Here is a 72089-nt window from a genome sequence, read left to right on the forward strand (position 1 = left end):
ATATTATGAAGAACTTTTGCAAGTAGTCATGAATTCATAACTTTAATCCCAGAGACCTCAAACACAACAACTAAATGAAAAAATAGAAGAATGCCATGGCGAGACCTCATATGAAAGTAAACCTACAGCTTCTATTTCAATCCTAGAGATGGTGGTCAACTTGAGATAATTTAGTCTCAAGTATTTTCTTTATAATTATATAAGTGATTTTAATAAATGTATCAAAGAATATTTAATTATAAGAGAGATTAAGAAGGTCTTATTGTTAAAAACATTAAAACAAATGTTTGGAACAACATTACAAGAATAAAATATTATATGATTTTTATTTTTTATTTGTAGGTATGTTGAGGCTATTTGGAAAGAATTTAAACTAAAATTTGTAAAAGTTTTAGCTACATAAAAATCAATGATGATATTATATTAAGGTTGTCAAAAATTAAAGAAGTTAGTTACAAGACAATAAAAGATAATTTAGATTAGTTTAGAATTTTTATGGAAATACTTGATATTATTCCTATTGATTTTATATAGATCTTTTGGTTCAAACATGGCTTACTACCTAATATTAAGCAAAGCATGATGTATATGCAATCCAAAAATATGAAAGAAATAATTGAGGCTATTCATGAAATCAAATGCACATTATTATTTGTATGAGAATTCAATCAAAGGAACTCAAGTAGAATGTTAGCAATATATAAATATTGCCACAAAATGTACTTTAAAGACTATTTGTAGAATTCTCCAAATCCAAATAATTATCTACATAATACTCAAATAAAGCTAATTATCATGACCATAGAATTGAAAGAAGAAATCATATGCAATATATTCCATCCATAGTACAAAAAAAGACCTAGAAACCAACCAATGTAGGTAGGCCTATGTTTTGAATATAAAAGAAATTATAGAAATTAACAACTACACACATGTATGAAAATGATTGGCCAACTATCAAAATCAACAAAACTTGCATTGACATAAGATAACCATTACAAACACCAAAGAACTATACTTATTAATAATATCAATAATAGTAGCCAAATATGCCACGATATATATTCAAACTAACTGATGCTAGTTTGAAGTACCTATAGAAACATAATAAGAACCTTAACTCCTATATATTACAAAATATTGAGAGTTATTAAAAAAGATTTTCAAATAAATACAATAAAAGCTATGTACATATAAGGCCGTAAAACCAATGAATTCCAACACCAACAAAATTGTAATTGGTAATATACTCAATAATATTGCAGTTACAATTTTGCTTGCTCAATTATTCAAATTGAACCTTGAAATATTGACATATCTAAAACATAAGGCATGCTCCAAACTATTACTGCAAGTAGTGAAGGACTTAAATGGTGCAACTATAGATCTTAATGCCTTAGTTAGCAAAATTTGCATAAAAAATACTAAGTAACCAATATACTTATAGATAGAAGATCTCATATTAATATCATAGCAAATCATATCTGTAAGTTCTTTTGACTTTCTTGTCTAAAGCAACTTCATTCATACTCTACACAACAAACAATACTTGTATTAAGTTCCTTAAAATATTATAGAATATAATCATCACAATCCAAGAAATTTGAGCATCCATTACTTTTTCAATAATTAAAATATTTGATGAGAATCACTTCTTAGTCATTTTAAAAAGACCATAGTTGTAAGATATAAATATATTTTATAACTAATATAGTAACAAAATCACTATTTACTACCAACATCAACACATGCATATCTATATTGATTATTATATCACTCAAGAAAAGCCTCAATAACTTGTTAAATCACAAGTAACAATTGGATCTTTGGACTAAGTTCCAATCAAGAAGCATTAGTATTTGCACTGAAGCCCTACTTAGTTTTTGATATAGAAGTAAACCTTGCAGCTATAATAAACAACAAATAATTGAACATACTTATAAAAATTATTGTTAAGCTCTAAGATTGTTCTGTCATTGATGAATAACTAATATATATGAAACTGGAAGGACAAGTAATGAAAAAATGGTTGCATTATTCAAAAGAAAAAATAGAATTCATTAACCTCAAAATACTCTTGAAACATGAATATGTAAAGATAAATATTGATGCATCCAATGACATAAAAATTGCTACAATTGTATTGTTTTATAAATATTAGGGCATATTTGCATGATTATAAAAGGATTTAAATAAAATCCCTATAGAGATAGCATTACATCAAATTAATCTTGTCTCAAATACTACACTAGTTCAACAAAGATAATATCAAATGAATCCTAATTGCATACAAACTATGAAGTAGGAGTTAAACAAATTCTTACAAGCTAATTTTATTTCACCCATTGATTTTATTCGATGATTTTTACATATGACAATAATCCCAAAAAAATCAAGAACTCTACAAATTTGCATGAATTTTTGCAAGCTTAATGTCATTACAAAAAAAATTCATTATTCTCTTCTATATATAGAAGAAATTATTGATGAAGTAGCATATCTTAAGATGTGTATTTTCATCAATTTCTTCTTAAGATATTATTAAGTAGCCATAGTGCTAAAAAAAAATACAAAATTACTTTCTCCACCAAATGGAAACCATTTCATTTTGAACAAATGCCGTTTAATATGAAAAATATACCAATGATGTTCCAATATGTAATAGAGTTTGTTTTTAAGCCATATTTTTTTTTAAAAAAATAGAATATACTTTAATGATAGAACCATCTACAAATCCAAAAAAGAATATATCCATTATCTACAACAAATCTTTGAAGCTTGTTGAAAATACATCATCAGTCTCAATGTGAATAAATGAATATTTTTATTTTTATTTTGAGCTCATACTAAGATATATTGTCTATTTTTTGAATAAGTTACTATACTTGAAAAAAAACAAACAAATCCAAAACATGTCAAAGACTTCCAATCAAAAAGCAAGAAAAAGAGTATTTAGAATTATTTAATTGAATATAACCTTTATAAAAAAATTAGCTCATTTGAATTTTTTTTATATCAAAACTTAATAAATCTAAGTATAAATATAAGCTTCATTGAAACTCGAGAGCCGCTAAAGCTTTTGAAGAAGCCAAATGCACATATATGAAATATCTAATATTACTAGTACCTAATTGGAAATTCTATTTTTGTGTATATATTATCTCTAATGTTGCTATCAAAGTAATGCTTGCACAAAACTACATGGCAAAAAAAAATCAAGCCATGACATATGCGAGTCAAAGATTAAATATGGTAGAACAAAATTATTTGACTACGGAATATAAAGCCTTAGCAATAATCTATGTTGTGAAGAAATACAAGCATTATTTGCTTAGAAATAGATTTCAATTTGTTGTTGACCATGACATGTTACTTCGTCTAGTAAATCAACTAATAATTACTAATCAAATAGTAAGATAGATAATGTTGATCATGGAATAATACTTAAAAATTGTTCTTATTTCCAATATTGTGATGTAGGTCATTTAATGGTTAAATGGTAGGTATTTATGTATATTATGCTTATCTTAAATATACAATTAGGTTGTTATTAATAGTTTATGTTTTTAATTCACATATTTATTTTAGTTCATATTCTTATTTTAATTTATGTATTTTTTTTTTTTAGTTAATGTACTTGTTTATTTTTTAGTAAAAGATCAACCACAAGATTAATAACTAGCAAGATTAGGAGATAAGGATAAAGATAAGGTAGATTTCATGTATTGGATTTTCATCTTAGAATCCTCTTGGTGATATTTTGAAGATGAGGATAAAGATGAGGTAGACCATAAGTGGTAGATTCTCATTTCAAAGAGATTTTAGTGATATTTTGAGGTATTATGGTGACTTAAGGGAGGAAGAAGAAGCACAAAGTTATGATTTAATAGTTTTATGGTTCTTTGATTTTTATTAATAAAGAGGGTAGATTTTGGATCTTAGAAAAAAAATATATTATGATTTATTGGAGTCTTTTATTAGAATAAGCTTTTAAAAAATTATTTTAAATAAGCTTATTTACTTATATAAAAATTTTGAAGGCAAAAACTAAGTAAATCAATGATAACCAAAGTACTAAAACAAAGGAGGTCTAATACAATTGCTAGTCAAAGACAATAACTTTGAGAGGTCATAACTTAATATTTATAAAAGATATAGTTATAAAACTTAAAATTTAATTTTTTTATTAAATAAAAAAACTTATTCAAATTATTACTAAATTTCAAAGAATTGTGAAATATGGTTTAAGAGATATGCACAAAGTCATAAATCACTTTTAAAGTTAGAATACAAAGAGGAGATGAGATATGTCATCCATTACAAAAGATTTCATATAATTCCTTTGATTTTACATTGATTTATATAAGTCCTAAGTGAGATAGATTAGATTATATACAAGTGAGGATTTGGTTGATAACTTAGTACAAACAAGTGCAAAAGAAAGGATAGAATCTAACTAAATCATACATAAATAACAATAAGAAGCTTCATAATTTCTCAAACCAAAAACAAACCTCTCAACATCAAGAAATAAAATATAATTACAAATTATTTCTTTGGAATATTAAGCCACAAATTAGTCTCAGATATTGATAAATTGTTCTTAGATTCATACCTATATAATGTTATTGTAGATGTAACAATACTCATAAATAATTGAATGCATGATATTATTACATATTTTACTACTAAACAAACTTTTTCCATATTTACAAGATTACATTGTCTCAGTTTTACATGCTAAGTATTACCATATATGTGTATCAATGATAAATTGTATGAACTTATTATAGATTGTATTATCTGATTATGTATTTTAATAGGCCAACAACATAAGTTGATTCAAGTATCACACAATGGTTCTATATGAGGACATTAGACAATTGACACTACCATTAAGAAACTTCTTGCTGCATAGTATTGATGGCTTCTAATTCATAAAGATGTCCACAAATACATCTCTTCATACCATTTATTTTAAATAGCCAAATTTTCATTTATACAATCAAAGCAAGCTCCATTACAATTCATATCCCTATTTATATCATTTATGTATTAGAAACTAGACTTCATTAGATTCATTAAACTACTTATGTAATAAGAATATATATATATATATACTATTGGTAATAGATTATATCACTAAATGATGCAAAGCATGTGTGCTAAAAACTAATACCACTTTGATTACTACTAAGATCTTTTATGAAAATGTCATTATTTAATTTGGATGCCCAATTGAAATAATTTCTAATCAAGGCATACGTTTTGTAAACAAGGTCATCAAACAACTCATAGACATATTCAAAATTAAATATTGCACATCTATAATATAATATTTCTAAAATAATAGTCTTGATAAGTCAACTAATAAAATCATTATTAATATGTTATATTGCTTTATACATAAGAATAAGGCAAATTAGAATGAGTATTTACAAGATACCTATTAGATCCATAGTACTACATATAAAAATACAATGGAGCATTCACTATTTAAACTTATGTTTGGTGCATAATCCTTACTTTCTACAAAGTATAATGTGCCCATATTAAATAAACTTGTATCCTTGAAAGATTCAATTACTAAAGTACTTAGAGCTTATATAAAACATTTCAAAAGAATTAAAAAATTACACAATTAGGCTATGACCAATATCAAACATAGTCAAAAAAAATATATTAGCTGCACATCAAAAGAAGTAAAGACCTTACAAATTCAATAGAGGCAACATGATCATTTGATGTTTGAAAGATCTAAAAATTAGTAATGCCAAATTTGATGCATTTTGACAAGAGCCATATAAAATACATATAGAGCTGCTTAATAATATCATTCTGTTGAATAATCATGACAATTAAAATTTTCATGCTATTATTCTAAATACAAATAAACTTCATCCATACAAACTTACAAATTTGGTCCTTATATATGTGTAAGTTACTCTTCAAAAAGACGATAGTTAAATCTTTAAGAACAATGACAACTCAAAATTATTACACAATCATGATCTTAAGTTGAATCTAATACATCCTCTTAAAATTTTGGTTTCCAACATCACTGTATTATTATTTAAACAAAATATAATTACTAAGTAGTCATTCTAATTGATGATAAAAATTACAACCAATATGATGGCTATCAAGAACCTTCACAAAATTAGTGACATTCTTTATACAAATATCTTACAAAATTAATCTACCATCTCAAAATTTGCTCATCTCTCTATCCTATGCTTACACCCTCTTCCATCCTTGTCTTCTTGTTTTTTCCATTTGTTTCTTAAGTTATTTTCTCACTTGAAAATAGTACCTTTTTTTTATATATTCTATATGTAATTTTCCACTACATCAGAGATACAAGCATGTATCAATATGAAGGAGAATAAGTGGACTAATAGTACATAATTAAAAAGTTGTTATTGCTAGCTACTACCTATCGTAAATGAAAAGTATTGTAGGAAGTTTGTACAAAGTATGGTTTGGCACAACTTAAGTAAAGACTAGTATATAGACATTATGGTAGATGTTTGCCTCTTGATAAAAAAAATAGAGAGGCAATTGATTGAAAAAATATTTTATTCAACCTCTTCACATAAGAATTGAAGTATCTTTGATAAGACTAATATTCTTGTAGTATCATTGGCTCCTTTTTCTCAGTGTATATAAGTAAATATTAGCATTATATTACAAAATTTGGACATACATCATCTTAAAGATCAATGAAGGATATTCAAGAAAAAAGCAAGGAAGACATTAAAAGCAAGTAATAACACAAGTAGTATGATAAAAAACTTGATTAGAAAAAATCTTATGCTAATGTTAATGTCTACACCATCTCGATTGATCTATGGCACCACAATCATTAGAAAATGGCTTAAGAAGTAATAGCCTATGAAATCCAATTGCAACTCAAAATCTTAGAATGAAGAATACATAAGTTACTAACATTAGCCAGCAAAAAAAGCAAGTAGATACAATATTACAAAGACTATGCATAAGAAACCATCTAAGAATGTTATAAGCACAACATGGAATTATAATTATAAATTAGTCAATTAAATTAAGATGTAGTCCACTTGTATAATATTCCTTGACATCCACAAGTATCTAAGACATAGGCAATATATGGCACAAGGTAAAAAGCCTATGATCCTAGTTTAAGAAAAAAGACAACATTATTTTCTAATAATGGAAAAAAATTATAGCACTTAAATATGATTGTACTACTATAAAAGAAAAATTATAAGAGTTTCATGATAAACTTCAAGAAGTACAATAAAAATAAAGAATCTTTGATGCTTTGAAAAATATCAGCCAAATTCAAGTTAAAGAATTATTAGCCATCAATACCATGCTACAAGAGGCATCCAAATCTGCAAACAATGAACTACATATACAACTTAAAGCAATATCCAAATCCACAATCAATGAATTACGTACACAACTTAAGGCATGGCACAAAAAATAAGCATCACAAGCAAGAAAAATCCACCTACATTAGCAGAGCAAATTTGGAACAAATCTATCATGATTCTAATCAAGCTAATAGTTACGAGACAATATTTGATATCTGATGCATTGTCAACTATTTAAACATCTCCACATCTTGAAAAATCTTACAAAGGTGTGAATTCACCTCATATACCTCTCACATGCATGGTCAATTGTAAAGATCAATTGCAACTCCTAGATAGTGCATTTGACCACAATTTTAATTTACTTGATGCTTGTAGCTACCAACTAATGCCATTAGCATGGTACAAATGATAACTTATGGCCATGGCTACTAAATACAAGCTCAATAATAGAAACTTATACAATAGTAATTCAAAAAGTGAAATCAAGGATGTATTGGAAGCAACATGTATAATCTCAAAATGATTTATCAGATGTTTGTATTTTAAAGAAAAATATGCCATATATATTAACTTAGTAGATTTTTTATTTTGTTGAAAATCTACAATCAAATTGATTTTTGACATCTATCAATATATGTTAAAAATTCAAAATAAATACTATTATATGAATCAAAGATTTATTACAATAATATAAAAATTGAATGATAGATAGAAATCACTCTATAGAGATTAATCCTATTCTTACAAAATGACCTCAAAAAATACTTAGACACTATCAAAGATAGTAAAGGCAAAGGTCCACAAAGGTGTAAATGGATTACTTCATTTCTTTGTGTGGCACGTGTAGAATTAAACTTAGGGATATTTGCTCAAATCTACTTTCTGTTTTTTTAAAATGTTGGCATAGTTCTTCATGAAGCTTGAAGTAAGATGGTTCTTTAATATTCTCAATCATGTTGCATAGTATTCAATAGTTGATGTATTCCAATCAACAATATCAGATATCAACATAGATACTATCATGCACTAAATAAATGTATGTATCTATTGTATTAAACTCCAACTAATATAATCTATTGATAGAATCCCTTATTTTCTTTGCCAAGACTTTGATTGTGTCAGTAGAGCTAATAATTTGATAGTATTTTGGTCCAAATAAAATAATGCAACCTTTATTGATTATACTTCTTATTAATAAGAGATTCTTGGTAATTCCAAATATGTATTTAATATTACTATTTTTATTTTATCACTATATTTGAATAATATATTCTTTCTTTTTCTAAAAAAATAGATATGCCTATTAGTAGAATATCTTATATTTTTAATCTCAAATATATTTGTTGAATCACCAATTACATGTTTGGTAGTACTTAAATCTAAATACTAATTGAGATCTTCTTACTTTATGTTTAAAGACATCATGGTAACTTAAATATCTTTGACACAATGATTGTTTTTTCTTATTTTGACTCTTTAAAAAAAATATGTTGATTTGTGATTTGTGCTTTTATTTTCTAAAATCCTAATGAATAGATCTTTTTAAATTTTGAGAAAAATAGTTTTATTCTCTAAAATTATTGTAATTACTTCTTCTCATCATATTTGGTTCTTTTAGTACTCTTATATAGTTGATATTTGGCATTGGGCCTCTCCTTGGAATATCCATCTTTAAAAGTGGAATATTCATTATTCTTAGACTTTCGTAAAATGTGCCAAAATACTTTGTGGCTTTGATCATTGAGAGAGCTTTATGTTGGATATAATCTTTCTTTTAAGGTTCTTCAAGGAGTAGTTTTCCATACATGAGTTTGAAATTAGAGAGCTAGTCTTGGCAGAACACAACTTCAATAAAGAAATCATAGCTTTTTGGAAATATCTTGAGCATGATTTGTACCACTTGATTTTTTAGTATTAGATCTTTGTTACTATAAAATTAAGTAATCAGTTCCTTTACTCTTTCTATGAATTTTTTTGTTGTTGTTTCTTCCATCATCTTGATGTTACTTAGCTTGTTGCTCAAATGAAATGTTCTTACTTTGTTGTGTGCTTCAAAGATGTTTTTTAAGAGTCTCCTAAGTGACACCTAACTCCTCCAAATCGGACACATGGTATAATATATTGTCTTTCAATGACAAAATAATAATTATTAGAGCTTTGAAATTTTTTTTCTCTCTAGCTCTAGTAAAGTTTCTATAAGCTCTACAATTATGCAAGCCTATTGTGGACACACATGATACCATAACTTCTTCTTTTTTGAAATTATCCTTATTTTTATCTTTCATACTACATAATTAATGGAGCCTTCTAATTTGATGGATTTAGCAATGCTAAATGATCTTTCTACCATTGTTTTCTAGTCTTCTTATACTAGAGTTATCTACTATCTATCCACATGATTGTTTGCAGATCTATAACAATTCTTTTCTTTCAAACTTATGTGTCTATTGTAGCTATCAATTTAGCAATTCAAGTGGTGTTGTATGTACAACTTCAATGAAAATTCCATGATTTGGCCCTTGATTTTGCCTAATTGTTTCTTGTAAATTCTTGCTTCTCAAGCTTACTTCTTTTAGAAAAAACATTCATTTCAAAGCTTTGATACCATGTAAAAACATGATCATTTTACTGATGTAGTTCAAGGAATCAATAACTCATTTTAAGAAAAATACATTTGTAGTATATATATATATATATATGTGTGTGTGTGTGTAATTTGATCCTAATCATTTAATCATTTCCATTGGAAGAGAAACTCTTGCAAAACAATAGGTGCAGAGTAATCCTAGCTAATCTACTATGTGGCCTCTTATTTACTAGCCTAAAGAAATGTAAAGCCCTACTGGCCCTCTTGTAGTGACTTAAATTCTGCTGAATGAAAAACACCTTTTTACCATAAGGTATGTGAAAGTAATTTGCACCAACTGAAACCTGAAGCTCAACCAATTCAGGGGAGTCACCACACCTTATATGATTATGTACTACTGTTTTATAGAACTCTTAGCAAATACTTTCATCAAAGAACTTACCCTACATGGATGGGTTGTTGACTGCTTCCAAGAGCGGATCATACAAATTACTGTATACAAGATGGTAATCCTTGAGCTCTCTTTCAGTTGTAAGAGCATGTTCCTCAGAGCGTCGCTATATTTCTCGCAAACGTCATTAATAAACTCGACGCAATTTCCAGCCGTGAAGTTGTATTTGGTAATTTGCGAAGTACAACACCCCACAGGTGCTAGTCCAGCGACTCTTACCCTGAGAGCGCCCAAATCGTACAAAACCTGGTTCACACAAACAAATTGTACATGAAACGATTCATAAGATGTTCAAAATATTTGTGGTGTTGGTAAAATTTTGTTGTATACAGATACATGTACTCCGATCCTCTAATTGACTTGATACGGTACTTATGAGTAGCTGGGTGAGATCTTGGATGGATATACCATGTGGGGTAGTGGGGATGAGGAAGTAGTAACCCCTATGAATTTGCAGAGGTTATCTCCCACTGGAAATCCTTGCATCTGATGCACGCTGTGGAAGACGTGTGATGTCCAGCAGGAGGCTACCAGTCCAATGGAACTTGAACTTTTCCATGTAAGAAGAGAATCAGATCGTTACTGAGATTCAGTCGGAAGACGACGAACTTAAATTGACCACTTCCATCGATCCAGCTGCTACAAATTTAAAAAAGGGATCTAAACCGGCGATCATGCTTGTGTTAGTGCAACGAAACGTGTCAAAGCCAGCATCGTACTTCCGTTGCCACCCAGAAACGCAAAGAAAAAACCTGCGGTTGCATTGCGAAGCAAAATACGTGAATCAGACCTTCGAACTATTCAGATTAACACTCCTCGCATGAGAAATTTCGAAACTCTCATACATCAGAGTCTCTCTAATGTTATTCTGTTCATATTCAATCCTCTTGACTCACCACACAGTTGCTCCACAACCCATGGTTTTAGTATACTCCGCTCTGAGCTTCGTCTGGGCGCCTGTTTTCACTTTTGTTGGTGAAGCTTGCACAATTCATGGTTCATGATGCACGGTTTCTCTCATGAAAAACTGACACTAGCTGTAGAATGTTGGCTGATCTTAGCATTGGCTCGGATAAAAGAAGGCAACACATAGGTGGAGCCCAACTGTTGAGGTCATGCGTGTTTCATGAAGATAATGTGAACTTGCTCTTCAACAAACAACTTGATAGTTCACCCTCTTTATGCTCTCCCGTCGTTAAGAAGTGACGTCCGAACAATTCATACCTCAAGTTCGACATGCAGAGATATTCGATTCAGTCATTTAGAGTATTCTCCGCATTTCAAATTCAAATCAAGCAATTGCATGCATGTGCAGGTTGCGAAGAAGTACTGTATAAATCATAATAAGCAAGACGCAATTTCCTCATCTACCGACGAGGAAAAAACCGGCTGCAGCGGACTGATGTAACCCAGAATCGCCGTCATTATGCATACACTCTAAAGCGGCAGGAATCATGCTGGGACAGAACCAAGTGCATGCAACCTCTTAATCCCATTTGCAAGGCAATTATGAAGAGTCCTATTATTGATCAATCCGTGGTAGCCAGTTGAGATAAGCTGTTGCACGATTCCGTTTCAGACAGCATGATGTTACTTTTCATCGAGTTCTACTCTCTTCAGTATCAATTGAATCCCAATAATCTGGTCTCCATCATCCCGAACATCACCTTAGCATCATTAGAAGAGCAACACTGGGCCTATGCAGTGAAGGCATGCAAGCAACGAAGAAGCGTGAAGGATAGTGTGTGAGTTGTAAATTTTTGGCACGTCGACTCTTCAGTAATTCATTCGAGAATTTTTGCACCCATTTCTTCTGGTTGCATCACTCTCATGCTCTCTGGTTTCTAGAAGCAAGTGACAGCAGGAAGTGCGTGGATAGTATGAGGAATCGACCTTTTGGAATGGGGACAAACTTCTGGTATCATAACCTGTGGTTGCATCCATATGTAAACAGTACAAAGAACGGCAAAATCATCATGGAAAGGGGGTGCTTGGTGGTGTTGCTTGGATCACAAAAGAGTGCAGGTTTGAGCACATGGCTGCTTGACCCCAACAGCTCACTTGTAGTCCAGCAATCTACGGAAGGACTGCATGTTGCTGGCATGCCTTGTGTTACCCTGGATGCTTTCAAACACCTTCCTAGATCATGCCAAAATAAGTTACAGTAAGTGTCAACTCTTTGCAGACCTTGAAAAACTTCATGCTTTGCCAATTCGAAATTGTAGGTTTTTGGTGGTCAACCCCATTGAAGTTTTGTAGTGGAATTCAATTTGTTAAGTTGGTGGTTAGTTATCCAAAGTAAAAATGAGTGGTTTAAGGAGTTTTTATACTTAGAAGTCTATTTGGTAGTGGTTCAAAATTCTTACTTAAGTCTTATGTTTGGTGAAGAAAATCACTCATTTAGAAGTTTTGGCTTTTGTACATGGCATTAGATATTAAGATAGAAGGGATCATGAAATAGACTAATTTATTATTTTAATACAAGACTAAATATGTCAATTTATATCTTAATTCTAATTATTGTGAGAAGTATAAAAAATTGGATTGTTTTTAAATAATATTTATTAAAACTTATAACACTAGTTTCATTTTAAAAATTTTCCTTTTGAAATGGATCCAATTGAAATTCCAAGAATAATATTATTCTTGTCATTTAAACATAATGTATTCTATTTCATCTTTATTTCTTAGAGATTTTAAACTAATAGTTATAAATATAAAACCAACTAAGTGAGATATGTCAATTTCAATTAATCAAAGAATTTAAAAGTTAGAATGTTTTATATTTTTTTTGAATTAAAAAGATCCTCCAAATATTCTTATATATAATTTTCTATTAAAAAGACTTGATCTTTCTTCTATTATTTCTTTTTATATTATTAAGATTTTTTTTCTTAAATATATTTAATAATAAAATTTTCAATCTAGTATTTTATATAATTAAAATTATTAATATATATCTTATTCTTTAATATTTTTAATATTTTTAAAAGAAACTACTTTCTTTAATTCTTGTTAAAGACATGAGTTATAATAGAGTTCTAAAAAGATAATACATTCTTATGTCATTGAAGAAGAAAAAGTAAATAAATAAGAGATAAATATAGGATGTTGCTAATTCCACCATAGTTTTTGCTTCCACCACCATAACTTGTTTTATTTAGATTTTAATTATTTTTCTTAAATTTAATTTAACTTCTAAACTTTAGAAAAAAATTAATAAATAAAATACTGTTGGAAAAACTAATAAAGATTTTGATCAAAATTAAAAAGCCTAAAAAATATTTAATTTAAGTGGCAAGTTGTAATGACGATAAAAAAAAATAGTAATAGCATCAACAATAATCTAAATATAAGATAAAAAAAGAACTCGAGTGGTTATGGCTAGTTATAATGAATAAGTTTGAATAGCCACATGACATATCTACAATAGCCTAAAAATCTAATCTATGCTAGAAAACTTCTTTAAAGCTTCTTAAGAAAAATATTACATATTTAACATGCTTATACTTACTTCTATTTATTTCTATTTATCTAAGTAATATACACTTTAATTACAATTCTAATATTTAAACAATTTGATACAAGTCTAAGTAATGATGTATATTTTTAAATTTTAAATATAAGATCCATATCAATTTTTGTATTCTTCAATGAGATTTTTTAAGTTTTTAATTTCATTTAATGTTGATTGTATTATTTCACCAAAAGATTATCCTTCCAATTGCATGTCAGACCAAATTTTGCCTACTAGTTAAAATAAAGTTACATAATTATTTTTAAGATTTTTATGAAAAATTGGTATAATAATAAATTATTTTTAGTACATATTTCTAAATAAAATTTCTTTTTTTATTTTTTGAATAAAAAATTTGTAGTATATAAAACAACAACAATGGCAATAGTGTCAATAAGTTTAAAAGCTTGTGTTATAAAGACCAATGGTTAGGTTGTAACAAAGGTGTTCATCTTAATGAAGGCAACATGAAGGAGATTCTATTTGCAACAACAAGAATTAGGGCTCACACAACAGCTATGTCCATAGAATTAGATACAAATCATGTTGTGGATCCACCATTTTGATTTACAATTTGATGCAAAAAAATCTAATCAAAAGAAAGTTTTAGAAAACTATTCTTTAAGAAATAATAACTTCATTGAGCAAGTGAAATTATATAGAATTTAATTTTTTTGAATAATGTAAAAAATTTATGAGTAATAACACAAAATTAATTTGTATTTGCATGGCTATTTGTTCTAATATATTAATCAAAAAGACTATTCAATAGAATTATTTAAATTTTATTAAAAAAAATAAAATAAATAATAAAATAAAAATTAATTAGTTTGAAAGGTATTAAACAAAGGGTGCATGTTGTGGATGGAAGGCTATAGCAAAAATTATGTTGGAATAATATATATATATATATATATATATATATATACATGAATAAGGCAACTTTTGATCTAAAATTAATGTATAAATAAATAAAAGACATAAATAAGATAGACTTCTTGTAATCAATAAGTTTTTATTTTAGTCACTTGGAGTTAATTTTAACTTGGAATAGAGAATATTTATATATAGAATGTCTTTGAATCACAAGAGATCTTTTATGCAAGAATTTTTTATGCAAGAAAAGAATTTGTATAGAACTAAATCAATAAAGGTTTAGATATGCATGAATGGAGTTTTCTATATGATTTTATTGAAAGAAAATTTTTGTATAGGAATAGAATTTGAACGCAAGAAGGTTGATTTTCTGGTTTTTCTTTTAAAGTATATTACAAGTTTATAAATTAAATTGGATTATACTTTGCTTGTTAGATATTTGATGGTATTGTTTTTGATTAATAACATTCCCATCTATAGAAGCATCATGACTTATAGGAATATATTTTATCTTTTTTCTATATTGGCCAACAAAAATATACAAAAAAAATATTTTTTCACTTTTAATATCAACATGTGTAGGCCCTTCTAATATTAGATAATTTACTTCATGTAGAATATTTTCTATAAAAGAATAAAAAACCATGTCTTATTGTAAGACAAAAGTTATGAAACGACAAGATTAAATGTGGTCTAAAAAATTTCTTATTGGAGGAGGTATTGCATACCAAAAAAAAAAAAAAAAAAAAAAAAAAAAAAACTTTATTTTGTTTTATTTTGATTTAAAAATAATATCTACTAAAGTCTTACATGTCCATTATTGGTAGAATGTGTCCTATATCACTTAATGTAGGAAAAATGGAATAATGTCCTTACAAACTCCAAAACTTCCAAAAAAACACCCTTTCAAGAAAATAACTTCCTGGATCTTCTTTTTTAGCATTTTCAATGCTTTCAACCATACGGTCTTGTTATTAACTTATGTTAGAATCAGTCTACCAAATCTCAGGTGTTGAGGTCATTACATGTGGGAGATCATAATATTCAAAGGTGAGAGAAAAGGTTTTTTTGTTGCCTAAAAGGCATAGTGAGACTTGTGCTAGACAAAATTCCTACTTGTGACTCCAAACTTTTTGAGGGAATTGATTTCAAAGATGTCCTGAAGTTGAGCACGAGTACAAAATCCTAGAACAAGGGGACATGTGTAGCACCTTCAACTAAATTGTTTTCAAGAAGTAGATAGTTGAAAAACCAATAACATGGAAATTATTATAAAAAAATCATATTATTATTTTTTAAAATATTTCCTCAAAAAACGTATAGTGAAAAGAAGCACTTTTACATGATTTAGAAGGAGAATATTATATATATATATATATATATATATAAGGATTTTAAAAGGTTAGACATGACCATTAGACATGACCATTAGCCCTAAAATGCACTAGGCAGCTCTATATTGGACCAATGTTGGACTTGTTGCCCTACAATATTGTTGTCATATAACCACAAAACTGCCCACATTTACAGCCATCATGTGACTGGTGCAAGCCCCTACCCAAACTATCCCAATTGGAAACCAAATCTAAAAAACACTCGAACTAATTTGAAAAATAGTTTTTGAAAAAAACAATTAGTGGGGCATAAACTTCATACGATTCTCTACCTTCAAAAAAACCATTTTAATGAAAATACCAAAGATTGGTACTTCATGTAGAATGCCCAAAACAACCAAAAGTTGTTTTAGCTTTTAAGAAGCTATAAGTGTTAACAATGTCATATTCTTACATCTCACATATATACACTAACTAATTACTTATGATGATTTTCTTTATAGTTTAGATATGTGAGCAAATACATTTCTTTAATACTGCTGAAGTATTGTTGCAGTTTTATTAGAAGTTTTTAATGCAATTTTATTTTTAAAATGACAACGCATGATGATTTGCACTATTTTGATTTTCAGAAGCCTCCATTGCATATCTCAACTTGCCAAAGTACGAATTCTGGTCTTGCCATTACCTCACTTTCTAGATTAATCAACTCGGTTTTTAATTTGTGAATACTTGTATATTTAGATGGAGCACTGTGATAAATTATCGTACTTTTCTATCGATAGATCTGCAATAGTTGTAGAACCTCTACATTATAATTATAGATAGACAGGTTGCAGAACAGAAACTTTGGAACCGCAATATTGTTTAAATAAACAAGATATGCCTATTTTTTTACGGTCAAATTTGTGTGGGTGGTGGTCACTAGAATAGCACATTTTAAATTATGTTTTCATCGTATATAACTAATTCATAACTCATCCGACAATCACATCACCATGTTTATTAATCTATTGGTGGTTCAAACTAGTACTGCCCAAATTGCAATAATTTAACAGACCCATTCACACTAAGAAAATATATACTATCATGAAGTCTTTGAAAAAAGACTACAACGCACGGCTTGTGTACACATGGGATTTGATGAAGGATTTCTCAAGTGGTCGATTCAAGGAACACCAAAATACTTTCAAGTCGGTTCATCAAGTCGGTAGCCTAAAAACCTTGTGCGATATTTTCCAAAAACATGCAGATATATGGTTCGAGTAGATGGAAAACAAATAACAATCCTGCATTCATATTGAAGACAGTAGACAGGAGCTAATAATAACAAAAAGGAGACAGACCAGCTTATTCTTAATCTAGTTTTAATTGCCGAACGGCCACAATACCACATTCAGAAGAGATACAATGATGTTCTTCACTAAATAGATCACACGTTCTAGAATTATCAAAAGGTGCTTAATAAGGACGGAACACTAATTCCGGCACGTCAAGATATCCTGCAAGGCCAGTCCCAGAAACACACAAACGTCCCAGGATGAAGATTTTAACCCCTAATAGAAACTAACACAGGGCCGATGCCTGCACCTGCACACAGCAACAACCGCTGCCATCAAAGCTATTCAATATTCTGCGACTTCCTGACTCTGCATCATTTCCTGTTTGTCTGATGCTCAATGAGAAGAACGCCTCTGTTTGCTTGGACCTGCTGGCTGTAGATCAGCTTCACCTGTTCAGTCCAAAGGGCATGTTAACTTTCAACCTATGCATCTAACCAGCAAAACTGGGATCCCTGCAACCTGCAGGTACACCTCGACACAACTGTGAGCTGGCTTACCATATATTTCATCACATGCACCTGCATTCCTAAATTACTCTGCACACTGTTCACCAGAAAAGTAGTAGCATGATGCTCCCGACAGCTCACAAATCAAAGTGTTCATATCAATAGCAGCTAGACTGTTGCTGCACTGCAGCAGTGTTGAACATTGCACCTATACCTGAGACCTGCGCACAAGCTCAGGTTCTTGTCAGTAAACCGACAGACAGCAGAGACCAGCACGCCCCTGGGCTTAACTTTAACTAAATACTAGCCCAAACTTGACCTAAGCTCAAAATGGATAGGAACGGTGTGACAAGACACACACCAGAAATAGCGTGCTTCTATTCGTTATCATATGCTGCAGAGTCCCTTCGATGTGGAGATCCAGCTGGAGCAGTTTCAGCTGCTTGGCGCACCTCGCGTTCACGATTCCATTGCTCGATCTTAGCCCTTCTCTCTGCAGAACCTTCCCGGGCACCAGGACTTCGTCCCCTCCTAGGAGGTGTTCTACTTCTGCTTCTGTCTCGCCTTCTGCCTCCATCTGAACGACCTCCTCCTCTGCGGTCATCGTATCGCCGATCATCCCATTCTTCATATCTTCGACCATACGATCGACCTCTGCCACCACCACCTCGCCCGCCACCTCGTCGAGAATCATAGAAATCTCTGTCTCCATAACGTCGGGGACTTGGAGGACCACGAGCTTCTCCACGACCGTACGGCGAATGACTGCGACTCCTGCTGCGCCTTCGGTAGTTTCCGAATAGCTTCCTTCGCAATTCCCTCGATATTTTCTTCAAATGCATAAAGTTACAATAACCTCCCCTGTTGCATGTGTTCTCTTCATACTGACGGCATGTTGCTTCACGGAAATCGGTGACGGGAGAGAAATCCAGAATGATGGGTCTACCAGCATAAAAACGCCCACTCAGGGCATTCAAAGCAGCGGCAGCATGTTCTTCTTCTCGAAACTTCACGTACACATTCCCAATCTGTGAAAAGACAAAGCAGAAAAGTGAGAAGCATACCCGACAAGGGACTGTAGGAACACAACGTTCGAAACATTAAAGGGAAAAACTGCGCTACACACAAGCAAGATAACACCTTTGAAATGACAAAGAAAAATCTATCTCTCGGAGCGTAGAGCATACCATGTGATCCGCAAGATTGTCACAAACATTGAGATTCTCAATTTCTCCATACTTGCTAAGTTCTTCGAATATGTCTTCGTAGAAATCCTGTCATAATCAACAAACAAAATAGCAAATTCGAAGTCGGCATACCGCAGACGCACGGATACAATTGCAACTAAACAAAAGTCATAGTCAGCGTATTGCATCAAAAACAAAAACCCTAACAGGTTTCGAATACGAAATACTCGTCCACCAAAACACGCAAGGCAGATCAGTGCAACACTCACCGCAAGGGACGAGAAAAGGAAAAAAGGACGTACGGGGGGGGGAAAGAAACACGGCATTAACAAATCCAGTGAAGATCAACAAACCTCGAAGTGCTCCTGAAGTTTCCGAGGATCCGACTGCTGAATGTTCCCGTGCTGGTCTACACCGCCGTGAAAGCCAGCGTCGGGGGACTGATACATATTCGCAAGCAGCAAAGTCTGGCTGGCTGTAGGCCTGTTGTGAAGACGCGAACAGCGGTCACCATGGCGACACACACCAATCTTAAAGTAAAAGGGACAATTGACACGATCTTTCTCAGTCCCAAAGATGGACGCCAGATGCTCCGCCATGGTGGCACACCGAAACTGCCCCTAAAAGACTAACTCTTGAGTTCCCAGCCCCCGAGCAAACCTTATAATACACCACGCAGGAGCACCAGAAACTCTCCGCCGATACTCAGAGGAACTCCTACAGGGACCATCCGCATCGATTTCAGCAAGGCAGCGTGGCTCGAATTTATAGAGCGATGGAGAGAGGAAGAGCAGGTCAGACGGCGAGGGTTTGGCTGAGCAAAGCAAGGCGGAAGCGAAAGTGAAGCGAAGCCAAGCAAAGCCAGTGCTAGAGCAGGGAGCTGCGATTATAGGCCCCACTTCTCCGAGCGGAAGTTTAGTGACCCACTTGCACTGCCCTATGGACGAACATTCATTCATTCACTATGGTACATTTGGATGACATTCATCCCTTATTTCTGGCAACCTGAGTCCATGTCGATAGTTATTTTGAATTAGATTATTCAATCAGTGAAGAAGAAACCTATTTACTCATTCATTGAGTGTGTGTGTTTTTGAAGGAGTGTAGTCTTGATTGTTGGAAGTATATGAAAATTTTGATGGGTTAGTGTATAATGCATGTTGAATTTAAAAGCACTCCTTTGGGAATATAAGTATTTACAAGTAATTTTTGTTCTTTTGCAAACTTGTACAACACATATATAGAATGTAATGTGATGGGAAATGATTTTTGTATTGCTAGGTTAGAATATTAAGAGAATTATGGAATATTTTCGTCTTGTAAGCTATGTCAATTATATATTGATGTCACTTAAGTACAAAAAAAATCAACCATGTGCTTCTTTACAGAAAATTGAGTATGAAACAAAATAAATAAATAAAAATAGAGGTTAAGATGAAACACTAACCGTGTTCAATGTGAAAATGTAAAATTTGAATGTTTCAAAAATTCATGCTTGCATTCAAAAACAATTGTGTTGTCTTCTGTATAACAATGTTGCAATTTTATATTGATTCTTGTTGTTTTAGATATACAATGTTACCAACTATAAATGTATTGATATACCTGACAAACTATACTGTTTACTTATTTATCTTATTCTATTTTCTGTCTTCACAACAAATGCTGTACCTTTACAAGAAATGTCGCTAACAAAGTTATGATGTTTAGTCAAAGTACTTATAATAAAATATTAAAAAATAAAGAAATAAAAAATGGCATATATGTATTTATTTACATATGCATCTGCATAAATACACACTCACACAAATAAAGATGACGCACATGCAACTTTCTTGAAAATGGCACAGAGTATGTTGAAGCTGTTTAAATTGATTAAAGTTCCATTGATAAAATATATATATATATATAATATAAAATATCGAAGTTACATGTATTAAGTTGTTTGGCATATTATCATTGTTCAAAATAAACAAAGCATAATCAATACCAAACAAATCTTTTATAAGCATTCTCCATTCTTTTCGAGCCATAAATTAGCTGTTTTCACCAATATGTGTACCATGAAGGTGTAGTATGAAGATCTGAACTGTGCCTATTAATCTGCATTGACCTTAATAATTTGCTGAAATATATTATCTTTCGTTTACAAGCCTACGTAGGCTTATAGAAAGTTTTGTCGTTACCAACCACTTTCAACAACAACATTTAATCCATTCAGAAAACACAGGTAAATCAAAATGGGACAACCTTTCATTATTATTTTAAAAAATTACAAAATTAAGTATGAACTTTCATAGCGTAGATGCTTTAGAAAACTTTTTGGAACAAACACTTGTGATGCACTCAAAGATTATAAAATGTTTCCATGTCTCATCATACTTCCACAAAACCCCATATTTTGTTTTTACTATGCATATATGTATTTCGTAAGTTACAAATAGAACATGTATCTTTTTCATAGAATCTTGGAGCATTCAAAACCATAGACGTTTTTGGTGTTGTAAGCAGCAAAATTTGCCAAAACACCATTTAAAAAGCAAGAATATAAAACCGTAGGGTGCCTATCAACCTTGATCTCGTTTTAAGATTGCAATGAAGTTTTATGTAGAACGTTGAAGGCTCATTGAAAGAGTTTTAGCCAAATAAACAAGTCAGCAACTCCCTCTCCAGAAATATACGTATATATACATTTACATACATATGGATGAAAGTTACATCCGGATGCGTTGGATGTATGACATTTCATTCACAAAGGCTCAGTTGGCGAAGCCCTTGCAAACCCTAGATATTCCTCCCTCTTCGTTGGTAGTACTCTTTCTCTGCTTTGCGCTTTCACCATCGCCCCTCTGTGCTGCGTTTCCTTGCTGCTCAGTCACCATGGTGTGTCTGATCTGCCTCGTCCTTGTCATTGTGCTGCTCTTCTTGGCTCTTATTCAGTGCTATCTTCGTGTTCGTGAAATTTTATGTTTAGGGTTTACGTCTTTGTGACTGAAAGTTGGTTGTGTGTGTTTCCGATGTTGGCAGTCGCTCATTGCGGGCGAGGAGTTCCAGCACATTCTTCGTGTTCTGAATACCAACGTCGATGGGCGTCAGAAGATTATGTTTGCCCTAACCTCCATCAAGGGAGTCGGGCGTCGTTTTGCTAACTTGGTGTGCAAGAAGGCTGACGTCGACATGAGCAAGAGGTGCGCGAATCTCTTCGTCTTGAGCTCTTTGTTTCTCCTCTTGAAAATTTTGATGTGTGTGGGTACTTTCCAGATCCTAACGCTTAGATTACATGGTATCCATAGTAACGCTTTGACTGGTCTTGCTTATTGTTTATGGGATTTAGGGTTTCGTGTCTTTTGTGTCTCTACGAGTTCGTGAGAACTCCGAATGTCTCATCTCGTGTTTCTCTAAATCACGTGCAGGGCCGGCGAGCTTTCCGCAGCAGAGCTGGAGAACTTAATGGTGATAGTTGCTAACCCTCGCCAGTTCAAGATTCCAGATTGGTTCTTGAACAGGAAAAAAGACCACAAAGACGGTCGCTACTCCCAGGTTGTATCTAATGCCTTGGACATGAAGCTCAGGGATGACCTTGAGCGTCTGAAGAAGATCAGGTTAGTGAAATTTTCTTCTTCCAGTTTATGATTAATGCTTATTCAAATTTATATTTACAAATATAGATCACTTGTGATTTGAACTATGCAGCACTCTATTGCATTGCGCCTGGCTTTAGGCAGTGCTGATTGCCTTGTGTCATGACGGCTTGGTTTGGGGGATGCAGGAACCACCGTGGTCTTCGTCACTACTGGGGCTTGCGAGTACGTGGTCAACACACGAAGACAACTGGACGTCGTGGAAGGACCGTCGGTGTGTCTAAGAAGAGATAGAGTATTCGTTATGTATCGGTTCGGAGTGTTATATTAAAAAGTCGCAGTTTTAATGCAACTCCTTCCTTTGTCGAATGTACTTGATGCAGTTCTATTCAATAGTAACTTAAGAAACCCCAACTGAAATAATGAATTGGCTAACCAACATCTTTCTGGCAACCATACCTAAGAACTTGTTATTATGAACTAATCTTCAATCCTAAACTACCTATTCACGTCCCAGTTAGAAACGGGTTTTCAATTCTGAAAAGCGAATTGAACTTTTAGCCTGAACAACTCTGATCTGTGGAGATTTTAAATATCGTAGCAAATATTAAATATTTACCACAATATTCACAAAAACCATGTCGTGAGACGAATCACCATCTTTTGATTCCGCTTTGAAATCCCGCATGGACTCAATTCTGAGAAGTGCAGTTGACACGGGTCACACCCATTTCGCGATAACTCGTCCTATGACAACTCGCCGCGAAACAAAAATCGTGTGACAATTAGTAAATAGTAGCAAATTTTCCACTTCACATGACCATGTATTTAACAGCATCTTCATGTCAACTCAATTTATCCTCCACTACACATTTTTTTGTTCTTTCATTTTCAATACATTAGTAATGAATCTAAAGTATCAGAGAAAAATCAAGTAATTCAAGTATGAGTAGAATAGTGTTCAACTCATGTTTGATACAAAATCTGGTGTTAATCATTTTGATGTTTGCTTTTGTAAATGTACTTTGTCATTTCAATACAAGAACAGATGGAATTCATAACAAAAAATTTGATAACATGCAACAAAGTTACATATCAGACAATTGACATTTGTTAAGACGCAGAAATAACAATGCCTTGTGATTGTGTTGTAAAAAGCCATTGAAATCTCTTGGAATGTTCATAAAAGCTCATTGGACTAAGTCATTGTTTGCTCAAGTAGCCCCTCTAAAATTATTTACATTTTTATTTAAAAAAATAAAGAATATAAAATTTCCCGTTTCACATTGCTATTTTTTCTAAATTAATTTTTTAAAACGATTCTTGTTTATTTTTCACGGCGAAAGCCGCGGGCGTCGCAGGTTGAGTTATCGCGAAATGGGGGAAGGGCTGGACAGTTTTTCGTCAAAGGGGTGTGTCCCGAGCAATGTAGGGGTGTGTCCTCAGGCGGGTCCTCCTTAGAATCACTTGCAGCGAGTATAAAGTGACACACCTGGGCCCACTGAGAAAAAAATTCTCATATTTTTCTCGGAGCCGCTGGACACATGAGGGCTCAGACTCTTGAACCTGAGGAAAAAGACAAACAAGAAATCGTTAAATGTTGAACGACGGCCATGGCCATCTCATCCTCTGTCATGGGATCCAATCCCCTTTCCTTTCTCCCATCTTTCGGAACACACTTCTGTCTAGAGTCCACAATTCCCTGCTTCTCGGAGGAGTCGTTTTTTTCACTGTTTGGTCGCCTCTCATGGTCCTGTGACCACTGACTGTACTCTGGTTACCGAGCTTCAATCCTGTGCACTACAACATAGCTTCGATGTTTTTTCAGTTTTGGATCGTGTGGAGGGAGATTTGAGATCGTGGGTTTAGGGGTTGGAGGAGAGACATGGCCGCGATGCTGGCGGTTCCTGCTGTTGGGGTTGTGCGGGCGCAGCAGGATGGCTGGCTGGCGTCGCCCAAAAATGTGGCATCCTCTCGAGTTTCGGTCCTGGTATCATGACAATTAGTAGCAGGCCTGTTGCTAGAGCGGGGGTTGTTGGAGTGGATTCAACGCCCGGGGGTCGGTTGGGGTGTCAGATTGGTTTATCTAAGCTCAGGTTGGTGACGTTATCGTGTATTGGATCAAGTAGAATAGGATTGATTGTAGTGAGATTGTTTAGTTGGTTGCCCTTAATCTTCGAAATGAATTTTGCATGTGTGGTTTGGAATTATCCCAAAATTGAAGGAGAAAGTGGTTTGGTTTTAAGGCGATCTCATTCTCAGGATTAGTTGGTTGGGCATCTAGCGAAGCTGGTGTCACTGCCTCACTGAATGGGTGCTGCCTAATTCGTCTGAATTGGGTTTGTGTGAGCTGTTGTCTTTAGAGTCGTCCTCCGAATCGACTATCTCAAAAGTTGGAGCTTGTACATCCTGCAAAATCTCATTTTTTTTGGCAATTCCGTTATAGAAGTTGTCCTGGCACGGTCCTATCTCTGGTGGTTGCAAGGTGAAGATAGCAAGGCCGAACAGAAGAGATTGCAAAGAAGGATATTCAAGCAGCAACGCTGTACCAACGCACCAACCTCTAAACACGTTGTATGTGGAACATGTAGCAATATAAGGCGAAAGTCATGCGTGAATTGAGTAGCTCCAATTCCTCGCAGCTTACACAGCTGCAATGGACTGTGAAAGCTTCTTTCAGAAAGACCACTTTTTGTAAGTGTATTGATTGCCTGATCATGCGTGTTCATGTCCGAAAAATTGGACTTTGCATACTTCTCAGATTGTGCACTGGGAATAGATACGCGTGTAACACGAGATGCTTTAGAGAGCTGCATTCGAAGGTTTTGTATGCACTTATTTATTCGGTGGATTTCTAATGTCTTTTGTATGACAGTTGTTACAAGCCACCACAGGCCCCAACGAGCCTCATGCCGCAAATGTGACGTGGGTGCCAGAGGAAGGGGTTCTTAAGGCTGGAGATCAAGCACAGGATTTAGTAGATGGATTAGACAGGACACTGAGTTTTTAGCGTCCAATCTACCGACACATCCTAAATTTCACCATGGGCGTTTAGCAAACGGTTTACAGTATGTAATTTTGCCCAACAAGTGCCACTAAGTAGGTACTGTTGCTCGTCATGTCTCATTGAACGCTGTGAAAGGCTTCTAGGGACAGGTTCTCGGTCGAATGCCTACACGGATTTTCACCATACAGTCTTTCCTGTTCATTCGCCAGTTACTGCTCAGGGTTCGCAAGAGCTCTTTTCTTCCTCTTGTTTTGGAAGCACTTCATGAGGTATGCCTCTTGAGACTTTAAGGTCAGGTGAGACTGGCATGTACAAGAGTGAATTTGAGACAATCGAAATTTCTTTCTAATGGGTTCCTTCATATGCTTGATGAAATTTCTTCCAGGACGTAGCGTCAGACGTGAGTGAATAGCTCGTTTTGGTCAGCATTTTGACTTACCTTTTTTGTGAGTTTGCGGACGTCTGAGGGGTTATTAACCAGGAATCTGTTTTGCGGGTGATATCAGATAGCATGTAAGCCTAAATTCTTGGCATCTCGGATAGAGAAAGAGAGAAAGGCGGATCTTTCGGAGCTACAGATGATGAATACCATTGAATACAGGGTCGATTGTCAGGTGTGAATTCTTTCTTTACTTCTGCTTAAGAGGTACGTTCATGTTTATTTTTGGGTGGTGCAAGCGTGTTGAAAAGGATGCGTTTAAGTTTCATTTTGATACATATTGTGCACATATCTTGATGTTCTCGACCAACCACTTTCTTGTCTAACTGCTATGAGCTGTTAATGCACAGACGCAGCTTCTGCAGCATCTGCACTCAGAGAATATGTCAGGATATCGCTTCCCAATAGGTCTGGAGGAGCAAATAAAAAAGTGGGACCCTGAAACAATTAAGGCTTTTCACGTACATTGGTATTTCTTAGCGAATGCCACTCTTTTCATAGTTGGTGACATCGGCAGTGTCATCCGTACTGTAGAGATGATTGAGGTATGCTAAAGTATCTATGTTTCTTTTGATGTAAATATCATTAGTTTTTGAACCAAATTTGGAGATCGTTTCTAATTGAAGGCAAAGCTTGGGGTTCACTTTTTATTTGTGAATATTGATGGAGTTTTGGAGTTGGTTAGGCACAATTTGCTGCAACACCAGCGGGGGTGATCACATCTACGCATACTTCCTTAGAGAACATCAACCTAACTTCTATAGTAGTTGCCACGTTGAAGGAAAGACATCATGTTAGACCCCCGTTACAACACACATGGTCCTTGCCAAGTACTGAAAAACAACTGAAGAAACCTGTTATTTTCCAACATGGGCTTCTTCAAAACATTTCCATCAGTTTATTTTGCAAGGTAATTTTTGCTTCTGGAATCGAACCCTTTTTTGCTAATCTTTTAATTTCTTTTAAAATTTAAGATTTTCTAAGTTTTTTAATGTTAACTTGACTATTATGGTCTGCTTCTCTTTAACATGAGTGCACTGCGTGTTGCAAGATATCTCTTAAGAGTATGGCAATGAGAGCAGCTGATGTTTTCTTTTTGCAGTTTGGACGTGCCTTTGTAAAAAGTTATTGTAAAATTTTCTTATTTAGCAACCATTGTATCACAGGTCAAGTTATTCTGGCCTGTTGTGCAGACTCCTGTACAGAAAGTTCAGACATCTTCTGATTTGAGGGATGTTCTAATGAGGCGGATTTTTCTATCAACGCTTCAGTTTTGCACCAACACACGCTACAAGGTGTGTGTCCACTGCGTTATTGGTGTAGGAGAGCTTTTTCATGCACTGATGCTCATCTGAAGTGTATCGATTTTATTCTATATTGATTAAATAAAAAATAAAATTTGAGTTTAATTATAGGAGTTATTGATGACTTTAATATTTTTGAGAAACTGTGGTTTTGGGTGGAGGTTATACATCCTAACTTCCAATGCGCTTTCAAAGAAGCCACGTCTGTTGGTGCTGATAGCTGTTTGATACAGAGTGCCACTCCGCCATTCAATGGAGTTGAACTCGACCACAGCGACTCAGGCAGAGAAGGGTGTACCGTTTCTACTCTTAAACCGCAGAGCCTAGTCATTGGGAAGATGCAGTCAAAGTTGGCCTTCAAGAGGTTGGTTTTACTCATATCTTCGAATCATCTCTTCTTACATTTTGATGTCACTGAAGACAGGCGAAGGTGACGTTAGCTTTTCAATTTACTTGATTGTACAAACAAAAGTGTGCATACCGGCAGTGACTTGTGCATATGGGCTCTTGTATATGGGCTCTTGGAATTCCTTTTAAAGTGTATAAGAAGTCTCCTCTGTGTTGCAAGTTAGAAGTATTGAATTTTGATATAGTACAATAGTAGGGAACAACTAGTTCAATGTGTTTAGATCATTGAATGTTAATGTATGCTACTGAGAATCTACTTCTATGGAAACACTTGACCTTCTTTTTGTCGATGAAGGTGATCAGTTGTAAGTACTTGTGGATGATGGTGATTAGTTGTAAGTACTTGTGGATGATGGTGATTAGTTGTAAGTACTTGTGGATGATGGTGATTAGTTGTAAGTGATGGATGAAGGTAGTATCCAACACCCCCTCTTGTGCCTATAGTTATGCAGATTGAAACCTCTCCGAATCATTGTGAGCTTTTAATTATGCTCTAAAATTTAAATTTTTGTTATTTTTTTATTTTATGATAATTGAACATGTTAGATTAGGATTTATATAAGTGGAATTTAGTTTTATAGAATATTTAGGATTACAACTTTTGATGGTATAAATTATAGCCTAATTTCTTGAATTAGGTTAATTAGAACTAAGGTGATAAGAGTTAGAAAATTAAAATAGTAACTTAGTTAGTTTTAATAATTTTAAAGTTGTTAATTATTACTAAGAAGGTTGACTAAAAGCTTATGAGTGCATTTATAATCATTTCACATGATTTAGAAAGAATTAGAATTATAATTTTCTAAAAGATTTAGTGAAGTTTAGTAATGATAGTTTTGAGTTTTTCTCCAAATTTGACAAATTCAAGTAACATGGTAGTTCTTCTAATTAATGAGAGTCTTTTTAATGCAATGGTAGAATCAGATTTACCTTGTAGAGTGAAAAAAACAAGATCATCACCTTCTCCTTTAAAATACAAATGAAGTAATGAAATTCTCATTTTAAAGAATTTTACAAAAAAATTGCTAAGATCCTTGTAAATAAAAACTTCTATGAAAATTATAATTGAGCATGGATTGAGGATTGTGAGTAGTCGATTTTAGCTTAAAAAGATGTTTTGAATACAATGGTGAAATTAGATTTATCAAAAAAATGCTTTCTTGACTACTTATAAGAGCCATGAGCCTTAGTAATGAGATTGACTCTTGGATGAATGAAGGTTGTAGATTTAGATTAGGGATCTTAGAAACCAAAGATGGAGATATAGCCACCCTTCTATGAGCCTCCACTCAATTGTATAAGAAAGGTTTGGTTTTCCAAGCCCTCTCTCTCTCCTTTTTTGGAAAAGAGCAAAGCCATGCCAAAATTTGGCCAAAAATTCTAATCTTGATTTCATTTAGATTGTTAAATCTCATTGTGAACTTGTAGGTGGATGTGCATGGATTTTTAGTTGTGAATTAAAATTATTGGGTTTTAAAACATGCTTCATTGTGATAAATAGCTCCCTTGGCCTCCTAAGTACTCCAAAGGTTTCAAGAACCTTGGATTTTTTCCAATCAGTCATTCAATTTTTTTTTTGTTTCAATGTGAAATTCCTTATAATTGTAGCTTTTGTTGTTGGCTTTCCAACAAGGTAAGGTTCGCTCAATTTGGAATTGAATTGAATTTTTGGTGAAATTTTGATCGCAAGGGAGTCAATTGCCTTTGTAGTTTGGGAAGGCATTTCTTAGTGCTTTATAATTGGATTCAATTGGAATTTTGGGAGCATTGAGCTTTATAAGCTAAGCTTTGAAAGGCATAAGTTTTGTTGGATTTGAAGACGATTTGGATTTTTAGCAAATTTCTAAGTAAAAGGAGGTGGTTGCCGCAACTGTTTCGATCATTCAACTTCAAAAGAACAATTGTCAAGACTGAATCACTAGATTGCAACAAGATTTATTGGAGCAAAAGCATCTATAAGTTAATCTTGCAACAAACTAAGAATCATCTAATTTCGAGCTAATTACAATTCTTGGCAATTTTTGGAGTAGAAGGGGGATGCTACCTTCAATCATTGGACGTTGTCAAGGTATCTTTGCTTTTACCTCTCTTATTTTATTTTTACTTTTATATTCATTGTGACTCGTAATCTCCACATTTCAACTTTTGAATAATAAATTTTAAGTTTTAACCTTTAGTATTTTCACTTTAACTTTTAATTTTAATTTTTAATTTTTAACTTAAACTTCTAAATTTAATTTTTAACTTAAACTTTTAAATTTTAACTTTTAGCTTTAAATTTTAACTTAACTTTTGAATTTAATTTTCAACTTTAACTTTTAAATTTAACTTTTAACTATTAATTTTCAACTTTAATTTTTAAATTTAATTTTAACTTTAACTTTTGAATTTAATTTTTAATTTTAACTTTTAATTTTAACTTAAATTTGAGTTTTTATTCTTATTGTGAATTAATAGTAATAACTTAATTATTATTATTATTATTTTTATCATTTTAGCATAGTGAATTTTATATTATATTTTAATTTAATATTGGTAACCGTTGCTTGGATGGCATTAATTTTAATTGAACTACAAACACTTGCATTTAAATTAATTTAACAATTTCACAATTGGGAGTTCTTCCATTCTACCTCTCTAACTTTAGAACTTGGCTCACAATCATGGATTGCTTTTGACAGATGTGTGATTTTTCTCTTGTGAATTTTCTTCAAGTTTCAGTGTTTTTTCTAATCTAACCATGTCTTTATTTTCTGGACAAACAGTCAATTCTATCGTTGGTGCAGTTTCGAATTTTGTTGGTGTTGCTCTGGGTTCTTCTCTTGTTGCTGTACCGAATTGTTGAAGGGCTACTCAGCTTCCTTGAGAGTCTTCTTTTTAGAGAGCATGTTGCGAACCAACAGATTGAGCCCTATGTTTCTAACAGACCACCTCCTCTGAAGGCAGCTTGTTCTTTGACGATGTCTACTAATCGGGTCGAAACTGGTTCTCCTGTGCCACTGAAGAAATACTACGCTGTTCGGAAGGGATTCAAGTCCAAGGATTTACTCTAGTTGGGAGGAGTGTAGGTTAGCAGTGAGTGGCTATAGTAATTTTGAGTTTAGGGTTTTCAGGACGTTGTATGATGCAGAGATGTACCTGCTAGTCAGTTGATTCAATCAATTTGAATTGTTGAATTTCCTTTACAGTTTTTAGGTTGAGTTTTTTCCTGTAGTTTTCAAATTTTGTTCTACCTAGGGCTTTGGTTTAGTATGTCAGCGGGTTGTTCTGAAGTTGGGACAAATTCTACTTTGATTATTCTATCTTCTATCATCTGTCTAGTGAAGTGCCAATCTACTTCGAAATGTTTGGTTTTATCATGGAACATTGGATCTTTTGCTATCTTGATGTTACTCTGATTGTCACAGCCTATGTAAGTGGGTTGGTTGATACCAAATCCTAATTTATTGATTAGTCTTCTGAGCCATATGGCTTCACACATGCATTTTGCTAGGGCTCTATATTCTGATTCACATGATGATCTTGCAGGTGATTGAGCTCCATAATATGGAAGTTTTTCCAAAATAGAATAGATACGTATCTGTGGATGTTCTGTCATGTGGGTTGCCTGCATAGTCCGCATCTGAGAATCCGTAGAGCTGGTTTTCCTCTCCCTTTGAAAACCAAATGCCGAGCGACGGATGTTTGCGAAGATACTTGATGATGCATAGCGCAACATAGTGGTGGAGCTGTTGGGGACCATGCATGTATCGGCTGATTAATGAGGCGGAAAATCCAAGATCGGGTCGGGTTTTTGTCACATAATGCAGCTTTCCGACAAGGGCTTTATATGCGATTTCGTGTGTGGGTGGAGACTTGGTGTCCTTGCTGAGGCGAACGGCGTCGTGGATGGGGATGTGAACCGAGGTAGGGCTCGCGTATTCAGCTAGGATGGATTTTACGTACGCGGTTTGGTGAAGTAGGATGCCGCAATTTGATTGTAGGACTTCAACGCAGAGGAACTTTTGCATAATATCCATGTCAGTCATTTTGTATTGTCGGCCTAGATCAGATTTGATGGTGGAAATGTGGGTGGGGTGTGATCCTATGGTGAAAAGTTCCTCAACGTGGAATAAGAGGATGGTGACGGAATTGCCGGCCCTAGAGTAGTATACATTAGGGTCGGCTTTGGTCTTGATCATTCCTCGATGCTGTAGATTGCTATCTAGCCAACTGTAACACATATGGGGGCTTTGTTTGAGACCATATAGCAATCGTTTTAGTTTGCACACTAAGTGCTCCGTTCCTGGCTTGATCCAACCTGGTGGCTAGTACATGAAGACATCCTCTTGAAGGAAGCCGTTGAAGAAGGCCGTGATGACGTCGAGGTGATATATAGGCCACCCGTGATGTGCTGCTAGTCCAGTGATGAGACAGATGGATTCCCATCGTACAGTAGGTGCGAATGTTTCCTGAAAATTCACATCGTGTTGTTGCTGGAAGCCGCGGGATACTATTTTGTCCTTATATTGTTCGGGGCCTCTATTAACTCCTGGTTTTATTTTGTATATCCATCAGGCCGAGATGGGTTGTACATGGGGCTGAGTTTCGACAAGATCCCAGGTATGATTTTCCAGGATGGACTGGTATTCCAAGGCCATGGCATCTCTCTAGCGCGGATCAAGTTGAGCTTGTTCGAAGGTGAGAGTTTCTTCGCTTTTATCAATGCTCCCGATGAAGACGTCTTTGAGTTCAGTTGGAATGAAATCATGGTGTGATTTAGGTGTGTGACGAAGTCGTGTAGACCGTCGCAGAAGAGGCATTGAGTTTTGTGAGTTATTGGACTGAGATGGTTGGAACATAACATCGGCACTGTCTTGAGTAGTTCGATCACGTGAAGTGGATACTTGACAGTCCGGATGTGGTGAGGGGAACTGTGTCGGCCTTGATGACGTGACTGGAGATGGTGGTTTGGGTGCCAGTTGAGGATCTGAATGTGATGTATCGGCGTGATCCGCGTTGAGGGATGGCCCTATAACGGTCTTTTCGGGGATGAGTGCCCTGATTTTTCTGAGTTGGTGAAGTTGCAGCATTTCGATATTGGGAAGTGGCTTGATATCTTTAGATACCAGAACAAGATTCACTGCGGGATCATAACACCAATACGCCTTTGTGTAATTATCTGGACTGAGAAGTATGCAGAGTCGGGATCTAGGGAAGAGCTTGCATCGGCCTTGTTTGGTGTAGGTCACGTAGGCGGGTGTGTCGAATGCTTGCAGTGTGTCATATCGGGTTTAGTGCCATTGAATAGCTCTAGTGGTGTTTTATCTAACTGCGATTTACTAGATCGCAGGTTCATGACAATGCAGGCTACCCGGACTACTTCGGCCCAGAGTGGTCCTGGTAGTTCACAATCATTAAGAAAGCATCTTGTGATATCGAGTATGGTTCTGTTTTGGCGTTCAACTACATCGTTTTGGTGAGGAGTAAAGACTTGACTAAATTGTCGTTTAATACCCTGTTGTTCATAGTATGTGTTGAATGCTCGCGATGTAAATTAATCGCTGTTGTCCGTCCCCAGTGTAAGAATTTTTTGTGACGTAGTTCTCTCTATTTCCGATGAAACGACTGAAACTTTGAGAAGCACTCACTCTTGTGAGTGAGGAAGTGCACCCATGTTCCATTCAAAAAGTCATCCACAAAGAGCTGGAAATAGCGAGCTCCTCCCATGGACATGACTTGAAAAGGTCCGGCTATATCCGAGTGGATAAGTTCTAGAATTTTTGAGTTTTTAGTAGTTCTCGTTTTCTGTACTTTTGTGCGACTGTTCTTTCCCTGGAAGCAACTATGACACAAAATGATGTTTATGGGCAGTTTCGGCAGTCCTATCAGTGCTCCTGCAGCCATTATTCATCTCATCCCGTGGTAGTGATAGTGACCCAGTCGTTTGTGCCACATCGCGGCTGCGGATGACATGCGGGTTGATTTTTGTTCCACAGAACATGCTACAATCTCCGTGCAGTTTTGAATGGTCTCTCCATTCAGTCTGTAGAGGCCATTTCTTGAGTCCTAGGTAGCCACAACGGCTACTTTGTCTAGATACTTTATTTGGCACTCATTTTTCATGAATTCTAATCTATAATTTCTGTCTGTGAAGAAGCCAACAGAGTGCAGGTTTTTCGTAATACTTGGCGAGTAAAGAACATGAGATATTGTTTGAATTTCTCCAGAAGGCAAACGAATAGCAACATTGCCTACGTTCATTACATTGTGGCTATGACCAACAGCAAATGTGACATGACTTCCAGTACTAGGTTTCAATGAAGAGAATACCGCTGCAGCTCCAGAAATGTAATTCGAAGCACCTGAATTTAAATCCCACGGTGTTGATGAAGAAGTATGAGATTGTACTTGGTTGATCTCAGCTAGATATGCATCTATTACATGTGAAACAGTGGTATCCTCATCTCCTTGGCCGTCATCTCCTATGCATGAGTCAACTACGTCACTTTCTGCAGAATCTGTTTCAAGGCTGTGAATTTGGCTACTGCATGGACCCTTCCGTCTTCTTTCTCGATCTTCTTTATGTAACTTCGATTCAAGATCACAAACTTTGTTGATGATGGATTGAAGTTCTCCTTCAAGTGAGTCAGGTTTTGATCTCATTTCAAATGTTCTCCTGTCTATGTTGTGTCTTTCATTGCGATAGTTGGTGCAATGAGTAGGGTATTGTCGTATTGATCCTACGTAGAATCCTCCTGAGCTTCATCCTCTCGAGCTCAAAGATAGACCTCCAAGGTTAGAGTAAGAACTTGATGGGTATTGTCTTCCCGTGGTGAAGCTTGAAAATCCACGCTGGTTCCCGTATCCTCCGTTTTTTCCGTAGCCGGGTTTTGTTGTTGTGATGAAATCTTCCACCTTGGTTGTGTAGTGGCCTCTTGAAGTTTGTTTCTGGAGGTAAGTAGAGCCTCACCCTCATTTTTTGAATCTGCTCTTACCTTCCGTGTGTTTGCTTTGTTGAGCAGTCTGGCTTCCAATTCGAGGTATGTGGGCAGTTTCTTCTTGTTTAAGATCATCTGTTTAATGATCTCGTAGTCCTTGGGCAGATTCTCTGTGGTGTAGTATACCACTACTGGTTCTAGGAGACCAATATCAAGTTCCTCCATTTCATCGGCGGCTTCCTTCATATCTGCTAGGTATTCGTCCATACTACCAGTTTTGCGAATGCTAAAAAACTTATCAATAATCAGTATCTTGCGAGAGTGATTGTCTGATTTGTATCGTGCTTTTAGTGATGTCTAGCAATCGTGTGGATCTTTGTATCGTTTGAGCAGCTTGATCGCTACTCTTCCCTTCACGCTTCCATTGATGGCTCTCATAGCTTGGCGTCTCTTGATGCATTCTTGCTCCAATATAGGGCTGCTTGGTGTGGTGATAAAATAATCATAGAGGTTGTCTCGAAGTAATACATTCTTCATTCTAAAGGCCCAGATCCCATAATTTTCGACCCGTGAGGTGGTAAGATTCGAGAAACGTGGTTTGGTTGCCAACATGTGACACATTGTGAGATAATGGTGATGCACTATCTGTTTGAGCCATCTTGCTCCTATTCAGAATCGGGAGAGGACATGTTCTTCTTGTCTAGGTGAGCAAGTATACTTTTTGCTACCTAACCCTAAGCTCATTTGAGCGGCTCTAATACCATATTGAATCTCGACATACTACAATAGTAGGGAACAACTAGTTCCATGTGTCTAGATCATCGACTGTTAATGTACGCTAATGAGAACCTAGTTCTATGGGAACGCTTGACGTTCTCTTCGCCGATGGTGTAAGTGATGGATGAAGGATGAAGGCAGTGTCCAACAAGAAGATTGCATGGATTTGGAGTGACGAGAGGAGAGCTTCACCGTTACCTGAATGCTCTGCTTAAAGATAGCAAACACCTTGTCGCAATTATAGACAATGTACCATCAGTTGATAATCTCAACTTCATCCTGGAATGTGATGCCTTGGGTCACACTGGCTTAGACCAACAAGGTCATGAAAGTCAAATGGCCGAGGCCAGTATGGTGACTCTTGAAGATGTAACTTCGTACCTTCACCTTGTGTCTCTTATCAATGCTTATGTATATCAAGTTGTACGGCCATGTTCTTACTTTTTTTTTTTTTTTTTTTTTTTTTTTTGCCTTCTTTCTTTCTTTCTTTCTTTCTTTCTTGTTGTTGGATATTAATGTTGTGGATATAATGAGTATGAGGTGCTAATTATGAATTTTCTAGCAATTTGAGTTTTAATTCAAAAGTTTATTATGTATGGATTTATAGTTTGAGTTGACTAAGTGAATGCAGTCGAAGCAAAAACATTGGATTATGCGGTTAATTTTGGATTACGTGGCTAACTTTATAGTGCACCTTTATTAGTTGCTATGGTGACATGTGTACCAAAGTATCTTTATGTCAAAGGAGTAGAAGATTTGGAATTTGACAACATCTAAGATGCTAATTTTGGTACTATTTTTAATAATTTAATTAAGCCTTTGGCTCCATAAGTTGAGATAAGTTTACTTTAGTTTAAGTTGGCTTAATGTAGTAGGCATTGAATGCAAGTTAAAATGACTTTAATAAGTTAAGTTCATTAATTGTAATTTCATTTTATTGATTAGTTATGTTTTTTTTATTTATTTGTTTATATACATATTAAATTTAGACTTTGAGCAGTTGGTATTAAGAGGATTGCTACTAATTGGTGCCAATGCTTGTACCATCCTTGTGGATGGCATGGCAGCATGGCATACGTGTTAGAATGGCTTAAGCATTATTTCCATTTTTTGGTGCCAATGAGTATCTTGAAAAATGGTAGAGTTGGAAGTGGATTCTCAAAGAGCTTGTGTGAGGGCAACTATGTGGTGCTGAGCTTGGCAACTTCAAACCACCTAGCGGTGTCATACTGTAGTTGTTTATAGTATGTAAAAATTAATTAAAAAATTATTTATATTTATAAATCTTGATGTGGATTAGAGTGGCTAGTAAGTAAATTTAAAGAGAGTTGATATAAGAAAATTTATTTGGAAATTTATCTATTTTGATTATAGTGTTTATATTATGTAGGATTTAGATGTTTAGTATAAAGCTTAAGAAAAGATTGGGATCTAAAGCTAAAAGTCTAAACTATCATGAGGCTTATTGAGAAGAATGAAAAGAAGGTATGGTTGGATGAAGACAAGGAGTGAAGATCTTCATTCTTATTGGTCAAATGTCATGTCCAATGGACTTCAAAGAGGCTGTCCGAGGCTTTAATAGGTTTAGACTTGATTGAGCATTTAGTGGTAGGCAGAAGTCCAACACTTTCTTGAGGCAAACTCTCTCTACCTTGATAGTAGGATCATTGATAAATACTTGATCCAATGCCATGTATCCACTTCTATGCAAATTCTTTAAGGCTCCATTCTAAGCCTTCTCTGCTAAAAAGATTCCTTCCTTCCTCTTTCTCTTCCCTTTCTTCTCTTGTTTCATTTTTAAAATAATTTTCAAACAAACATAAAAAATTTAAATATTAGCCATTTTTCACATCAAGTTTTGGTCATTGACATCAATACATACAACTTTTGTGAATATTGTTGTGAATCATCAAATTGACTCACTAATTGTTTTAAGATAAAAAGATGCATTACGAGTACTTAGAACCATAATATATGATGAATAGTATAGAAATCTTTAGACAAATAGGAAATTAGAATGTTAGTTGTAGAATTGGAGTCATAATAAGTCTTGAACGCAATTATCTTAGTTGCTTTAGTATTTTTTAGTTATTATTGAATATTAAAAAATATTTATTAAGGCCAGTATTTATGTTTGCCTTCTATCTACATATATTATTTATAAAAAAACTATAAATTTTAGTAGTAGTTAGAAGAAGTATGAGAAAGAACCTCATATCTTTTTAGTTAGTTATATAAAAAGTAGGATTAATAATAGATTTAAATTAATTTCATTAATATAAATAATCATCAAAGTAAAAAATATAGCTTCAAATTTATTTTAATATTATAGAAATATTATAATTTTTTTAATAATTTTTTAAAAATTTATTTAGAATTTTTTAGGAATATTTAGAGCAATTTTTAAGACTTTGGTAAAAATGAATTTTATCACTTCGAAAGCCATTATGAAGAAATGGAGTAAGATTTGAAGACCGCAATAGGTTCCTTAGCTAATTGGGTATTTTTAAACACTATGGTGAAGTCAAAAATACAAAATTATTGATTTTACTAGTAGAAAATAGGAGAACTAGTAGCTATTGTAGTCCTTGTAAGAAAAGAGGTGCACAAGTCCAATATGAGTTGTAGCACCTTGAAGGTAGTTAGGAGGATAAGACAAAAGCCTTGTGGCCTCTCTTGGCATCCATATACACTATTTGTGACCCTTGGTGAGGCTCAAGCTCTTAATCTCTTAAGCAAATTATTCTTGAGGTAAAAATTATTTACTTAATTTTTTTATTTACTTACTTATTATTTTTAAATCTTCATAACTTCTTCATAGTAACTTAGATTTACATGTTTCTTATACCATTGAAAAGATTAAAAAAATAGTATCTTTAAAAATATATTTTTTACTTTTACTTTTTACTTTTTATCAGATGAAAAATTTAATGAATAGATTGTGACTAGTTTAATAATGTATAATTGCTTGATTGCACTTGTGTCACTTGTTTTTGCATTTTGCTTCTTTTGTTCTTATTCTTACTACTTCTACTTCACACCACCAATTACAAGCAATTCTTAATTGAGGCCATCTTGTAATTGAGTTGAAGAGTGAATTTTACACTCACAATTGTGTAAGAATAATGTGATAAGATTTTGACCAGATTTTTAATTATTTTTGTTAATTTTGATCAGAGCTTTAAATTTTTTTTATCAACTTTATCATGATAAGAAGGACACTAGCTTTGAGAGTTGTAGAAGAAGAAAGCCCAATGTATTTTGGAATAAAAGACAAGGTCTATTATCGTGAATAAGAAGAACAATTGTATAGGAGTTTATTGTATGTATTATAGGATAAGATTATTAGCAATCAATAGAAAGTTGGACTATTCTAGAAGTGCATTTCAACTTACTACAATCAGAATATGCATATGGATGTAAGACTACAATGTTTGTTGGAGACAAAATGAGACCACATAAAATATGACATAAGTAAGTCGATTGGTATCTATGCGCAAGTATAAAAGTTGTGTAAGAGTGGCACAAATACAATTGATACTTTGAAGCATGTACATGAGTTGTATAAGCAAAAAAATAACAAAAAAATAGATTTTGGATACAAGCATTTTTGGGTTTTGATAAAAGAACCTTAAAGATGGATAAATAGGTGGTTGCAAATAAAGCCTCCAATTCAAAAAAAAAGACACTTTTAGATTTTGTCCTAGAGAGTGATCAAATTGATGGAATAGAGATAAATATAAATGAAGAAAGTATAGTGAAATTGGAGCAAGGAAATGTAAGGATTTTAAAAATGAAGAGGATATTTAAAGGGCAATTAGAGGGTAAAAAGGTGGCCAAAGACAACCAACTACAATCAAAGCAAAGAGAAGGAGTATTGTATGCACAAGTGTAAGCTATAAACAATATGATAGAGATACATATATTAAAGGTAGTGGATTTAGTTGAGTAGACTTTATTCTTCTTTATGTCCATGGAAGACTATACCTTAAAGAATCTTTAGGCTAAGCTGTATTTTTAATTGAAGAAATTTGAAGAATTAAAAAAAAATTCAATAGAAATTGATGAAAGAAGATGAGAAGGAAATTTAACTTGATATAGATCAAGCTAGGATATACTGAATTGATGAAGAACTAAAGTCAAGAAGATTGAGTGAGAATGCAATTGAGGAAAAAGAGTAAAAAATGGAGCACTTTGCCAAAAATTTAGCTACGATAGAGCAAAAAAGGTAACAACTATTAATAATTCATAGGCAACATGGGTGTGTAAGAAGGAAAGTGGAATGGAAGGATGTAATTCATGTTCAATTACAATAGCTAATAACTTGGAATATATGTGGTAGAAGTCAGTGGAGTTTTTATATTCAAAATGCTCTACAAGTTCTCTATGATTCAAAAACAACTGATATAGATAAATATATAAAAAGTATAAATTTGGGATTGAATTTCTATGGACATTGTTATTGCTAATTAAGTTTAGGCATATGTATTAGTGTCTTTTATAGTCAACAAGTGTTCAATGAAGTCACTTCTCAAATTGTAATGGATGTCGTCATTTTTTTATCTAAATTGTGTATATTATGAATTCCTCAAAAAATGAGCCTTTCCATAATGACACATTCTCATCAACTAGTGCTATAATAATATTTTCAATACTTAGCATATCATGTTTATCCTCCAAAATCATGTTATGGAGGATACAACATCTAAATATAATCTTGGAAATAGTATTTACATTTCATTATTGAAAATGATTGTATATGTTATTGAAATAAGTTTGTAATACTCTAAAATATTATTCTATATCTTTGCAGTATACTTCTTCTTTCTTTGCAAATTACTTTTATTTTTTTATCACGAGGTTGATGAATGCTTTTAAGAAAGCAACTCCATAAGAAATAAATATTGTCAACAAATAAATAGTATCAATTATATTCTTAGCCATTTACCTTCAAAGTAAACTCAGAGGCCTCACTAGTTGAGATATTGTGGATAAGTGGCAAATGATCAAGCACATTTAGATCATTGTTTGAGTAAGAGATTCTAAAAAAAAACTGTGAAACATGTGTAAGTTTTGGTCGACTATGGCCTCTAATAAAATCTCCTCGCCATACTATAAAGTAATTTTTTCATTCATAATGTATACAATGTGAGGACTTAAACATAATAAGAAACTTGTGAATTATATTGATTGATAATTATTATTCAAAATCATTTCTTATCAATTGGCTTAGGTAATGTTCTTCAAACATTACTTGGAGAACTATTCAAAATTTCTTCATACACTATATTGCAATGGACTCACTGATCCAATAATAATCATCCATGGTATATGCACAAATACCTAATATAAACTACCAAAGTACAGCCATAATTACCTAGGAAGATGACAATCCTATTAATTTAAAAGCATCTTATTTTTCGATAAAGTATGGATCATGCTAGCAAATCTTTTCTAAAATAATGAAAAATAATAATCCTTTCATAAAAAATTGATGACTAAAAAAAATAGGACCTCAAATGATTCATTTGTAAAGTAATCAAGATACATTTGCTCATCCATAAGCATCTTAGCTCTCTCAACGTTTTTGGCCTTTGCTTTCTAAGAACTACGTACAAAGCTCCATTATGGTGGTGACTCATCATGTAGGTTACTTCCAGACTAATCCAATGCCATTGTAATACTAATCTCATCATCTTCATTGTTTTCTATGAAAGTTATATGCATTTTTTTAACCTTGCCTTTTATGCTTCTACTGTAAAAACTTCCTTCATAATAAAAAAAAAATAAAATAAAAAAAACAAACAAACTTTATACTCACAAAATTATGCTATTAAGAAGAAAGAGATGAGACATATAAGGAAGAATGCAAAAAATTCCTACAAAAACAAAAAAAAAATATGGAAGGAATTAGAGAAAAAAAACAAGGAAAAAAACTACATACAATATTCACAAAAGTTGTGTGTATTCTTATCAATGATTAAAACTTATTGTAAAGAATGGCTAATTTTTAATCTTTTTATGTGTGTTTGGAAATTATTAAAAAAGAAGGCAGGAGGATTTTCTTGAAAGCAGGATAGAGCCAGGAATAGGGCCTCAAAGAGCCCGTGTGGGGGCAACTAAGTAGTGTTGAGCCTGGCAGCTACTCACTACTCCATTGAGAGGTTGGTAGCTGCTAGACCCAACGCCACATAGCAGTCCCACACGACTCTATTTGGGTCTCATAATAAGGACAAGCTCGACCTCACTAAGCCATTTGCATTGCAAACTGCGGGCCAAATGTCCAAATCCACCATATCCACCCTTGTCCCTGCCATCAAGTGTGCCTTAGTTGAGAAGTTTTTGACGGCTGGGGAGCATGGCCACTCAATGGCGCAAGCTTGGCGCCATTGGTGGCCATGCTCGAAGAAAGACTTGCTGTAGTAAATTAATAATTTAGCATGTCACAATGAAGAATTGAACATATATGCAGGTGACTAGGCCAGAGTTTTCTTTAGTGCAATAATATGTAGTGCTAGAGTACTAATGCTTGTGGGTGTTTTGTAGTAGTGGTTTGCATTTCACTCTTGGTTGAAAAGTGCTTGCTATTAAAAATTGTCACTTGCTCACTGATACAAGCAACATGATGTACCAACTGAGCTTTTGAGTTTAGTACACCTGGCTGCTTTGCACATGAATAGACAACTCCAATTTGTCCTAGTGAAAGGCAGTGAGAGTTTAATGAAGCTCATGGATGACTCAATAGATTCAGCATACTGATGTGTGCTTCGAGCTCTAATCTCCGCACTATGGAGGTTGTGATCTGCGCTGGAGTAGTCTGCGTGGAGCTCGTTCATAGTGGTGCTGCACAGTTTATGGCGCTGCTTAGTGTGGAGTGCTGCGATGCCGCCGGACTAGGAAGGCGCTAGCCGAGGTGTCGGTTGCCTGGACTTGGCACGGTCTAGCAATGGAGCAAGATCCGGTTGTGGTTGTAGCATTGTCTTATCGAGAAAGGCAAGCTGCTCGTCAAGTACATTCTCCAACGTGATCTGAGTGGAGCTGCGATGGTGTTCCTTCTCCTTCCAGTGACAATTGAAAGCAACTCAGTGGTGTTGCGTACTAGTGGTTGTTGGAGTTTTGAAGCTCCGGTTATCGTGGAGTGTTACCGCTGAAGCAGTTTTGCAGTTGCATTGCGGTAGTGCCAACCTTATATTCTTTTTTGTATTACTTTCCTTATTCTAGAGCAGCTTATTGCTGGCTGTTGGGATTAAGTCGTCAACAACCTCTTAATTTTTATTTTTTCCTCTCTTGCTGGGGACGTTAGAGTGTGTTGCGGTGTTGCAGCTGCTAATTTTTTCCTTTATTGTTTTTTCCTTGCTGCGTAAATTGGTCCTGCGGTCGTTTGGCCAGGGGAGCCTTGGTGTAATTGTCCAGCGATTCGGAGCAGTTGAAAGAATTCTCTTGTTGATATTGACTACTACTCCTATCGGGTTGCAAGTCCCATTTTCAACGACTTGCTTCTCTTGTTACTGAATGGGTTGGATTATTATGTCGCCCAGCTCTTCTTTGACTTCGTTATTGTCAGCTGCATGCAGTTGGTGATCAACCAATAGTTATTCAGTAGTTGTAAGCCATTCCCATTCATCCTCATGATAGTTCTGATTCTTTTTGAATCTTGAGCAAAATATTAGTGAGTCAAGGTGTGTTGGTCCTTGTCGCTACCATTTGGCAGCCAATCAATTCTAGTTCCTTCCTTAGTGTTGTCAATTCGTGTTGGAGTTGCGAGGAGTTGCAGTGGCAATCAACGGGATTCTACTGCAGTCCTGATTTGGTTCTCCTCGACCAACTGTTGCTGCGCCAATGTCACCTTCGTGCTCTACTGTGGTGTCTAACATCGATTTCGTTCTGCGATCCTAGCCTAGATCTTCCTTGGCGTTCTGTAGGGGGGCACTACAAAATTTTCAACGCCAATCCTTGTTCAACGTCCATTCTTGACTGGGTGCAAGGTAAAATTTTATGTTTTTTGGAATAAAGCGGTGCATGGTGGCTGTGGCAAGCTCAGTTGTTCGGCGACTGGGTGGATCAAGTCTGGGTTGATTTTTCGCTTCAAATTTGGAAAGACTAACAGCGACGACGTTCCAGTTAATAGTATTAATAGCTTTCATTTTTTTTGTCTTTTTTTTCTTGAGCTACAAAACAATCTCTAGATTGTTGCGGCTCTACTTGGACTATGGTTCCAATGGTTCTACTTAGCATGGCTAAAGTTATGCCATTGCATGTATTGTAGCAAGGTGGTTTGACATTGTTATTTTTGTATTGATAATCTCGGTGACCAAAAAAATCTTTTTTTTATTTTTTTATTACTGATTTATTGATTTATACCAAATAAAAAAAAGATTTTTTATTAGTGTCAGTAAGATTTTTGTGGCTTTTGATTCCACTTATTGATAGTACTTATGATTCTAGCAATTAGAATAGCTAGCTTGTCTAGGTTTTTGTCCTTGTTGAAGTGCAGAAGTATTAATAGCTAATATATGAAAATAATGCACATATATATTTAATGTATAATTTTCTATACAATGTGATGAAAGCCATTTTATTAGATTTTAGTTGATTAAAAATGTGGTTAGATTGCTACTTTGAAGTAGTTAGTCTAAAAGGGCTACTATTGGGGTTGATTTTTATGTTGATAATAGTTTTTATATATTTAGATCCACCTTTATTAGACATTGGTGACTCTTAAAATCTTTTTTTATTTTTTTATTTGGTATTAAGGCCACATATTATGTAAAAATTATCAAAAAAAAGATTAGAGAAGGATTTTTGCATAAAAAAAGATAGTTAGGTCAATCATATGGATAAATGGAGATGGATGATAAAAATCTCCATTTTTATTGGCCAAAAGTCATATCCAATGGACTTCAAAGAGGTTGTCCAAGGCCTTTATAGGAATTATGGTTGCTTTTTTGATGGCATTCAAATATCAAAGTATAAAGTCGTTAGATTTAGGATTTTGGATATAATTTTGGCACAAATTTTGTGTAATTTGGAGTTTTTGTGAAGGAGATATAGGTGCTCAAAGTCAAGGTGTTGATTTTGTACCTACTATCATTCTTTGAAATATTACACATATATACAAAAGGCTTTTGAAGATTGGATTATGTAATTGAAAAGCCGGTTTAAAGGGCTACATTTTTCATATGAAAAGCAAAAGTTTTGAAATTAATTTAAAGGAGAAATGACTACTTAAAGACAATTCTTCCAAATTTAGATTTATCAATGAATCAATTTCATGAAGAATTCAATTTTATCCATATCTTAGGCATTTGGATGAACATTTGGCTAAAAATTTCCAAAAATGTGTATTACTATGTTGTAAAGCTAAATACTATATTTTAAGATAATTTAATTTTGGATTTTTAAGATATACAGAAAATAGCACTTGGGCACTTATAAATTAGAATTTAGAAAAACTGTTTGGATTTCAAAAATGCCAAACAATCTATAGTAGATACATGATTCATTTTTTTGATGAAACTTAAAGATAAATTCTATATTATCTAAAAATTTGAAAAAAAATCGAATGATTGGATTAAGGAAATTTTTTCTCAAGTTTAAGCAAAAAAATCCTTTGTAGAAAAAAAATAATTTTGAAAGGATTTTACTACAATTTGAGCATTTTATGCAAAATAAAGGGATTTTTGGTAGCCAAGACTTTATAAATATGTTAAAAATAGAGATATGAAGCTATGAAAAAAGTTATGATATAAAGATGGATTTTTGAAAGGAGATTATGGATTTTTTTTGAAATTATTAAAAATCTAATTTATACGCAAATTGTAATAGGATATAGATAAGATAATTATATAGATGATTAGAACCATGGAAGTTTCTATAATTGATGTTAGGTTAGTGAACTAAATAGGATCCACTATGGAACCTTCTAAAAAAGGCTTAAGGTAGTTATCTAAGTAAGGCCTACTATAAAATCTTCTAAAAAAAGAATTTAAGGTGGTTGTCTAGATGGCACCTACTACCTAAGAACATTCTAGAAGGTCCAAGGTAATAGGACAAGGTATAAATAGGACTGGCCACGGCCTTTTGGAGCATCTAGTGAAGTATGGCTTTGGATCCTTTTTCTTGATAAAATTTGGTTCTGCATCTTTCTATTCAGATTTGTTCTATTCTGTTTCTGTTTGTTCAATTTTATCTTTCATGTCCTATTCTATTTACTTCTCTTTAATTTTATTTTAGTCTATTTTATTCTATTTTGTAAAGAAGCCTTATATTGTTGTGGATTGAAAGGATCTTAGGCTTTTGAGTTAGTCTAGTCCTATTTCATTAATATCAAAGTGAGTGTTAGATTATTTATTTTTGGTTACATATCAAAAGTCATCATTTAGTCAAAGGTTAGTTATTGTGGTCACATTGAGTACTTTGTTGAAGCTATTACAATCTATTCTTAAAAAGTCAATCGGGAGGTGAAAAGGCATTACAATAATAGAGTCCAACAAAGAAATTATAGTATGGGAGATATGGCAAAGCAATTCTAGATGGAGGCTCAAATAAAACATCTCTTAGGTCAGATAGCTATTTTACAAGGGAAAATAAAAGCCTTAAGATTAAGAGAGTCGATAACTACTAGGTTGAAATTGAGTAAGTCTAGTACATACTCTGGAACTTCAAGATAAGAAGATATATGTCAATGGTTCTTCAATATGCAAGAATACCTTCAATTATCTGGGACAAATACCATTGAAGGAATCATATTGTCACGGACATAAAAATACAGACTCGAGATCTAACAAGAAGTTCAGGAAGAACTAGCAAGAACTAGATTAATCAGATGAATACAAGAACAACACCAGAGAGGTGAGCTAGAGCTCCAAGAGATGTGTTGTCGAGACTGAAGAACTCTTCAGCCTCGATTCCAATATATACTTCTATTTAGGAAGCTTCTCAAGCAACTTCTACCAATTAGGAAACTTCTAGAAGGTTCCAGAGACTTGCTTCTAGAAGGTTCTAGAAACTTATCTCTAGAAGGTTCTAAGGACTATGTCTCTAATATCTTCTACCAACTAAAAAGCTTCTAGAAGGTTCCAGAGACTTGCTTTTAGAAGGTTCTAAAAACTTGTCTCTAGAAGGTTCTAAGGATTATGTCCCTAACATCACTCCCTCCTTTAGCTTCGAGGTCTCTGAGAAGCAATGTTATTTGATCAGTACCAACTCAAGAAAATGAAGATCTGTCACATAACATCTACTATGAATTCCAACTGTTGTTCATGAGGTAAGTGGTTCATCGGCCCTTGAAGCCAATAGTAGTGGCCGACTCCTTCAACTTCTGACCAAGCATGAACTTCTATGTCCTCATTGTGAAATTTTCTTGCAAACATGCCTTTTGGCTGACCATCGTAAGCAGGCTCGGACTCAAATACAATCACCAGTGATCGATTACTCGGTATCCTCTGTCATCGTCGTGGTGTAGGCGGTTCTTTATCTCGGGGTCGCCTTTGTAAGCTAGTCAATTGAAATAATCTGACTGGCATAGTATCTATCTCTTGGCTATCCATATCAGAAGATCAAACTATGGCTATTGAAGAAATTCTATTTTATCTTCGAAAAAATAACTACATCAACTACGAATTTTGGTGGTGTTCTCCCCCTTTCTTATATTCATGGGTGAGCAAGCTTCAGAAAGAAGCTATCGTCGAACCGGCTTAGGTTTATGAGGATGTTGTTGATGAAACTCCTGTACCTTTTGCGGCGCATTGGTAAGATTTTCAGCTGGCTCTCACGTTCGCTCATTAATGTCGTAGCCGCACCAATGAACAAGATAATCCAATTTGCCTCATCTTCGCTGTGAATCCAGTACCTTTTCAACCTCGTATTCCTCGTGGTTCTCGATCTCAATACTAGGTGGCGGACATTGCACTCTTCTAGGAAAAGACGACTCTCGATAAGGCTCTAACAGAGAAACATGAAAGACTGGATGTACTTTCATAGAAGCCGGTAATTCCAGACGGTACGCCACTAGATTGATTTGCTTTTGGATGATAAATGGTCTCAATTTTTGATAGTCCAACTTATCACATGGTCGCTTGGTCTTGATATTCCGTCGAAGAAGCCATGCTTTATCTCCAATTTTGAAAGTAGGTGCTTGATTCCGAAATCTATCTAGAGATGCCTTATAGGATTCTTGAGCAAATTGTAATTGAAGCTTCAACGTATTTTGAAGCTTTGATAGTTGTTTCGCAAATCCTTCAGCTGCTGGATTGTTATTTGTTGACGGACTCAATAAATCAAGCTTCGGATGATACCCATAGTAGGAAAAGAATGGTGTGTATTGAGTCGACGCATGGAGAGTGTTGTTATATGCAAACTTGGCTAGTGGCAGATATGTGGTCTAATCGTCTTGCTGATAGTTGATACTGCATCGTAAGTATTGTTCCAAGACTTGGTTCACTCATTTCGTTTGGCCGTCAGTTTGAGGATGAAAAGCTGAAGAAAGCTTGATATCCACCTTAAGTATCTCAAAGAGAGATCTTCAAAACTTTGATACGAACTGGGTTCCTCGATCTCATATGATATCATCTGGTAGTCCATGATATCGATACATATTATCGAGAAAGAGCCTTGCTGTGACTTCACTGGACGATGTCTTCTTGCAAGAAACAAAGTGTGCCATCTTTGTAAGCCGATCTACCATGACAAAGATGCTGTCAAATGAGTTTGATGATGGCAGGTCCATGATGAAGTCCATGGAAACTAAAGACCATGGTCGACGTAGAATCAATAATGACTGTAGGAGTCCATAAAGGCGATGCCGAGGATTCTTGGATCTTGAACAGATGTCGTAGGAGAGGACAAAATCTTTCACATCCTTCCACATTTGGAGCCACCAAAAATCTCGAGAAGTAAGCTCTAAGGTCTTGTTGAATCCAAAATGTCCAGCAGTTGGAAAATCGTGGTGAGATTGAAGAACTCGGAGTCGTGCTGGTCTTTTTGGAATATACAACCGCTCCTCAAAGTATAAAAGATCTCCCTCCACCATGAATTTGTCATCATTGGCACGCTGCTTGATATCAATGACTACTGAATCTTTAATGGTCGTGGCACATACCTAATTCAAGAAGTCAGAATCAATTGGCACAATAGTAGCACAAAGCCAAAATTGCTCTGGCTTCAACAACGTCGTACATTGTTGATCAAATGCTGCTTCTTCAGCCTTTGGTATAAGATACGATCTCCTCGATAAGATATCAGATAGTCCTTGCTGCTTTCTAGGTCGATAAGTGATAACAAAATCGAACCTAGATAGCAACATACTCCACCGAGCTTGACGTCAACTTAGAACTCGAGCCGACATGAAATACTCCAAATTCTTGTGATCTGTGTATACGGTCACTAGGTATGTAGCTCCTTCAAGAAAATGACGCCATTCTTGGAAAGAATCTACTATAGCAAAAAGTTCCTTATCGTGGATCTCATAATTGATTTCAACAGCAGAGAACTTTCGAGAATAGAATGCAACCGGATGGAGCTTCTTGTCTTCTCCCATTTGTGAAAGTACAGCTCCCAGAGCAAAATTTGAAGCATCAATTTTTAAATAAAAGGCCTTTGTAAAGTCTGGATGTACCAAGATTGGAGCCATAGTAAATGTGATTTTTAGGTCTTGAAACGCCTTCTCCGCTAGAGGCCCCCATTCCAGCTTATCCTTGCATGTCAACCGAGTGAGAGGAGCAACAACTTGAGAGTAATTCTTGATAAAGATCCGATAGAAGTTGGCAAAGCCAAGAAAGCATTGTACGTCTCTCATCGTCTTTGGAACCTCCCAGGACACGATTGCTTCCACCTTCTTGGGGTCCATCTTCAAGCCTTCCGTAGTCGCAACGAATCCCAAAAATTCCATCCCTATTTGGTGAAATAAACACTTTTCTAACTTGACATATAGTCCTCGCTCGCGTAGTTTCTCCAAGACCAAACAAACGTACTTTTCATGCTCTTCCTCATTTTTGGAGAATATCAAAATATCATCCAAATACATGACAACAAAATCGTCAAGGTACTCTTGAAAAATGTCATTCATCATATGTTGAAAGATCGCTGGAGTATTGCTAAGACCAAAGGCATGACATTATACTCAAAATGGCCATACCTTGTACGGAACGCTGTCTTCCACTCATCTCCTTCCTTGATTTGTACGAGGTTGTAAGCTCCCCTTAGATCAATTTTTGTAAAAATCCTTGTACGTCCAAGTTATTCTAAGAGACCAAAAATCAAGGGTAACGTGTAACGATTCTTCTTTGTTATCTTGTTGAGGCCTCGATAGTCCACGCACATCTGCAATGAGCCATCTTTCTTCTTCACAAATAAGATGGGTGCTCCAGCTGATGATTTTGAATGACGGATGAAGTTCTTGGCTAAATTCTCGTCGATGTACTTCCGTAACTCCGCCAACTCCATCTGCGATAGATTGTAGATTGGGCCAAAAGGCAGTTGTGCTCCTTTCTGTAAGTCTATGGTACAATCATATGGTCTATGTTCTGGTAGCATGTCGGCATTTTTTTTTTGAAACACGTCTTTAAAATCCTTATATTGCTCCGATATACTTGTTGTCGAGATCTTCTCCTCGGTAGTTGGAGCCACATAAATGACAAACGGTGTGCCTTCCTTGGACGATCTTATAAACACTCTTGCTCCAATGAATAAGGATTTCTCTATTCAGGGTTTTTTACTAGGCTTACTCTTAGGTGGTTTTGTGGGAAAGGTCATCTTCCGCAACTTCCAATCTATGGATGGATTATGCTTTTTCAACTAGGAAAGACCAAGAATAATAGGATTTGATGGAGTTCTAATAATATTGAAAATAATATGACTACTATGGCCCTTAAACGTCACTTCTATAGGTTCTGATTCATGGGTGACACTACGAGATAATAAAGGTCGCCCATCTATGACCTCAACATGAACAGGTTTAGATTTTTATACTAAAGGGATCTTATGATGCTTCACAAATTCTTCGTCTAAGAAACAAACAGATGCTCCTGAATCTAATAATGCTAAGGTTCTGAGTTTTTGAGGGCCAATAAGCAAAGGAATTGTAAAAGAAAGGGCAGGTTTAGTGGAAAGAAAGGAACCTGGTTGTTGTTGCGATATTTCACTGTCCAGCTGCACGGTTCTTATTGTGGCTGGGCATCCTCGTTTTCCTGAATAAATGCGCCCCTAGTCTTGACAATACATCGATTTTTCTTCTTGGGATAGTTTCCAACTTTGTGGCCTTCTTCACCATATTACAAGCATAGACCTTCCTCCATACGCCGCTTTTTTTCTTCTAGAGTAAAGGATTTGACACATACTGCATCAATTTGCATGTCTTCTACCTGTAAATGTGAATTCATGGTACTTGCCAACATAGTTGGGGCGTGGCAAATCGTATGTTATCTTGAACGTTGGTCTTGGTGGCGTTAGAATAGGCGATTATCACATTTCACAGCTTGTTTAATAGCTTCGTTGAGCATTTGTGGATCAAGAAGAGTTAACAGGAAATCCTCCATATCGTTCCTTAAACCCCAATAGAATTGACTCATCAACGCTTCTTCATTCCAATTGATGTCGCATGCTAATTGCCTGAAGTCCGATGCATAGACTGATGTAGAGCGCATCCCTTGTCATAGTAACCGGATCTTTGTTGTAGCCCATCAAACCTTGTCGTGTTCACAAAATGCTTCCGCAAACGCCTTCAAATAGGTTTCAAAGTTATTTAGTATGGACGATCGTTTTTCAAACAAAAGAGCAAACCATGATAGAGCTTGTTCTATAAGTAAGGTTCCAACAAGCCCAACTTGTGACTCCTCCATTGGATAGCGTTCAGGCTGTAAAACTGTTATCAACCTGATTTGATTGACGAATCCTCAAAACTTGGAACGCGTACCATCGAACTTGTCAGGAAGGCTAACTCGGGGCTCTTTATGTTGTAGAACCAGCAGTGCTTATCAACCCTGAGGCAAAGTTGTTTCTCCAAGTGCAGAAGTTTAAGGCTGGTGCAACCTAGTTTGTGCCATCCCAGATGCTCCATCATTATGAAGCCTTGCCACGACTCCTTCAATCTCTGCAATTCTTTGCGATAACGTAGCGAAGGCATTCATGATAGCATCTAACTTGGACTCTGAACTTTCCGTCATACTAATGTCTTGGCCTCCGGCCATTCTAAGAGAAGGACATAAATGATTCTACAAGAAGACAATATTGGTTTAGAGGAGGGTACTCTGCAACCTCTAAAATGCCTTAAGAGCTTCAAGAAAAGGGGTAATCCACTCTCTCCAAGAAGAATAAGACTCCAATATTGCAACAAAAGAAGTATCAGTTTAGAGGAGGATAATCCGCAACCTCTAAAATGCTAGTACACTTCCAAGCAGAGGGATAATCCGTATTCTAACGAGGAAGAAACTAACTCTGATATCTGAGGTGAGTGAAGTCTCGACAAACTGTCACAGATACAGAAATAGACTCGAGATCTAACAAGAAGTTCAAGAAGAACTAACAAGAACTAGATTAATCAGATGAATACAAGAACAATACCAGAGAGGTGAGCTAGAGCTCCAAGAGATGTATTGTTGAGACTGAAGAACTCTTCAGCCTCGATTCCAATATATACTTCTATTTAGGAAGCTTTTCAAGCAACTTCTACCAATTAGGAAACTTCTAGAAGGTTCCAGAGACTTACTTTTAGAAGGTTCTAGAAACTTATCTCTAGAAGATTCTAAGGACTATGTCTCTAATATCTTCTACCAACTAAGAAGCTTCTAGAAGGTTCCAAAGACTTGCTTTTAGAAGGTTCTAAAAACTTGTCTCTAGAAGGTTCTAAGGATTATGTCCCTAATACATATATGTAGCTAATTATTTGAGAGATGTGACAGCCACTTGGAGGAGGCATCAAGTTCAAAGTTTTGGAACTCAAGGTGGATTTTGTAACAGGGAGGAGTTTGAGACCAAGTTTAAGAATCAATTTTGGCCCATGAATGTGGAGAAGATAGCACGTGATGAGTTAGAAAATCTTGCATAAGGTGGATCAGTGCAAAATTATGTCTTCCCATTCAAGTCCCTATGTCTTCAAATTGACAATGTTTTGGAGGCAAAGATGATGGATCAATTTCTACAAGATTTGAAACTTAGAGTCTAATAAGAGATAGAACTAAGAAATCCACAAATATTTGAAGAGGCAATTTGGATTGCAAAGAAAGTCAATGCTATAGATTTGTGAAATTGTAGAGCATGACCTATAGTACAAATTCCTATACCATTATCTAATATTACCACATAATAACCAATGCCAATAGAGATTGATGCCTTATAAGGATCATTGATATTACAAAGACAACAAATGTTGGTACAAAAAAGATTGTATTTCTATTGTCGAGAGCCAGGCCATCAGACTGGAGGTTGTCCAAATCATTAAAGTGCAAGTACCAGCAAGATAAGGCAAGCTCACAGTCTTGAAACTCACCAGGTCAATAATGAGTCAAAGTAGGAAAACGAGGCTCTCTAGTGAAGGTACAAGGAGCCAATACTAGAGATAGCCACTATCTTTCAAAGACAAATGGTATAGCTTCAAATAATTATAAAAAGAGTTAACTGATGTACCTAACGGGACTACTAAGAGGACAACCATGTTAAGTGCTTATAGATTATAGCTCTATAAAAAATTATATTTCAATTGAAATCGCCAATCGATATAGAATTAAAATCAAGGAAATGAAGGGAGGAAGTATATACCTTATAGATAACCAAGAAAACATATTGAGGGAGATGCATAAATAAAAAATCTTGAAATTAACAGACACTCATGTCTTAAGAGAGAGATTCAAGGTGACAAAGCTAAGGTATGATGTTATCGTTGGTTTGCCATGGCTAGAGATGGAAAATAAACAAGTTGATTGGATAGGAAGCATAATTTCTTTTAAAGATGGAGGACACAAGGTGACTCTTTGGACTTTCACATCAAATGAAGAGGAAAGACAATCTCCAACCAAAGACTTACTTGTAAGGACGACCTTTATGAAGAAGCAACTATAATATGAACAATCAGTATATATGGTGGTTCCAAATTTTGCATCAATCATGAGTAAGATAGCCAAATGAACAAAACGGGTAGAACAACTCATACAGAAATATCAAGATGTCTTCCTAATTGACCTACCTAGTGGCGTACTTCTTGATCAAGGTGCCTCCTTTCAAATAGAACTATTGCCTAAAGTCCAACTAGCAAGTTGATCAATTTATCACCTAATACCAAAAGAACTTGAAGAACTATAGAAGACATTTGAAAAATTCTTGGAGAAAGGTCACATTCAAGAAAGTACATCACTATAGGGAACACCTATATTCTTTGCACCTAAAAAAAATGGTAGACTTTACCTTTGCATCGACTATCGAGGTCTCAATAATCAGACTATTAAAAATGCATATTCACTTCCACATAAAGATGATCTTCTTGACCAATTTCGAGGTGGAATCATCTTTAGTAAATTGGACCTTTGGAGCCATTATTGGCAAACACCTATTGCAAGAGAGGATGTAAAAAAGATGATATTTTGTACTTGCTATGGACATTTTGAATGGCTCAATTTTATCTTTTATGTCCTATTCTGTTTAGTTTAGTTCAATTTTATTTTAGTCTATTTTGTTCTATTTTGTGAGGAGGCCTTATATTGTTGTAGATAGGAAGGATCTTGGGCTTTTGAATTAGTTTAGTCCTTTTTCACAAATGATTAGTTATGATTTGATATAGCAAAGGATATTAGGGCATTTTTAGATGCTCTAGAAAGCCTTGTATACAAACATTCTTAAATACAAAAGGTTATTATTAATAAAATATCTTTCTATATTATTTTATTTTTTTTATCTTTTATAATAAAAATAAATCACTTATTGAAGCTTAGCCAATAAGTTAAAGCTAAACTTTCTATAGTTAGGTATCTAATATATTTTTAGATAAAAAATCATACTATATAATATTACAATAATACTATATTTTTTTAGCAAAATTATTGTACTCTTTATTGTATTGTAGCAATTAGATAAGAAAAAATAAAATATTACATTAACTACAATTGTAATATTGCTACATATTGCCAAAAAAACTAAAAAAATTTAAAGTAAATCTCACTACTTCAACAAGAATCCAAATTAGTTCTTTATATAAGTTGTTAAAGCTTATTTTTTCTTTTATCACTTTATAATTATTAGCACTATAGAATTATTAATAATAAACTTTAAAAAACTATATATTTTATATTAAATAGATTTAAATTATATTTTTAGAATTATAAATATATTTTTTATTATAAATTCATAAATAAATTATTTTTATGACTTATAACCAACTAGAAGAGCCACTATGACTAGAGATTGTTGATTACCATAATAGACCAATCTTTTGTCAATAATTTTGATTAGAAATAATAACATCAAATTTTCACAACAATATCATATATTCTAGTTTTTACAATAATATGATGTTACAACCTTCATATAGAAGCATAATACAAGAGGTAGATGTATAGTTGAAGAAGATAATTGAATTAACTTTCATGAAGCTGTGGACACAAGAATTTAGCCAAGTCAAATTTTTAATGCAAAATGTGACTTTTTTCTAATTCTCTTAGTGTACAATTAAATCTTTCAAGTAACCAAATTATTAAAAATACAAATGTCAATCCTATTAGCTTTATAAATACAAATTCAATATCAGATTGACACTCCATTGAATAAGAGCCTTCAATTCAATAAGATCTAATATTTGTAATACCACCACTAGATGATCTGCTTGAAGAATGTTACAACAATGATAAAGAATGCCCTTTAATAGAAAGAACAACAAGAACTTTATCTCCATGAGCAGCTAGAAAATTTGACAATATTTGGCAATATTGTAGCTTTACTTCAATCCAAGCCAACTAAAGACTAAGCCAACAATATTTTTATTGAATACATTTAGAAAATTTGACTATTGACATCTTCAAAAGAAACCATTGCTTATTGAATTAAAGAGAAAACAACCAAAAGAGAACAAAGAGTAGGTGGCTCTATCTCAAGTCACCAGTAAAATCACAAATAAAAATACAATCAAAGATTGATGATCAATAATAAAAAAAAATGATCAACAATTTTTAGATCCAAAATAAAACAAACAATTAACAACATTGAATATACTATTGAAATAAGAATAAACAAAAGCTTTTTAGTAGATGACGTAACATTAAATTAAAAAATATAATAATATTATGGATAAGATAACATTACATTAAGTAAGAATAAAAGAATTCCAACTAAATAATATGAATATATCAAAAGAAGAATTGACATACTACAATGAACAGAGAAGATGAACAAATCTTTGAATAAAAGTTCTAACACCTCTTTTTGGACAAAGGCTAGTCTTCATGTGTGTATATCTTTGCAATGGATGAACTTTGAGGTTTTTGTGATGATAAGCCTAGGCAATAGTTGATTTTGGCTCTTTCATCTCTTTTGATTTTCTTCAAAAACTTCTTCAATTAGTTGGCTATAAAGGTTGAATTTTATTTGATTCTTGGACTTAAGGTCATAGAAGATAATAAGACTATGTGAGACAATGCCTCCTCTGAAGGTATGGTGGCTTCTTTACAGATATCAGAAATAGGTGGATTGAGTTAGCTTTATCATGGGTCTCAAAATATTGGTTCAAAGAATATTTAATTAGTAAAATATTATGCAATTAGGTAAAAATAAACATCTAAGGTATAATTGAATTGGTTGGATTATAAAAAAGATGTGAAGAAATACAAGAAAGTAGATTTTGAGATATTCAAAACTAGAAAAATAAAATAATTTTTTTTTCAAGAGCTCTTAGAGTGAGATTGTTCTAACCAAGTTCAAATTTTATTCTTCCTAGTTGCTTAGTTATGTCTGCAATTTGTTCCTATGTATTACTATAAACTATGTTGATTGTATCAAATTCTATTTTTTATCTATTAAAATACCAATTAGTTTCAAAATATTTGATTTTATCATCAAACATTAAATTATGTAATATTTTAATTCCACTTTGATTGTGAAATCTTAAGACAATTGGTAGAATTGTGCAATATTGATATAATTCATTGTGCTATAATACGTTTTTTATTCTATATGCCTAAATCTTATAGTTGTTTGATCCTTTTACCTAATGTTTTTATAAAATCAAATACTTCCTTGTTTGATATGGTCATTGAGTAGAGACATGTGCCTTAAGTTATGTAAGTTGTCTTACAAAATTAGACCTGAACTTTGTTTGTTTGCTAGAATTTACAATCACTTAATTGACCATCATGTTGTATGTTTAGTCCAATTATTAAGATACTAGTACTAAAAATAGAGAGAAGTGTATTATACTATCACTACAAAGAAATCACATCTTTTTTAATGGTCTTAAAAATGTAGTTGTGATATCATATTAATCAAGAATAAACAAGAGCACTTTAGTAGATGACTATTAAATGTCCTGTATTATAAGTATCAAAAGTTGTGACTTATCTGGCTCCGAACTAAGACACCGAAAGTACCCTCTCTTTGGCTTTTGGTATATTTTATTTTCAATGAATAATGTCCATCATGTTTTTTTTTGCTCCAATATAGCTTGATACTATTACTACTTTTCAAATATTATATTTTACAAACCATTCATTAATTTTTTTTTATAATTATTTGTTGCTATTCTATTAGTTGTATTTTAGAATGGCATCTTTAATAGATTATCGCATTCATCAATTAGATAAAAAAAACATATGACACTTGGTATTTTATTTAAAATACTTCATACATATTTGTAAGCTCTAAATGCATATAGATGGAATATTAGAATGTCCTATAAGTATTAATAAAAAATAAAAATAAAAATCAAGGAAAGTAAAAGTACAAGCATTGATTGTACTCAATATTAAGCTTTTGCAATTAATTCATATAAGCAAATGTAATAGTACAAAGGAGATGTGGGACATATTACCTAAGATCTATAAGCTTTCAAGAATTATTATTGAAATTTTTTCAATGAAGAAATTGTATAATCTTTGATATATGGATAGAGAATCAATAGAGATTTTTTTTCGAGAGATTTTTAATCTTAAGAATGAATATATTGAAGTCGGTGGTAAAATGAGCAAACAAAGCATAATATTTCTTTTACTTGCTGCATTACTAGAATCTTAGGATTCACTTATTCAATCTTAGGATTCACTTATTGCATTGAAAAAAAGAGAAGAAACTACAAAAAATGTAGTATAATCTATTATCTTTGAAGAAGAGATGCAAAGAAAGGAAAATATTAGTTTTTCATTTTTTGCTTTAACAATGCATACAAAAAAAAAGTAAGTCTTAAAGAAGCACTATCTACAAGAAAAATAGAAGCCTAAGGTTGATAAGTCTAGAAGTACTTGTAAGACTTATAGATAGAATGGGCATTGACAAGGTGATGCAAAATGTCCTAAAACAAACAACAATGGTATAATAAATGTTGGAGTTATTATTGTTCTTTCAATTCAAAAATTATTACTTAATTCAAAAAAAATTATTGTATGATTGTTTCAATTACAATATTATATATACATTGATAGTGCAAAGAATATATATATCCAAAAAGACAAGCATAAGCTTCTCAATTTTGATGAAAATGTGACTATCCAACTTCATGGCTATAATAGTGGTATTAGCAAATCACAAGATTCAAATGAGATGCACGTCTTAGTTTTAGATCCTATAAAAAAAAAATTCTATGGTTGTGAAGGATGTCTACTAGGTTACTAAAGTAAGTAATATTTTACTATCAGCTACAATTTTATGCAAAAAAGTTATAAATTTAACTTAAATATCAATAAAATCAATTAGATTCTATATTTAGATAACTTATTTGTACAAGACACACTAGCCAATAAAGCTTATTTTATGTCTTGTGAATTAAAGAAGTTGCCATAATTTCTAATTCATTTATTTTAAATTGTACACTTATTGAATGACATCAAGTATTAACACATGCTTCAATGCATACAATACAAGAGGTAGAGTAGATAAATTATATTAAAGGATTAAAGATCAAAAGAGAGAAGGATAAAATACCTATATGTAAATCATATATTATTGGCAAGGTTCATAGGCAATCTTTTTAATATAAGCATAAGAATGCCAATGATATTTTAGATGTAATAGTATTTGACCTTAATTATTCTAATACAGCTAGCTTTAGTGGTGCCAAATTACTAGTTGTATAGATTGATGAATATTTTGGCTATTGTAGTCATATATTTCTTTAGTCATATATTTCTTCAAACTAAAGATCAAGTACATATTGCTTATAAGAGTTGAAAAGCAGAGATACAAAAAAGAATTGGAAGAAAAGTGTATATATATATATATATATATATATTTATTGATCAAGATATTGAATTTTAATATATATATATATATATATATTTATTGATCAAGATATTGAATTTTAATATATATATATATATATATATATATATATATATATATTTTTATTGATCAAGATATTGAATTTTTAATTAGTAGGCTTAGTTCTTACTTCAATACTAAAGGCATTTAACACATAATCACTCTTACATATATACATAAAATTTTCATTATAGCAAAGTATATGATGAGGACTATTTTTAAAGGAATACAAATATTTTTAGATGATGCCAAGTTGAATTATCAGTATTGAACATTTGTAGCAAAATATGTGTCTTAAACTCACAATTGCCTTTCACTTGTAAGACTTAGTGATAAGACACCATGCAAAGTTTTTTATGGTAAAAAATCTTTTTTTCAAAATACTCATTGCTTTGGTTTTTTTGCTTGGTATCATATACCAAAAGAAAAATATCAAAAGTTTGATGCAAAGATAAGAAAACGTATTTTTATTGAATACTTAATAGTAGCAAAAGAATATAAAACATTTCTATTTAAAGAGAAGAAGATGATCATTAGTCAAGATGTAATTTTTCTCAGTAATAAAGATGAATCACTTGGTGAGCTACCAACCCCTCAAGAAAAAATTGAAAAAGATATAGATTATAATAATAATCTTAATTTACTAGATTTTAAACATCCAAGTGAATTAAAAATATTTCAACTTCAAGCTTAAAGATTACATGAGTATGATAGATTAGATAGAAAGATGATTAAAGAGGAAGCAAATCCTACACCAACAGAAGTAGTAGAATTCCATCAATCAAAAGTGGAAGTAATTACTTAAGCTCTACTACCAAGACTTTGTTATATAAGTAGCATTGACTTGAAAAATATTATAAGTGGTCGTAGGATTCATTATATGCCTTAAAAATATATATATATATATATATATATATATATATGAAGAAATTATGACTTGTCAATTGAAACAATAGATATGATTCGTGTTAATAAATATAAAAAATCAGAGACTATTAAATAAGCCATAAATTTACCTTTTTGCAAAGAATAGAGTCATGCTATGAAAGAAGGATTTGATTCTTTGAAAGATCATGGTACATGGAAATTTTCATTTTTATCCAATGATAAAAAGGCTATGAATTCAAAATATTTTTTTTTTAAAAAAACTTATTAGCAATGGTTCTATTGAATATTTTAAATTATGATTAATTGCAAAGGATTTTACTCAAGAAAAGGATCTTGATTACTAAGAAAATTTTGTACTAGTTGCTTGCCTTGTAATAATTTACATATTTATTATAATTTTTATATCTTTAATTGGAATATATTGTAACTTAATGTTATTTCAGCTTATTTAAATGACAAACTTAAAAGAAATGACATTTATATGAAGATTTCAAAATGTTTGGAAGTTCCATCAGAATACAAAGGTAAGATGGCCCAATTGCTAAAAACTTTGTACGATTTGAAGCAATCTAAGCATGGATGGAAAAAAAAATTAAATAAATCTTTATTGAATCTTAGTTAGGAGCACTCAAAATCAGACCTTTTTTTTGTATACAATATATATTGAGGGACTAATTCTTATATTAATTATCTATATTAATGATGTACTTATTGGTAGCAAGAACTTTGAAATCCTTATAAAATGCAAGGATTAATTAGAAGAGTGCTAAAAAATAAAATACCTTAGTGAATCTAGTGATTTTTTTTGTATTATTTTTTTATAAGATAAAAAAATAGTACTATTAATTTGAGCCAAATTAAGTGTATTTATTAAAAATTGGAGGGATTTGGAATGAAACATACAAAGGTAATTGCTATATCAATGGTACAAAGTCATGTCACTAAAGATCATAATGATGATCTTTTGGATGCAGAAGATATAAAGTTTTATCAAAAAGCTTTAGATTTGTTATTGTACCTTGTAAATAATATAAGATATGACATTACATTTTCTTTTCAATACTTTGCTCAATACATGATACATCCATATGTTTTGAATTGACAAGAAATTAAACAAACATTTTTTTACTTTCTATTGCTAGCTTTTAGAGATATATTAGGTCTTATTTTAATAAAGAATTAAATACGACTTTAAAAGGAAGAATATTAAATGTTTCATATTATATGTACCCAAAGTTGTGACTTATCCAGCTCTTAATTAAGACACCAAAAGTGCCTTCCTCTTCACTTTTAGCACATTTCATTTGCAACAAATGATGTCAATCATGCTTTTATAATACATTCTATTTTTATAATAGTAACATAATATTGAAATGAAAAAACACAATAACATTGTAGATAGCATAATAATATATTGAATAAGAGTAAAAAGCTTCTAATTAAATACTATAAATATACCAAAAGAAGGACTAGTATACTACAATAAACAAAGAAGACGAATAGATCTTTGTACAAAAGTTCCAACATATGCAAAGGTGATCTGGACTCAAGAAAAGGACCTATATAATATTAAGAAGAATACTATAATAATGATACGAATAATAAGTAAAATATAGAACTAAGATGAATATAATTGTTAAATAAGTCTCCGACCAAGGATAAGACAAACATACAAGATTAAGTAATAAATATGTAATAATGGATCAAAAGATTAAAAACCAAGAACATGTTGTAAACATGAGTGTAACAACTCCAACTACTATTCTTAAGATAAAACACTAAATACAATTGACAAACGATAGAAGAAAAAAAATACAATCAAAAGATTGTCAATCAACTTTCATACTTCCACTGCAAGCCTAGCAAAGAAATGAATAATAAGAGCTTTAGTGCAAAGAAAATAGAGCTCAAATTAGAAAAATACCATTGCTTGTAATTTATAACAACCAATTAGAGAAGAATCAATGTGAACTAAAATCAATGGCTCTTGTCACAACGCACTACTCAGTACTATAACAACTACAATAAAAAAGATCTCCAACAATACCACCACCATAAAATCTACAATGTATAAGAAAAAATATATATATATATATATAGCATGATAATATTATATACAAAAAACTTGAAACTCTTCTAATGCAAGAACAAGAGAAAGCTAAAAATGTAAAAAAAGCCAAGAACAACACTTCACCTTTTTAGTCAATTTGCCTCCTTCTTTATGTTTTGGATGTAGATTTTGATTGCATCACAATTCATCTCATCTTGTACTTCATTTCTACTCAATTGCTTCAACTTGAGCTTTTGTTTTGCTTGTAGCCACGTGCCAAAGAGCCTTTTCCATAGTTTGCATGGTATTGAAGAATTGAATAAGGTGAATGACACCATGTCTAATTATTATTTCTTAAAGGTGTTCTTCTACTTATTATTGAGAACATGAATGAATGCAACCATTTTGATGCTTTTTATCATCTTGCTCCATCTTAGTAGTCTTAGATTTATTAAATAGAAAGTAGATTATCTTTCAATAAGATTTGACTATTTTTGGAAGAAATCTTTATTATAATATATCTATTAATGTTAAAATTTTATTTTTTGAAGCACCTTTATTTTATTTAAAAAAAGTATTTAATTTTTTTTGTGTAATTCACGTAAATAGCACAATATATTGAATTCTTTCTTATAAATATAGATTCATATACTACTCATGATGTTCATCAAATTATGCAATAAAATAAAATAAAAGCTTGAGAAATTACAATCTATTTATCCTCTTGCTGGTGCCACTTTGGTATATTAGTTTTGAAGGTTGAATGCAATATATAGAGCTCTCCACTAACTACGACCAATCAATCATGAATTAATTTGTGATTTTTATTATCGTCTTCACTACTTAACACCTACGTCCTTCACCATATTATTTTGTAACTACACAAAAATCACAACTACTAGAACAAGGCTCCTTGATTGTATGATAAATTACCAATTGCTATAAGCAAGTAATTAATAATATAGTAGTAAAAGAATTAAAAGTATAATTATGATAAAAATAATTATAATAGATTCTTACTAAAAATTAATTTTATATTTTAATACTAATTCTTTTATTTATTTAAAATATTCTATATTAATCATCTAGTAATTATTATTTTAATAATCTAAATTCAAGTTTTATTTTAAAAGTAAGAGTGAGTTTTTTTGATGATTTATACCATATGTTGCATTAATTGGCCACTTGTGGTACAAATTAGCATATAGCACACATATTAAAAACTTCTCTTACAAGTTAGATACATATTTTTTAAGTTAGATACATATCAAATGAATTATAGAATATTATCATATAGGTCTTTAATTAGATAATATATATGGAGGTAAGAATAAGATCTTTCTTATTTTTATTGATTCTTTTTTATTCTAAGTTTTTTTTCAAGAATTTCTAGTCTTTTTGTATTTGGTAATAATTATTTTAATTTCTATCTTATATCTATCTTTAATTAAATTATTTTTTTTCTATGAGTTTTACAAAATTATATTACTTCTTTAAAATTTTGTTATGATTCATGTTCTTAATACTTCTATCTAAATACATATTAATAAAATATGAAATAAAAATATATAAGAATAATATATCATATATGATTTTGAGAATGTAATTGATATTACATAATAAATGCCTTATATAAATCTATATTTTCAAAAAATAATAAAAAATCTAACAAAAAATTATTCAAAACATAATATTATTTAATATGTCAAATCTTTAATATATCAAATTTTAATTTATTTTTGATATATTTTTTAAAATTTCTATACTTAATGAAGTTTATTTCTTTTAATATAATTAGATATATAAATATATTTAAAAACTCTTCTAAAGCCTAATATTTTGACTTGCCTATTTTTATTAATTATAAAAATCATCTATATCCTTCTAATATCTTCATCAATGATTTTAATTTGAAAAAAAATTAACCACTCTAATATGATTAGAGCTCCAAATATACTTTAAAATTCATTTAAATTCATTGATCTTTATCTACTTAGCTTCTTCAAATATGTTAAGTATTCAAGTTTTATCAAAAACTTCTTTAATTTTTAATAATAAAAGAATTCTAATATTTCCTATATAAATTACTTAAAAAATACTTCTAAATATTTTTACCACTAAATTTTTAATTAAGCCATATATTTTAAAACCTTCAAATCTAATGCAAAATATTTATAATCTTTAAAATATAAGCATAAATTATTTTTCAAAAGAATCACACTCTTCAATTAAAATCTAAACTATTTAAAACATCAAACTTCAAAATAAATTTAGAAATTCTTTTAAAGCCTTTAATTTTAATATGTAAAATATTTTTAAACATATCAAGATTTTAAAATTTTTTATCAATTTTTTTAAACTTTTATACAATAGAAAACTTAATTTTTCTAATGCAACCAAATTTGAAAATCTTCTTGGAAACTTCTCTTAAGTCTGTCATTTCTATATTTTAAGTATCTTCAAACATGATAACCTTCAAAATTCAACTAATAATTTCTTTAATTTTTTATATTTTAAAATTTTTAATTCTTCTAAGGTAATAAAATTTGGCAATCTACTTAGAAAATCCTCCAAAATCTTATATTATTACATTTTTAGTCTCTTCAAATATGTCAAGCTTTCAAACACTTTTAGAAACTTCTTTAATCTTTTATACTTTAAGAAATCTGATTTCTCTAATGAAATCAAATTTGGCAATGTACTTAAAATTCTTCTAAAGTCTCACATTTTTACATTCATAATATCTTCAAACATATCAAGTTTACTAATCCTTCTAGCAACTTCTTTAATTTTTAATATTTTGAGAATTTAGATCTTCTCATATAATCAAATTTGGAAATCTACTTACAAACTCTTCTAAAACCTCATATTTATTAATATATATTATTTTTATATATGTCCAGCTTTCAAATCCTTCTTGAATTTTTTTTGATTTTCTATACTTTAAAATATATAATTCTTACAATGCAACCAAACTTGGCAATCCACTTGGTAATTCTTCCAAAGCCTCACATTCATTCACATAAAGTATCGTTAAGTATTTTAAATCTCCAAACCCTTCTGGCAACTTCTTTAAATTTCTATACTTTAAAAAATTCAATTCTTCTAATACAATCAATTTTAGCAATCCACTTAAAAATTCCTCCTAAGCTTCACATTCCTACATGTATAGTGTCTTCAAACATGTTAAGCTTTCAAATCCTTTTGACAACTTCTTTAATTTTGTACACTTTGAGATATTGAATATCTCTAATATAACCAAATTTAGCAATCTACTTGGAAACTCTTCTAAAAATTTACATTCATACATGTGTATTATCTTCAAATATGTAAAGCTTCTAATTCCATTTCATACTATCTTTAAACATGTATACTTAATGATTTTTATTTCTTTTAAGGCATTAAGACTTGTCCATTTTTTAGAAAGTACTTCTGATATGAAACAACTTTTAAAGTGAATAGCAACCAAAAATGTCATACTACACAAGTTTGTTGTCAATTCTTTTAACTTTGTAGAATTTTTTAAATATAGATCTATTAAAGGTAATGATTTGAATGAATCATTTCAAAAAGATTCAAAAAATTCATAATTACTAAGATAAAATATATGCATTTGACTAAAAACTTTATATTTAATAATATTTTAAAATCTATTAATATCATCTTTTTGAATTTTAATCATACGGTCTTTATTTGAAAAATATATAATCCAACATTGAAGTTTAGAATTTTGTTCTATAAGAGTTGAAATAAGATTAAAATCCTCACATAAGTAAAAGATTAACAAACAAAGATTTGTATTATTCATAGTATCTACTTTTGAACATTTTTGATATCTAAATTTTTGTTTTAGCTTTATAAAAGATAGAACTTATATAAATTTTGGATAATTCATATATAAATAAAAAAATTATATTATATGATTTATTTCTAATAAAAAAATTATTAAAATATAAATTCATATACATAAAAAATAATAAATAAGCTAATAATATACTTATCTTTTGATCAAAATCATTAAATATAATCAAATTCAAATTTTGATCTTGAAATATTTTAAATTCTATTTTAGCAAGTCTGCAATCTATATTGTGCAATTGATCATGTGTACACAAATTTTCAAAATCATCCACTATAAATAATAATTTATCTTTGAGATTGTCAAAAGGTTTGTTTGAAAATTTTAATATCATCATTTAAAATGTATAATATTTCTTCTTCAAATATCCATCTATGATAAGAATCATTACAAAAAAAACAAGAAATATCCAAAAATATATTTTTTTCATTGAATTTAAGATCATCAAAGTTGATTTGTAATGTATTTTAATTTTTTTCCATCTCTACTTCCATTATATCTTGCTCGCAACAATCTATACATAATTTGCTCCTATATTTGTAATTATTTGTTTTCATAAAAATAAATATTAATCACTTCCAAACTCAATGGAAGTCTATAAAAACTATTAATAATTTTAGCAATAATATTTTTTAAATATAATAAATAAGATTCATTGATTGCAAAGGTATGCATAGAAAATAATTCTATAGATTGGATTCTAACAAAAATTTTCAAATCCACTTTGCCATGTTTTGATACATATTATTTTAAATAACTTTAAATTTGACTAATTGCAACTAATTTATTAGCATCATCATCTTCAAACTTATCAACACCGAATAGTTCATCCAATTGACTCTCACTTCTTGTATCATCTAAGATAATAAAAACCTCGTTTGTTTTTTGAACATATTTTAAGATGTCTTATCTTTTTTACAAAGAACATACTTGAGCTTGCTTGTGCAAATTTTCTAACTTTTTTCTTAACATAAATCTGTATTTTCTATTCTTTAATTCATCTACAAAGCATATTGCTTCAAACTTGAGAAAGATATGGCTACTTAGAGCCTTGGCCAATGTTGACTTGCCAATTCCACTTATTTAAATTATTTCTAAATTAACAAAAATTTGTAGTTTGCTTTTTAATTCAATTAATTTCTTATCTAAACTAATTAATTTCAAAATTTTGGTAGTTTTTTCATTTACTTGTAATAATTCACGAGCTTTTAAATTTGAATTTTAACATAATTTATATGAATTTTAATATCTTTATATACCTATTAAGATTTAAGTCACATATTATATTATATTATAGTATTTTTTATAATTATATTATAATACAAAAAAACCATATACCTTATTAACAGTTTGATTTGATAAACCAATTTGTTTTTAGTTAACTACCAATTGTGTGGTAGGATTAATTTTTCTAATTTGAGATGCAAATCATAAGTATTGAATAAAGATGGAAAAATATTATCAAAAAAACAAGAGAAATTGTTGAATAATATTGCACAAATTATCTTTGAAACTTATCTATTATTACTTTGAATCTAAAACAATGTCAATCTATGGTATATAGTCTTTATCTTTGAGGTCTTTATTTCGCCAAGGACCTTGGAGCAATGTTTTCTTTATCATTATCAACCTTGTATAAATCTCAAGGAATGTAGATTTCTTTAATGGATCCAACAACTAACAATTTTCTATCAATAATTTTAATTCTTTTGAATAAGATTTTGGCAAATTAGGCCTTTTATCTCTTTCTATAGTTTCTTGATAAGCACTATAAAAGTATACACCACCAAAATATTTTATTCCTGAAATAATCTCACTATAAAACATACCAAAATTAAACACATTGACTTTTAAAGCATCCACCTTTTGCAAGGATTTTTCTTACTTCTCTATAGCCTCAGATGCTATGTATCTAATGGTTCCTAAAGAACTTCTTCTTGTACATACTTATAGATTGTTTTTCACTTCAACCTTTGAAATACCAAAATTAAGCAACTTCACATATACAAATTCTAAATTAACTATCTCTAAGATGTCTAATGAATTTACAATAACATTATCAAACTTTAGGTCATGATAAGCTACCTTCATGTCATACATATAGCACATTCTATTTGCAATTTGTAGCATAATGTCTATTGCAATTTCTTTTGAAAGTAATCTTTATTTTTTTAACATATTAAATAAAATCATCTTTCATCTTTTTATGAAAAATTTAAATTATTTCTTTTCTTTAGAAAAATCACAATAAAAAAGATTAATGAGATTTGAATGACTTAATTTATTCAAAATATTATCTTTTTTTTAAAATAGTTTTCTTTTTAATTATTTAAAATTATTAAAAATAAAAATAAAAAATCTTTTTTGTATTTTCTATAATTGACTATTTTTTTGGATATATCCACATTTTTTCACTTCTATCTAATAGAACTTATAGTCTTTCATATTCAAGATGAAAATATTCATCAACGAAAATAATAATGTCGAATTCTCTCCCTTCAAACTTTTATATACTACTTATTTTTGCTATAAGATAATATGCAAATTCACCATCTTTACTTCTATATGATGGTTGTTGTATAATTCCATCAAGCATCTCATTCAATGGCATCATATCTTCATAAACTTCATCAATGCATGTTGGAAAAATATGGTCCTTCTTTCTATCTCAATAGTTTTTTTCATTTGATTAAGATAACATTAAAAATGCTACTTATGGTATCAAAAGAATAATCTAAGTTAATAAGAAGTTATCTAAAAGCTTCTTCATTATTGATTTGCACTACTTCACTCTTTAACCAATCCTCTTTGCAACACTTTTCAATCAAGTTTCTTAATTTTCATATAATTTTGAACAATTTTTTTTTTTTGCTCCATCAAACGCATATAGACAAGAATCACCAATAATAGTTTGAATTGTTTTTAGATTCCTTGAAAAATTGCTCAACAAATCCTTACATTGTCTTTCAGTCAACATCTTTTTTTTAATGATGTTGAATCTTTCATTATAATCTCCATTGATGCTTGCAAAAAGTCCATTTTATAATAGTATGGTAAATTTTTTTGCTTTTAGTAAGGATTGAATTAATGTGAAGTAAAGAATTCAATGGAAATGCACAATAAATCCTCTAATATTCACAAAACTTAGTTAAGATATTATCTAGTTTTAATCCTATATCATATTGATTTCTAAAAATAAGCTTAGCAAAAACCATCAAATATATAATTATAAAATATTATTAATATAGTTACATCCTAATGACATATTAATATAATACACCAATAATCTATACCTTTACTAAAAGGCTCACAATACAATATAATATAAACTAATGAACTAAGGTGACTTATAAGTATAACAAATTTATTAACTTTCAATAGGCAATAGTTCATATTATGTCTAAATATTCTTAAAATCAAAATTCAATTATTCAATTGCAAAGCATATAGTAAAAAAATATCTCAAATTTTTTAAAGAATCATTCCAATGTAAATTTCATAAACAACTTTGCTACCTTTAAAATAGACTTCCAATTGGAGCTTTCAAAAAATATATATGTTCATCTAAATTACTTGATATATTTCAAGTTTGTAGAATTATACACCTATCATTTACAAAATCAAGCACCATTAGATTAGATGTTAAGATTAAATCTCCATCAATTTACTAAAATAAAAGGTATAACTTCTATATAAACTTAGAGACATTATTATAATCTTCTTGTAAATTACTTTGCAATCTTAATTAATATCTACAAGTTTTTGTTATACAATTAAATAAAAAAATAATGTTACACTAATATAATGATCTATATATCTAATCTTATAGTATAAGTAAGATGATTCAATATAATCTAAAGTTACAATTTTTATTTTTTATTTTTTTTACTACATCCAATTAAATTAGATAATATTTTATTTAAATATTGTACAAATCATTTAGAATTTAGTAGCTCTATTTACATAAAATAAAGCTTAAGAAATTTAAAAAGTCAAAAAATAATTACTCTTTGACATATTATCCAATTTTATCACTTAGATTGAAAACTTTTAATATACAACAATATGCTACAACCAAAAGACCCTAACCTTAAACATACAACTTAACTAATTCATCATTCCAAGTATAGACTTAATTATTCACCTCTAATTCTCAAGTATCAATTTAAAAAATTAATTGCCACATAATATTTAAATAATAAAAATATTATGTATACCACTACAATGATATGTTTAATAATAGAGGCAATAAAATTACACAAACAATAAAAAATAATAGCAAATACAAATATAATTTAAAAGAATTGATACAAAAAAGAAAAAAATATAATTAAGAAAGAAATTTAAATCAACATACTATACTATCTAAAAGTAATCTTAACAAGTAAATATAATATTTTTTAAAAAAAATCAATTATAAAAACTAAAAGAATCTCAATTTTATAATCATGCTTAATGTTAATGTCATGCCAACCTCTTTATATCTTATTTGACTCAACATTTAAAAAAAAATCAAGGCTTAAGTGACAATAATATGATTATCAATATTTAATGATAGGACTAAATTCTTATTCTAAAACATGTGAGATATAAAAATATAAATATTTAACATAATATTATTAAATTTAATAATTTATATATGATTAGATATATAAATACATCATGATAATGGAAATATCTATATATTGATTTTACTTTGCTACATTTTACAATCTATTGGCTAATAACATGGTATAAATGTTAGAATGTTATTTATTTAAGTAAATTAATAAATATATAAAAAAACTAGTATATGTAATCTTTTGCTTAACTATTAACAAATTTGAATACTTCAAATTACTAACTATCATTTTGGATAAGAATTCTATTAAGGACTAGAAACTATTATTTCAAATATCATATTCTTCAATATTAGTTTATTGAGAATCAAATCAAAAATACATGTATTGATTGAATTACAATACCAAATGTTGATAGTACAATATAGTTGATTCACTTTTAATTCACAACAAAATCTCCCAATCCAAACCAATCCAAACCATGATCATACCAACCTCCAATTGTCAATTATAAGCTTAAAAGAGTTGTTTCTAAAAGTGCATGTAATTATCAATGCATTGTAATGCAAAGTTGCATCAAATTACAATGAATGAAGTAAACAATACAAAAAAATTCAAAGAAAATACTCTACAAAATATATGGTATATGGTAAAAGTTCTACGACAAACATGGTAAACTGTATAACGATTCTGTATCGCATTATATATGGTACATGGTAAATATTCTACTACATATATGATAAACTGTATGTAGATTCTGTATCGTATTATATATGAACTCGGTATAGTACGAAATCATAATTGAAATCCTCCATGTCTATGCACCTACCTAGAACCAAACTGGTTGACAACCTGCTCAAGACTCTGTTCAGGTACAACGATGCGTACAGTATAAATTCAGAATTTAAAAGTTTGTCAAGTAATTCCTCATCACGATTTTTGCTTGCTCAACATGGAGGACTTAACTCAACCTGCTTGAGAAAACTGGAGTATTAAGCAATCAGAAGTTTCACTGTTGCAGATATTGAAGTGTGCAAGATTGTACCTAAATCCCATTATTGACACTCTACAATTACCTTTATAACTATCATTCTTGCATCATGTATTAGAAAAAAAAGGTACAGGAACACAGAGAAAAACAACTTATTCGTATTAATCAATTTCGGGACCACACTCGACTGCAGTTGAAAGACGAAAACTGTATCCTCACACAAGTAACGACAAATTTAAAAGACCGATTGGCAACTTTCTACTCGCTCTGACTGCATTGCTGACTAGCCTATATTGACACAAAATGAGGGGCTCATTTTCCTCAATCAAACAACCGAAACATACAAAAAAACCATGTAGAGGATTAAACAATTATCTATCGACAATATTAATGCAATGGTTAAAAACACCAAGGACTGAAAAGTACTGCAAAGGAAAAAAAAAAGTTTTGAAGCAAAAAGTTGTGAGAAGAAAATTGATTAGAAGGGTCGGCGTCAAAAAAACAAACAGCTGTGGGAAATCATTCTTTTACTCTAAAAGGTTTAATTGAAAAAAATCAGCAGAGACTATTCTTCAGTCGAAGATCTATATTCTCACCGAGAGAGCATGTTAATCTGCTCTTCGCGTTCTTACGATAGCCTTGTAGAAGCTTAACCCAAAATCCCTCCCGTCCCTATTTACAACGCATCTAATCCAGGCAATGGACACCACTACCACAATCACCATTTCACTACAGCAAGTACCTAACGACTCGAGCATCAAA

The 72089-nt window shown here is 32.0% G+C and overlaps 4 protein-coding genes and 1 long non-coding RNA gene across 28 annotated transcripts in view; 3 read left to right on the forward strand and 2 right to left on the reverse strand.

Moving 5' to 3' along the window:
• Nucleotides 1-17453: 17453 nt before the first annotated feature.
• LOC112277437 (splicing factor U2af small subunit B) lies at nt 17454-19932 on the reverse strand. Of its 3 annotated transcripts, XR_016500827.1 has the most exons (5): nt 19456-19932; nt 19103-19189; nt 18277-18943; nt 17967-18136; nt 17454-17858 (listed from the first exon to the last, which is right to left on the reverse strand). XR_016500827.1 is itself a non-coding variant. In XM_024509743.3 (4 exons), the coding sequence occupies exons 1-3, from the start codon at nt 19699-19701 to the stop codon at nt 18293-18295; spliced, it is 984 nt and encodes a 327-aa protein (XP_024365511.1). In that variant the 5' UTR covers nt 19702-19932; the 3' UTR covers nt 17454-17858; nt 18277-18292. The 3 variants fall into 3 exon arrangements, 2 of the variants coding, with proteins under 2 accessions (XP_024365511.1, XP_024365509.1); XM_024509743.3 differs by lacking the exon at nt 17967-18136; XM_024509741.3 differs by having other exon boundaries at nt 17454-18136.
• Nucleotides 19933-21918: 1986 nt separating this feature from the next.
• On the forward strand, nt 21919-23035 carry LOC112277210 (40S ribosomal protein S18-like). Its single transcript, NM_001378612.1, has 4 exons — nt 21919-21985; nt 22130-22290; nt 22516-22704; nt 22872-23035. The coding sequence occupies exons 1-4, from the start codon at nt 21983-21985 to the stop codon at nt 22975-22977; spliced, it is 459 nt and encodes a 152-aa protein (NP_001365541.1). The 5' UTR covers nt 21919-21982; the 3' UTR covers nt 22978-23035.
• Nucleotides 23036-24370: 1335 nt separating this feature from the next.
• LOC112277429 (stromal processing peptidase, chloroplastic) lies at nt 24371-28131 on the forward strand. Of its 5 annotated transcripts, none has more exons than XM_090247367.1 (8): nt 24383-24779; nt 25047-25377; nt 25559-25959; nt 26197-26304; nt 26480-26674; nt 26815-27039; nt 27296-27424; nt 27667-28131. In XM_090247367.1, exons 3-8 carry the CDS (start codon nt 25852-25854, stop codon nt 27865-27867), a joined length of 966 nt encoding a protein of 321 aa, XP_090103493.1. In that variant the 5' UTR covers nt 24383-24779; nt 25047-25377; nt 25559-25851; the 3' UTR covers nt 27868-28131. The 5 variants fall into 5 exon arrangements, with proteins under 5 accessions (XP_024365468.1, XP_090103493.1, XP_024365471.1 ...); XM_024509703.3 differs by having other exon boundaries at nt 27323-27424; XM_090247368.1 differs by having other exon boundaries at nt 24640-24779; nt 25275-25377.
• Nucleotides 28132-30629: 2498 nt separating this feature from the next.
• Nucleotides 30630-34260, forward strand: LOC112277430 (uncharacterized). Of its 18 annotated transcripts, none has more exons than XM_090247372.1 (5): nt 31606-31747; nt 32153-32208; nt 32399-32521; nt 33174-33299; nt 33981-34260. In XM_090247372.1, exons 2-5 carry the CDS (start codon nt 32198-32200, stop codon nt 34003-34005), a joined length of 285 nt encoding a protein of 94 aa, XP_090103498.1. In that variant the 5' UTR covers nt 31606-31747; nt 32153-32197; the 3' UTR covers nt 34006-34260. The 18 variants fall into 18 exon arrangements, 17 of the variants coding, with proteins under 17 accessions (XP_024365479.1, XP_073387452.1, XP_024365486.1 ...); XM_090247373.1 differs by having other exon boundaries at nt 32162-32208; XM_024509711.3 differs by lacking the exon at nt 33174-33299 and having other exon boundaries at nt 30630-31747; nt 32162-32279; nt 33978-34260.
• Nucleotides 34261-70861: 36601 nt separating this feature from the next.
• LOC149986282 (uncharacterized) overlaps nt 70862-72089 on the reverse strand; it is a 1988-nt gene continuing 760 nt past the window's right edge. The window contains exon 2 of the long non-coding RNA XR_016500908.1: nt 70862-71307. This is a non-coding gene — a long non-coding RNA (uncharacterized LOC149986282). The remainder of the gene's footprint in view (nt 71308-72089) is intronic.

This window comes from Physcomitrium patens, chromosome 25, assembly GCF_059467195.1.
Source record: "Physcomitrium patens ecotype Gransden chromosome 25, ASM5946719v1, whole genome shotgun sequence".
In the NCBI taxonomy this organism is placed as follows: Eukaryota; Viridiplantae; Streptophyta; class Bryopsida; order Funariales; family Funariaceae; genus Physcomitrium; species Physcomitrium patens.

What these genes read in the sequence shown, in the direction of transcription:
- LOC112277437 (XM_024509743.3), bottom strand. Translation starts at nt 19,701, where the DNA reads ATGGCGGAGCATCTGGCGTCCATCTTTGGGACTGAGAAAGATCGTGTC. An exon ending in AACTTCAGGAGCACTTCGAG is followed by an intron (nt 19,190 to 19,455) that starts GTTTGTTGATCT and finishes TGATTATGACAG; the next exon opens with GATTTCTACGAAGACATATT. An exon ending in ACAATCTTGCGGATCACATG is followed by an intron (nt 18,944 to 19,102) that starts GTATGCTCTACG and finishes GTCTTTTCACAG; the next exon opens with ATTGGGAATGTGTACGTGAA.
- LOC112277210 (NM_001378612.1), top strand. An exon ending in GACGTCGACATGAGCAAGAG is followed by an intron (nt 22,291 to 22,515) that starts GTGCGCGAATCT and finishes AATCACGTGCAG; the next exon opens with GGCCGGCGAGCTTTCCGCAG. An exon ending in GAGCGTCTGAAGAAGATCAG is followed by an intron (nt 22,705 to 22,871) that starts GTTAGTGAAATT and finishes TGGGGGATGCAG; the next exon opens with GAACCACCGTGGTCTTCGTC.
- LOC112277429 (XM_024509700.3), top strand. Translation starts at nt 25,852, where the DNA reads ATGCCTACACGGATTTTCACCATACAGTCTTTCCTGTTCATTCGCCAG. An exon ending in AATACAGGGTCGATTGTCAG is followed by an intron (nt 26,305 to 26,479) that starts GTGTGAATTCTT and finishes GTTAATGCACAG; the next exon opens with ACGCAGCTTCTGCAGCATCT. An exon ending in CCATCAGTTTATTTTGCAAG is followed by an intron (nt 27,040 to 27,295) that starts GTAATTTTTGCT and finishes ATTGTATCACAG; the next exon opens with GTCAAGTTATTCTGGCCTGT.
- LOC112277430 (XM_024509704.3), top strand. Translation starts at nt 31,645, where the DNA reads ATGCAGCTTTCCGACAAGGGCTTTATATGCGATTTCGTGTGTGGGTGG. An exon ending in GGATGGGGATGTGAACCGAG is followed by an intron (nt 31,748 to 32,398) that starts GTAGGGCTCGCG and finishes TATATCCATCAG; the next exon opens with GCCGAGATGGGTTGTACATG. An exon ending in CAAGTTGAGCTTGTTCGAAG is followed by an intron (nt 32,522 to 33,977) that starts GTGAGAGTTTCT and finishes CTGTCTGTGAAG; the next exon opens with AAGCCAACAGAGTGCAGGTT.